Here is a 71,721-nt window from a genome sequence, read left to right on the forward strand (position 1 = left end):
CGGCCCGAGCTCGCCGTCGCCGCCGTTGCCGGCCTCCCCGCGCCCAGCTGACACCGCCACGAGCTCCGCCCGGACTCCCCGTCCTCCTCCGCCCACGCGTGCAAGCCGCGGAGCCCGAATCGGACGAATCGGGCTCCGCCTGCGCTGCCGGCCACCGCCGCTCGCCGGAGCTCCGAGCCTCCCTCGCCTCTCTCCGTCGCCACCAGCGGCACCAGGGTGAGCAGCGGTCCTCCCCGTGCCCTGGCCCTCTCCCTCTCGCTCTCTACCGCGCCGCCATGCGAGCTCGCAGCGCCGCCGCCGGCCATCGCCGCCGTGGTCGCTCCGGCGACCATTGGTGGGCGGCGCCGCCACCAAAAGGCTCGCTGCGTCGAGCTGCGTCCGTAGCCCCCGCGCACGCGCCCGAATTCGGCCTCAATCGGCCGATTGCTGCTCAACCTGAGAGCTCAAGGTCGTGCTGATGTCAGCATGACGTCAGCATGACGCAGTAAATCATTTTTCTTTTTCTGTTTTGTTATTCATTAATTTCAGAAACTTGTATAATTCATATCTTTTTCGTTTTAAATCAGAAAAAGGTGTGTAATATATTGAAATGTTCAGAAAAACATTCTCTACAAGTTTAGATGTAATTCATGCATCATTGCAACAATTAAAACTGCATAAGTAGTGAAACCCTAATTAACCCCTCTCATATGGCGGTGTCCGATGCCGGAACCCCCTTTAATCTGACGATGCACCTAGGGTCTATTCAATTCCATTAATATGACATATCATCATCCTTGTATGCGCATTGCATCGATGCCATGTGTTGATTGTTATTTTCCCTTTCCGGTATCTGCTTCTTCGCGATCGATAGAGCATATGCCCGAGACGATGAAGATCGACAACCCCGAAGATCAATAACTGTCCACCGACGAACAAGTCAAGCATGCATCAAAGATCCACCTCGGTTTGTCAGGGACAAAGGCAAGCCCTAGCCTGGTTCATACAAGTTTTACAAATGCTTTTACTCTGGTTCCTACATATTGCATACGATTCAACTGTCTTTTATCGATAGGTAGAGTTATCCTATCTATTGCATGTTCCACCCTTGTAGCCTCAAATACCTGATCCACTGCTCCTAGCATAACTAGGTCGGGCATGTGTGCGTCGCTAGAGCCTTATATCTTTATGCTTAGCCATGCTTAGTTTGTTACGCTACTACTCCGGTCTTCGGACTGGAGCCATGAATCTAGCATGACAGGTTGACGTGGTAAGTGTAGAGATGTTGTTAAACATGATTAAAGGCTCAGACGAGAGGCCACATTGGGATGTGGTGGGTTGTTTCGTTTCTGCCGACCCTAGGAACCGAGTTCTCGCCTCTTGAACCAAGACTGAGCGTACAACCACACGAGGCCCTATTATGGTACCCTCTCGACTCACTAACTTGCCTAGTAGATTCCATGAGTCACATAGTTTGCGTGTTATCTGGACATATGCATCGAAAACGTTTGTGAAAAGGTGCATGGCATACAGGTAGGTAAGCGTGGCCGAGGTGGCTTGGGTTAGAGTCCCTGGTGAAACCCACCTCGCCTCACATCGTTAAGGACCGACTTCGGGACTTGACCCGTTACGGCGGAACAATCCTTAGCGCGTGACTCATGGTCTCGGCGACAGCAAGGTAAAGGTCGTGGTCAACCACTCTCTGCCGGCTTTCCAAGGAAGAGAGCTAATGTACTGGCACTAAGAATCGGTTGGCACGTGTGGGTAAAGTTGTGCACCCCTGCAGGGTTAAATCTTTTCGAAAAGCCGTGTCCACGGTTACGGACGACTTGGGAATGGATTCTGTGATCATAGACAACTTGAACCTGATCGTAAAACTTGGCAAACAATGTGTGTTTACGGATACCTTCTCCGGGTGTTGAGGGGGTAATCCGAGGATAGTGGTTCGAGATGATGAAGATTGGTGGATACAATATGATGATCAGTAGAGCTAGAGTTATCGCTCTCTTATCCCCTTTTAAAGGTTCTAAGTAGTCGAACTTCTTCTCCCTCTTGTTTAACAAAGGAAAACTGGCTTTACGCAAAAGAAGCTCCACAGAAAGCCCGCATACCCGCTTTGCTAAAAGGTTGTACTAAGTCTTGCTGAGTCCCTGTACTCAGCTTTGCATGCTCTTGTTTCAGACGAAGTCGCTCCAACAGATGGTGGTTTCTATATCGACATCGACGAGTAGCTTGGGGTTCCCAGGTGGCAGCCTGGAATCTATGGGCTGGGACGTCACCGTTATGCTCCTGGCCTCTTAGGCCTTTTGCTATCTTGCTATGTCTAATAGCATAACTTTGCTTCCGTTGATTGATGTATGTCAGGTCAGTGACCTCTGATTGTAATACTTTGGTTCTTCGCTCAGTTATGAGCTTGTATTACTTTTTGAGTCGTAGAGTCACTGTTGTGTTACCGATTCTCTCACTGTAGTCTCCCGAGCTCTAGGTTAGGCGTATGTCAGACGAAGATCTGGTATTTGTCTAACTCTGATCCCGGGGGTGCCACAGGTTTTGGTATCAGAGCAGGACTGCCTGTAGGAAACCCTTTCTATTGGTCGATATTGAGTCTAGTGTTTGTGAAAACTATTTGAAAGCTAAAAGTAATTCCGAAAATCTGATTAGGCTTCTTTTTACTCCTTATCTGGTATCGCTCTAATTCTAAGGTGCCTTACCTTGTGTTGACTTAAAAGTTTTTTTTTCTATCTCTTCTAGTCTTTCAAACTTAGGTGCCTCGAAGGCATGTCGTTTCTAAACCAGTTGACCTAGTGCAGAGTTCTTTAGAGTCTTGTGTGTGTTCTTTGCTTCATCTTTGTTTTGTTTTGTTCAACAGAGAGATTCCTTTCTATCATGATCTCTCCATTTTGTGGGTTCCACAAAATTCTGTTCTAGGCTTCGAGGTTTCCTTTCGCCTTGAATGTCTCCTTTCTATTTTCTTGGGTACTTCGGAAGCTATGCATTGCTTCTAGAAGCTACACCGTGATCACTACCTCAGCAGTGTCCTCCGTGTCACTCATCTAGTGGTTAATCCTTTCTCGATTTTTAACCTTGGACTTGAACCGAAGATCCCCGATTGTGCTGGATTCTAATGAATCTTAGTACATGAAGCTGGCCTTTAACCCAAGATCCATTCCATTGAACACTGATGTTAATGTTCAAACATTACATCGGGATGGCTAAATTCAAATTAATCTAGCCTTCAAGCTTGTGGTTATTGTCGTGTTGAATTGCGGCAATAAATATCTTTCCCTTCCACTAGCTATTCGTAGAGGTTCTTACATGAAACCAAATGGATCACGACAAGAGTGCTCTTTGTGAGTCTCATATCTATGCCTGTAACTCCGCCACACCTCCCTTTTCAGCACGAGTTTCACAAAAGTGTTATCTTGTGCATCTACATCTCAGGAATTCCGATCCTGATTGTGTTCCTCCTCTTTAGTCACTTTCCGATCTTTGTCTGCTAGTTAGCAGTCAAGTTGTAAATGCGCATTGGTGTTCTTCAGTGTATATTACCCTTGTGGTTAGTCAATACATTCTACTTCGGTACGTCAGGAGAAACAAACTCCAGTACCTCGTCTGTTTCTAGGACTTGGTCAAAGTGTTGTAATCCGCAGATTAAGAGGTCTTGTTAGCTTCTATTCTGTTCTACCTTAGAGTATCACCCTCTTCTATATCATGTGGTCGTGCTTTGTATCATGGCTTTATTGATGAAGTGATGCTCTTACATATCTTTAATCGCCTTTCCTCCGAGCTTTCCATGCTTGGGAATGTTGGGGTGTTTGTATTGATGTGGCCATCCGAGATTCTTAGAAATTCTCATTGCTTTGAAATCTAAGGACGTTTGTGTCATTCTTAGCATAATTGGTTCGCCAATTCTTAAGCGAGTTTGATTGTGCTGCCAAGTCCATTCGTTCAGGCGCACATCTTCGGTCAAAGAGTTAGGTTTATGCTGAAGCTCTCAAGACCATATCGTTTGCTTTGTAAAGCAAGTTCCCCTCTTGAATTCAGTGATATACCGGTGGTTCGTGATATTCTGGATGTCTTTCTAGGAGTATCACCATGTTGTTACATGACCGTGTTGTCGATTTCATGAGTACGTTGGTTCGTTCAACTACTCCTTCTCCAAGAACCGTGCTGGATAACCCTGGACTAGTTGGTTGAGCTTAATCAACAACTTGGAGAGTTGAAAGACAAAAGGTCTATCCAACTTTGTTCCTTCATAAAGGGATGTCTAGTGTTGTTTGTGTTAAAGTCAGAAGGTATCTCCTTTATGGATGTGCTATATTCCCCATATTTGATTTGAGTTGGGCTATCATCAAATCAAACTCAGTTCCAAGGACTATCATCATGGTGTCATGGTGTCTTGTCTGAGTATACCTTCATGTCTTTGGTCTGACCAATATTTTTGCCGAGTCCATATAGAATATGAGCCCCTCATTGGAGTATTTTGATAATTTTGCTGTTGAGCCCATCGATGGCATTCTTATTTCCTCCATATTTTAAAGAGATCCATATCGGACGTTTGGCACTAATGTTGGAAACTTTTGAGAACCATATTCGTGTTATCATGAAGTATGTGTTCTGGATGTTGGAAGTGACCTTCTCTAGTTCACGTGCACTTGCTGAAAGATGTCGCCGTGGATATGAGTCGAGTTCCCTTTGTTATCCTCGGGAATCATCACAAGTCGGTCAGGCATGTGCAAAGTATTCTTGAGATGGAAGGTTGTTACCTCCATTCCTTGAAAAGTTTCTCTATGCACACCAAGCCACTGACTGGTTTGTTCAAAGAGAAGAAGCTTAATAACTTCATTATCTTCTTTGATGTCCCCACCAGGACTCACTTTTGTTACATTGCAAGTTCATATGGAAGCAATTGCCTTTGCAGTCGCAACCACATGTATTACGCAATCTAGCTCAATCCTCTGGAGCTTGACATTATAGTCTATATCTTGAGAATCTAGCAACTTTACATTGGTGGTAACTATTGCAAATCTTCTATTCGGACATTCTGAGTTCGAAAGTATCTTTACACCTAATCTAAGCTGAATCTCAAGCGGCAATGATGGTTAGTGTTTCTCAAGGATTTTTGACATAGGTCTCTTTTGTAAATCCGGCAAGATTGATGTCGTGGTTAACACAATTAGTCGGAAGGCCTAATATCATAATCTCTTGAATCATCAAGAATAACCACTCTCCATGAGGATCGCCCTCATAGTATCTTTTCAATTCCGAAGTCTTGACCTTCGCTTGATTACCTATTAAAGGCTCGTCAATAGCCTAAAATTGGTGTTTATAACATCAAGGAGAACATTATAAGCTGAGCTGCTAAATGTCTCTAGGTCAATCCCTTGAAATCATTTATCCGATGACAACAACTTCGCTCGGAGAAATTTCACTCCCCGGTGATCCTTGCTACGTCGATCGACAATGCTTTTTCCCTTCATTTGGCTTATACCTGAAGTTCCAATCAATTCACATGTTGTGTGAATTCGTCAGCCATCTATGATCCCCAGCCTTTTGAGTAGACTTCAATCGTTTCATGTATGCTTGCCCGAAGAGTGACTATGATTTTAAATTCCAAAGTTGCTCTGCTTGGTAATCTTTTGTGTTTCTATGAGTCACCCTCTGTAAGAGTGCAACTCCTCGCTACCTTGTCCTTCGTGTTCTTGTCAAGCGTGGAGCAATTGCCTACCAAAATTTGGAACTTGTTCGTCTCCTCCGTTACCTTGATGTGTTTCATGTTTGTTAACTCAAGAGATGTTTTTTTTAAACACTCCTTCCATGAGTTGACCATGAGATACTCGATCTACGTAAAGATCCACCGTCTAGAGTTATTCCCTCTTTCCTTTAGAGTGAAGAAAGAGATATGAAGAGCTCTTCATGGTGATGTGGGTCAACTTCTTCATGGTGTCATGGATGAACTTCCTCAACAAAGAAGATCGGCGTGGTATCAACAAGCTCGTTGGAGACCGTCGTAGTCCTTGGTACCTTCTCTTTTCCTACCTTAGGAATCTCGGGGACGAGATTCTTGTAAGGGGGGTAGAGTTGTAACATCCCATGTTTGTTAATCCAATTTTGTTGCTAAGTTGTTCATAAGCATGCATCCATTTGCATTTAATTTGAGACAATTTTACACCAAAATGGTTTGATACAAAGTTGCAAATGTTGTATTTTGCTCTAACAACATTTTGTGCAAAAGTCCCCTTGAAATTTGGGTCAAAATACCCTAAATCATCAAAATTTGGCCCTGTTTTTATTTTCCCAGAGAAACCCCAAAACCCAGGGGGTTATGGGCAAAATCGCCCTTTCTTCCTCGCCACGCACGCAGGCAGGCAGGTGCCTGGCGCTGCCGTGGCCGCCCGATGCCGCCGGCCGCCAGGATCCTCCTCGCCGCCCCTGGGCGCGGATAAAAGGCCGCCGCCGCCAGGGGAGAACCCCCATTTCGCCACCTCCCTCCCTCTCCTCTTCTCTGCGCCGAACGGGCCAAACCCTAGCCGGCCCGAGCTCGCCGTCGCCGCCGTTGCCGGCCTCCCCGCGCCCAGCTGACACCGCCACGAGCTCCGCCCGGACTCCCCGTCCTCCTCCGCCCACGCGTGCAAGCCGCGGAGCCCCGATCGGGCGAATCGGGCTCCGCCTGCGCTGCCGGCCACCGCCGCTCGCCGGAGCTCCGAGCCTCCCCTCGCCTCTCCGTCGCCACCAGCGGCACTAGGGTGAGCAGGCGGTCCTCCCCGTGCCCCTGGCCCTCTCCCTCTCGCTCTCTACCGCCGCCGCCATGCGAGCACCTGCAGCGCCGCCGCCGCCATCGCCGCCGTGGTCGCTCCCGGCGACCATTGGTGGGCGGCGCCGCCACCAAAGGCTCGCCGCGTCGAGCTGCGTCCGTAGCCCCCGCGCACGCGCCCGACCCGGCCTCAATCGGCCGATTGCTGCTCAACCCGAGAGCTCAAGGTCATGCCGACGTCGCATGACGTCGCATGACGCAAAGAAATCGTTTTTCTTTTTCTGTTTTGTTATTCATTAATTTCAGAAACTTGTATAATTCATATCTTTTTCGTTTTAAATCAGAAAAAGGTGTGTAATCTATTGAAATGTTCAGAAAAACATTCTCTACAAGTTTAGATGTAATTCATGCATCATTGCAACAATTAAAACTGCATAAGTAGTGAAACCCTAATTAACCCCTCTCATATGGCGGTGTCCGATGCCGGAACCCCCTTTAATCTGACGATGCACCTAGGGTCTATTCAATTCCATTAATATGACATATCATCATCCTTGTATGCGCATTGCATCGATGCCATGTGTTGATTGTTATTTTCCCTTTCCGGTATCTGCTTCTTCGCGATCGATAGAGCATATGCCCGAGACGATGAAGATCGACAACCCCGAAGATCAATAAATGTCCACCGACGAACAAGTCAAGCATGCATCAAAGATCCACCTCGGTTTGTCAGGGACAAAGGCAAGCCCTAGCCTGGTTCATACAAGTTTTACAAATGCTTTTACTCTGGTTCCTACATATTGCATACGATTCAACTGTCTTTTATCGATAGGTAGAGTTATCCTATCTATTGCATGTTCCACCCTTGTAGCCTCAAATACGATCCACTGCTCCTAGCATAACTAGGTCGGGCATGTGTGCGTCGCTAGAGCCTTATATCTTTATGCTTAGCCATGCTTAGTTTGTTACGCTACTACTCCGGTCTTCGGACTGGAGCCATGAATCTAGCATGACAGGTTGACGTGGTAAGTGTAGAGATGTTGTTAAACATGATTAAAGGCTCAGACGAGAGGCCACATTGGGATGTTGTGGGTTGTTTCGTTTCTGCCGACCCTAGGAACCGAGTTCTCGCCTCTTGAACCAAGACTGAGCGTACAACCACACGAGGCCCTATTATGGTACCCTCTCGACTCACTAACTTGCCTAGTAGATTCCATGAGTCACATAGTTTGCGTGTTATCTGGACATATGCATCGAAAACGTTTGTGAAAAGGTGCATGGCATACAGGTAGGTAAGCGTGGCCGAGGTGGCTTGGGTTAGAGTCCCTGGTGAAACCCACCTCGCCTCACATCGTTAAGGACCGACTTCGGGACTTGACCCGTTACGGCGGAACAATCCTTAGCGCGTGACTCATGGTCTCGGCGACAGCAAGGTAAAGGTCGTGGTCAACCACTCTCTGCCGGCTTTCCAAGGAAGAGAGCTAATGTACTGGCACTAAGAATCGGTTGGCACGTGTGGGTAAAGTTGTGCACCCCTGCAGGGTTAAATCTTTTCGAAAAGCCGTGTCCACGGTTACGGACGACTTGGGAATGGATTCTGTGATCATAGACAACTTGAACCTGATCGTAAAACTTGGCAAACAATGTGTGTTTACGGATACCTTCTCCGGGTGTTGAGGGGGTAATCCGAGGATAGTGGTTCGAGATGATGAAGATTGGTGGATACAATATGATGATCAGTAGAGCTAGAGTTATCGCTCTCTTATCCCCTTTTAAAGGTTCTAAGTAGTCAAACTTCTTCTCCCTCTTGTTTAACAAAGGAAAACTGGCTTTACGCAAAAGAAGCTCCACAGAAAGCCCGCATACCCGCTTTGCTAAAAGGTTGTACTAAGTCTTGCTGAGTCCCTGTACTCAGCTTTGCATGCTCTTGTTTCAGACGAAGTCGCTCCAACAGATGGTGGTTTCTATATCGACATCGACGAGTAGCTTGGGGTTCCCAGGTGGCAGCCTGGAATCTATGGGCTGGGACGTCACCGTTATGCTCCTGGCCTCTTAGGCCTTTTGCTATCTTGCTATGTCTAATAGCATAACTTTGCTTCCGTTGATTGATGTATGTCAGGTCAGTGACCTCTGATTGTAATACTTTGGTTCTTCGCTCAGTTATGAGCTTGTATTACTTTTTGAGTCGTAGAGTCACTGTTGTGTTACCGATTCTCTCACTGTAGTCTCCCGAGCTCTAGGTTAGGCGTATGTCAGACGAAGATCTGGTATTTGTCTAACTCTGATCCCGGGGGTGCCACATGTAATTTGTTCACCCAACATGCTATTTATCTTATGGGAGAGACACCACTAGTGAACTATGGACCCCGGTCCATTCTTTTACATCGAATACAATCAACTGCAATACTCGTTCTAATGTTTTCTGCAAACATCATCATCCACACTATACATCTAATCCTTTGTTACAGCAAGTCGGTGAGATTGACAACCTCACTGTCACGTTGGGGCAAAGTAATTTGGTTGTGTTGTGCAGGTTCCACGTTGGTGCCGGAATCCCTGGTGTTGCGCCGCACTACACTCCGCCGCCATCAACCTTCAACGTGCTTCTTGGCTCCTACTGGTTCGATAAACCTTGGTTTCTTACTGAGGGAAAACTTGCTGCTATACGCATCACACCTTCCTCTTGGGGTTCCCAACGGACGCGTGCTGTACGCGTATCACTAAGCTCTAGTTTATTTTGCATAAAGCCAATTTTAGTTCACAAGTATTTGATAAAATACACGTTCCTATGCTAACTAACTCAAGTGGGAACATTAGTGTCATTCCCACAACTCAGTTGTGGTTCAAAAACAAGTCACCATTCACCATTCACTTCACCAACATTTTCAAGAATCTAACACCGGAAACTGTATGGCCTTTCCAACCGTCTGTAACCATGGACACGGCTATTCGAATAGATTTACACTCTGCAGAGGTTGCACACTTGTGCCACAACATTTGAATTCATCCGTCGAGGATAACCCCGAATCATCGTAACACAGTATGCGGATCATCAACCATAACCTTTCACTTACATAACCTTGTTATAGGTACCTCTCCCCATGAGCTTGGCCTCCCAGTGAAGACCAACTGTCAACCTGGGAACTGCACAGGGCTTGGGCCGTACAATTCACCTCATTTCACATCATTTCTCATACTACGGAGGCGGCCTCGGCATAACCCCTATGATGCTTGTTCAGAGGGAACCCATACTAAGATGCATAAACTTCCAGTTAAGCCCTACCCATAATCAGGTATTGTGGGGGTACTCAAAAATTGGAAAGGTATCGCATCCAAACCAATATCAGTTTTAGTCAAAATTCACCAACTCATTCAAGTCATATTCACCTTCAAAATCATTCAATGGAATGACTCATCATTCCAAAGTTTTCAAATTCAATTCAAATCACATGTTCCCATCTAGAGTAGTAATTTTTAGTTTTTAGCACTAGCACTAATCATGAGGGGTGCTATCTTGCTTGGCCATCTATAAGGCTAACTTTACTACTCTGGTAACCTTCTTAACTTAGACCAAAGTTAACTATAAAAGTAACTTCTTCAAAAATCAAGTAAAAAATTGTAATGTAAAAACTTGGGATGGGATCTTTGTAAGTAAGGTAAGACTAATGGTGCCTTGCCCAAAAGGGCTTTGCACTTTGCAAGAATATTAGCTTGCCTTGGTGAGGGTAGTGATCAAAGTTCTCCTCTTCCTACTCTTGGTAGAATCCTTCCTCTTCCTGGTATTCTCCGGTACTAGCGTCTAAAAACGAATACGAGATACAATCACCCAACAAAGTTCAAGAACTATACTAAGCACTCCATGGCTTCACACAACTATTCTAAACCACACACATAACACAATTAGGTGCATTGGTTTTCTTTCTCGAGGAAAAATAATTTCCTCTCAGTACATATGTAAATGATAGTTTCCATTTAGTTCTTGAGGAAATAATTTCCTCTCATTGAATCTTCTTAGGATTTAACTTCCTCAAACAATCATGCATGAAATCATGTTGAACTAAGTCAACCATTCATCATCATCATTTGGAAAATGATTTAAATGAGGTAGGATACCTCATACAATTTAACAATGCTAATTAAGATTTAATATCACCAAGTATTTCATGTGCGAGTATTTGGACCAGGGTCATACTTCATGTGAAAGTACTTGAGACAAGATTTAAATGAAGTAAAACACTTCATAAGATTTACATAATAGTTTTGGACAATATCAATTGACTAAACTAGCCATATAGTCCTTTATTTAAACTAGGCCATGATCACTCAAAGTGACCACACCATATTTTTGCAGAAACAATTAGTGTAAGTGAAATGTGAGCTATGAGAGTTGAAATCAACTTAATATCATTTTTGGTTGATTTTTAAGAATTGTTCGAATGTGCAAAATTCCCTGACTTGTTCTTTTTGTCACATTATTTCTACAAAGAATCTCACAGTGAGACCAGTGTAGTTTTGTAGATCTTTTCAGTAGCTTTCCAACAATATAAAGTTTGCTAAATTTGGCCAAGCCAAATTGAATCTATTGAATGTCAAACACAGGGCCAGTATTGAATTTAACTTAATCTGGAAAAATCAAATTTGAATAACTGGGCTGCGCGGGAAAAACTACTGGGCCGAAACGAATTAAACAGCCCCAGTCCAGCCCACCACGGTCCACAGACGCGTGGGCTGTCTGACGGTGGGCTCCACCCGTCAGTCACTCATAAATCCCGAATCGGTACGGGGAACGTGGAGCGTAGGATTAGGGGCAGATCTAACGGTGCTGGTTCATCGTCGTCGCCGGCGAGAAGCTCGCACTGGCGTGGCGGCAGTAGGGGGACGGAGGGCTCACCGGGGCTCCAGCGGCGGTGGGCAGTGTGCTTGGTGAAGCGGTGGTCGACGGCGATCCTCCTGGCAGCCGCGTCACATCCTGGGGACGCTCCAATAAGCAGCGAGGTTCCGCGACGGCGTGCGACAGTGAGGTGGCGATTGAGCGGCGGCAGTGGCTAATGTCGACGGTGGAGTGGCTCAGGCAGTCGAGGGAGAAGAGGGGAAGGTGCTGGTGTGCTCAGATCGACGAATGGGCATCTCCTTTTATAGGCGAGCAAGCGACCGTGGTGCTGCGGCGAACTCGACCGTGGCGCGGCTTCTCCGGCGAGCTACTGGGCTAGGCGAAGGCGGCGCACTGTTCTACACATCATGGCTGTCCGATAGGTGGTGCCCAACCTGGTCGGGTTGCTTCCGTGTCTGGCGGCGTCTGCGGCAGGGTTTCTTCTCCGTCTCCGGCGGCGGCGGTCATGGGTCGCGGTCGTGTCCATGTCTGGCGGCTTCGTGGTCGTGCGGTTAAGCTCAACTCGTCGAGAGAGGGACCAGGGGTGCTCGATGTGGTGGCGCGGCGCGTGTCCAGCGGCGTCTGCGAGCGTGCATGCGCGACGTCATCGGCATGGCGTCGCCGTTCCTGGACGCGCACGTTCCGGCGAGTGTCAGCCTCCTCCTCGATAGTAGCGTGCATGGGCAGGTGTAGGCGTGCAAGGTGGCGCGATGGGGCACGGTGGCCGTGGCTGGGGAAGAAGGAAGAGGGGTGGAGCTCGCCATGTGGCACATGGCCGGCATGGCCATGTCCATGTCTTGCTAGCCCCTCTTCTTAGGGTTGCTATGCTGGTAAGGGAGAGAGAGGGGACAAGGGGACCAAGTAGGGTCAAGTGGGGTATTAGGGTTATGCCAAAACACTATTTGAAATAGTGTTGAAGATTTGATCTATTTGCTAAATTCAATTTCTTGTCAAATTTGGTTTAGGTCATGTGGTTCCAAAATTTGAAAATGGTGGGTTTGGGCGAGTTGTAAATGACCAGAGACAACATAGGTGGTGGTGGAATTTTAAAAATCAAAGAAATGCAAAAATGCAAAGTGTGAGATTGTTGCACTTGTTAAAAAGTCTCAACTTTGCATGAGCATAGAATTTGATCCAAGATGATTTTGATATGGTGATCTTACAAAAGTTGTTCAACTTGATGTGCTCTTGGATGAGGTGCAAAGAATTGGAAATTTTTTGTTTGAAAATCTTGAAAACCAGGGGCTCAAAGTAGTGACCAGAATATAAATGGCAGATTTGACCATTATTCTATGTGAGCACAATTTGAGTTTGGATTTGATTTGATTTGTGTTTCTTTGATTCCAAAAGTTGTAATAAGTGTTTAGTAACATATTACAACTAATGGTGAAGGTAAAAATGGTCTAAGGTAAAGATTTTCAAAAATGGCATAAACCATATGTGAGGGTTTTTGGGGCTTTTCTTATTTGATTTCTTTCTCTTTTTATTTGATTTGATTTGTGAACCTCTCTTGATCCACTTTAGGGTTTTAGGATTTATCACAAAAACACAAAAACAATCATCATGGCATATCACACAAAATGCACACGTCCTATGCATAGCTCTATATGCAAATAAAAGTTTTTGTTGGTTCTAAATTTTGGACTTTGGGAAATTCTTCTTCTTCCTTTTTATTGAAAATTGGGATGTTACAGGAGTAACGGCCAAGTGAATCATGTTGATGGCGATGGCGTTGAGTTGGTTGTCCACCACTTCCCTTCTTGTCAAGTTCATTGAGTCTTGTGGTGAATATCCCTCTTCAATGATACGCCAAAGCTCGGTAGAAGCACTGCGCACATGAGAACGCATTAAGAATTTCCAATTTCCAAAGCTATTAGATTCAAGTAGTGGTGGTGAACCATGAGGGAAAATGCAAGGCATGGGTATTGGGACATTTACGGCATAATCACTTGGTGGAGACACCGCGTGATTATCTCTTAATTGTCCCGCAACCAGAGATTCATCCTTCCCTTTTGATGAGGTGTCAACATCCTCAAGATCCTTTTCCCGAGGTGGCTTTGTCGATTGCTCAACAAATCCAACAAGAGGAAAAGTGTTAACTTGTGGTGGGGGAACATCGACACCTCTCTTAGTATCTATGATGGGGTTTGGTTTTGGAGTAATCAACTCCATCATCATAGCCTTCATTTGAGATACAATGGATGACTCCAATTTCTTGAGGTCATCCAAAGTAGCCGGAGTATTATCGGCAATTGATGATGGAGATGATTGCTAACGGGGAAGGACTCCATTCACAACCACCTCTTGTTCGACCACTTCCTAGGCGGTAAAGCCCGAGCAAGAAAACCTTGCTCTGATACCACTTGAATGGATCGTAGCGAACAAGAGGGGGGGTGAAGGGCGCTACGATAAGTTTTAGTGCAACGGAAGGTAAAGGTGATAGCTTTAGCGATAGAGATGTTCCTACAATGATTCTAGGACAAGTGCAACAAGCAAAGGAATCAACAAGATAGTAAGAGTAAGGAGCAAGACAACCGGAGGGCGCGGAGACGAGGCGAGATTTGTTTCCCGCAGTTCCTTCCACAATAGGAAGTACGTCTGCGTTGAGGAGGTGCTAGTCTCACACAAGAGACTAGACGGCCACACCACAAAGGAAGGCCTCACCTTCTTCCTCGAGAGAGCTCCACGAAGGTGCTCCCCCTTCTCCACTAAGGCACCGATCGAGGCGGTGATTCCTTCACAAGATTGGGGCGAGCTCCACACACAAGGAGGCTCCCAACACCCTATGGAGCTAGTACATCACCAAGCTAGCCTCCATAGCTGCACTTTCTCCAATGTCCCACCATAGGAACCCTACCACCAAGATCCACTAAGGAGTACCACGAATTGGTGAACTTTCTCTCGGTAGAACGATAGATCGGGGTCTCCTCCACCACTCCTATAAATATGAGCAAGATTGGTTGGATGGATGGGGAGATCCCCTCAGTTTGAGCTCAGCAACAATGGAGGAGAGAGAGAGGAGAGCTAAAAATGAGCTGGGGAAGAAGGGGCCTTTATATAGGTCCCTCCAAATCCAACCGTTATGTGTTGTTTTTGCCTAAGCGGTACTACCGCTTTTGGGAAGCGGTACTACCGCTCTGAGTTCGAATCCCCACAGAACTTGTCCACGTGGACACAGAGCGGTACTACCGCTCGCGGTACCGCTTGAGGTACCGCAATAGGGTCCAGACCTTACTGGACTCAAAGCGGTACCAGAGCGGTACTACCGTAATGAGTTACGGTACTTGAGCGGTACCGTGGGCGGTACTACCACTAGCAAGCGGTACTACCGCTCATGGTACCGCAAAGGTACTGATACGTCTCCAACGTATCTATAATTTCTGATGTTCCATGCTAGTTTTATGACAATACCTACATGTTTTGCTCACAATTTATAATGATTTTATGCATTTTCCGGAACTAACCTATTAACAAGATGCCGAAGTGCCAGTTCCTGTTTTCTGCTGTTTTTGGTTCCAGAAAGGCTATTTGGGCAATATTCTCGGAATTCGACAAAACAAAGGCCAAACATCATATTTCACCGAGACGGACCAGAACACCGAAAGAGAGCCGGAGGGGAGGCCCAGGGCTCCCAGACCATAGGCTGGCGCGGCCTGGAGGGGGGCGCGCCGCCCTATGGGGTGGTCCCCCCAGGCACCCCCTCGCGCCGCCTCTTTGCCTATATTATCCCTCGCGACGTGAAAACCCTACACCAATTGATCAAACTCTAGAAAGACTCCAGGGACGCCGCCTCCATCGCGAAACTCCGTTTCGGGGGACAGAAGTCTCTGTTCCGGCACCCTGCCGCGACGGGGAATTGCCCCCGGAGTCATCTCCATCGACACCACCGCCATCTTCATCGTCGTTGCTGTCTCCTATGATGAGGAGGGAGTAGTTCTCCCCCGAGGCTGAGTGACATAGGCATCCCAAATGGGCCTGCCGAAGATAGTACCCGGGGTTTATTGAAGGCCCACTACCCGAAGAATAAGAAGATTCGGGAGCCCAAGATGTATTTAAGGAAAGATAGAGTTGTAATAGGAAGTGTCATTTGTAATCTTGCGGGATGAGTTAGAAACCTTCCCGGACTATGTAACTTGTACTATACGAATCCCTCGGCTCCGCCTCCTATAAAAGGGGGAGTCGAGGGACACAGAGATCATCGAATCATTGTTTACAAACCCTAGTTTTCATAATCGTCGAGTACTTTTCGGCTGAAACCTTCGAGATCTACTTGCCCTCTACTTCCAACTAAACCCTAGCCTACAATCCATAGGCATTGACAAGTTGATACCTTGTCACTGAGGGCTCTACCGGTAGCTATGTGGTTCATCTCTCTCTCCCATGGTGTGATCTTTATGTGATCATGAGCTTTGTATCACTATTAATCTATGTGCTACTCTAGTGATGTTATTAAAGTAGTCTATTCCTCCTCCATGATGTAATGTTGACACTGTCTGCATCATGTAGTACTTGGCGTAGGTTATGATTGTAATCTCTTGTAGATTATGAAGTTAACTATTACTATGATAGTATTGATGCGATCTATTCCCCCTTTCATAGCTATTATTGACAGTGTGTATGCTATGTTAGTACTCGGTCTAAATTGCAACGGTCTATTATGCACTCTAGAGGTTACTTAAATATGAACTCCGGATGTTGTGGAGCTTGTTTACTCCGGCTTGAGGTGTGCTTTTATAGCCCTACACAATGATTGGTGTTTCTTATCCAACAAGAGAGTGTAGAAAGTAGCATTTATTTATTCAGTTATGTGATCAATGTTGAGAGTGTCCACTAGTGAAAGTATGATCCCTAGGCCTTGTTTCTAAGCATTGAAACACCGTTTCCAACAAGTTCTGTTACATGTTTGATTGCTGCCATCTTTATTTCAGATTGCAATTGCTACTTACAATCATCCATATTACTTATATTTCACTATCTCTTTGCCGAACTAGTGCACCTATACATCTGACAAGTGTATTAGGTGTGTTGGGGACACAAGAGACTTCTTGTATCATAATTGCAGGGTTGCTTGAGAGGGATATCTTTGACATCTACCTCCCTGAGTTCGATAAACCTTGGGTGATTCACTTAAGGGAAACTTGCTGCTGTTCTACAAACCTCTGCTCTTGGAGGCCCAACACTGTCTACAGGAATAGAAGCGTGCGTAGACATCAGGTACCGCCACTTGTACTGTGAGACAATTTCGTGTGCAACTCTCAGAGCGGTACCTCAGAGCGGTACCAGTAGGGGTAGCGGTACTACCGCTCCTGGTACCTGGTAGTACCGCTATGGCTAAAACAGCTTTTTCCTCTTTTCCTCTCTTACCACGTTACCTCGCGACACACACACAAAACCAGAAAGCCTAAGAACTACGCTTCAGTCTTCTGATCATAATGTGTCCAGCGAGGGCACCGTACACCTTGCAAACCTATCAAGGACAATCTTTGTGCACGGTTAGAATTATTCGAGTGTTGTTATCAAACACACAAAACAAGGGATATAGATCTTGCTCTTACAGTACTGCTTCCTTGACCAGCATCACCACCAATTTAAGTCCCGGGTGTCACTCCTTGATCTTTTCCTGGTTGTTTTTTTATCTTTCCTTTTGGCTGCAACACTAATCTTCATTGCGGCTAATTCTTTACCCAACTCACGCATGTACTTTTCAACTAAAGCTGTAGCTTTCTCTGATTCAGCTGCAATTTTTGCATAATCAGTCCAGTTGTTGCATAATGTGCCATATCGTAGTAGTTTCCTTTATTTGTTGGACAACTTCCTGTCAGTTGGCATAGGAGGCAATTCCACTTTTTCTGGGATAATATCATCGGGGGGCACTGTCCACCTAGGAAAAATGTATTGCGCTGGAATTTCATTCACAACACCTAACTGCGCCATTACCCTCAATGCATGGCAGCACAATAAGCCATCCCTGTTTATTTTAGAACACTCACAAATGTATATGCCTTCCTCTGAATTAGCTTCCCTCTGTAGCTCCTTTTGCCATACCCAAAAATAGATCCAGCAACTGGAACTACATCAAAAAACTGCCCACCCACATGGTTTGCATTATAGGAGGTAACTTTCCGAAGCTCAGCCCAGAAACGCAAGTATATAGGTATTGTGTACACTTGAAAAGCATGCTCTTCCAGAGGCCACTCTCCCCAAAATCTGAAGATTTTGTCTTCCTCATTGAATTCATTTGAATCTTCTGCCACATCAATTTTCTCCTGCAGCTTCATGTATTGTTCAAAGAAATGGGAGAGGCTGTTGTATGGAGTGACGTATCTTTTTAGCACCACATTAAAACCCTCGTTGCGTGTTGTAGTTTGTAGGAATGGGAAAAACCTGTCCTTGAAGTATGCAAGGACAAAAGAAGCTCTCATGTCATAAAGATCCTGCAAGTGTGTGTTGTCTGCAACATTGTGCTTCAAAACCATCTCTGCCCACCTAGTTTCAAACTCGTCAACTGTCATGCTGTAGTAAATGGTAGCATTAAACTCCAGCCTTAGGGGTTCATTTTTAGCCATGTCATTACCCAACACGCCTTGGGCATTCTGCATAATGTGTCATCTACAATTCTGGTGACAAGATTCAGGAAATACACTCAAGATGGCACTTCTCATCGATGCATCCTGATCAGTGATAATATTCAATGGTTGGACTCCATCCATAGCTTCAAGAAAAGCCTCAAATAGCCAAACATAATCAGCTACCTGCTCGTTGCGTAGGAAACCACATCCTAGCTGAATAGATTGACCATATCTGTTTATGCCAATGAATGGTGCAAATGGCATGCTATAGCAATTTGTCATGTATGTTGCGTCAAACGATAGACAATCATTGTATTTCTTGTATGCTGCTCGAGCTGGCCCATCAACCCAGAATATCCTTCTAACCCTGTCATCATGGTCAAGATTGATTTTCTTGAAGAATTCTGGGTCATGTTCCTTTACTTTCTCAAAGTGTGCCAGCACCAACGACATGTCATTGTTCTTTCGTGTTGCATTATCAATGGAGTCCATGTAGTAGCCTTTGCAATTTTGTCAACGGTAGTAATAATTCATATGTGTTATGCATAAAACATCCTATAAACTGCAAGCCTCATGCATCGAACACCAATAGTGCTCGCACCTTGTCCTAATTAGCTCGGATTTCCATGGATTATCATTGCATTACATATGTTTCAACCAAGTGTCACAAAGGGGTACCTCTATGCCGCCTGTACAAAGGTCCAAGGAGATAGATCGCATTTGATTTCTCGTTTTTGATAAATCTCAACTTGAGGACATCCATACCGGGACAACATAGAAAACAGATAGTGGACTCCTCTTTAATGCTTAAGCATTCAACAACAGATAATATTCTCATAAGAGATTGAGGATTAATGTCCAAACTGAAACTTCCACCATGATACATGGCTTTGGTTAGCGGCCCAATGTTCTTCTCTAACAATATGCATACTCAAACCATTTAATCATGAAAAATCACCCTTACTTCAGACAAGACGAACATGCATAGCAACTCACATGATATTCAACAAAAGTGTAACAGTTGATGGCGTCCCCAGAAACATGGTTACCGCTCAACAAGCAACTTATAAGAAATAAGATACATAAGCTACATATTCTTTACCACAATAGTTTTTAAGCTACTTTCCCATGAGCTATATATTGTAAAGACAAGGAATGAAATTTTTAAAGGTAGCACGCAAGCAATTTACTTTGGAATGGCAGAGAAATACCACATAGTAGGTAGTTATGGTGGACACAAATGGCATAGGTTTTGGCTCAAGGTTTTGGATGCACGAGAAGCATTCCCTCTCAGTACAAGGCTTTGGCTAGCAAGGTTGTTTGAAGCAAACACAAGTATGAACCGGTACAACAAAACTTATATAAGAACATATTGCAAGCATTATAAGACTCTACACTGTCTTCCTTGTTGTTCAAACAATTTTACCAGAAAATATCTAGACTTTAGAGAGACCAATCATGCAAACCAAATTTCAACAAGCTCTACAGTAATTCTCCACTAATAGGTTCAAACTACATGATGCAAGAGCTTAAACATGATCTATTTGAGAGCTCAAAACAATTGCCAAGTATCAAATTATTCAAGATAATATACCAATTACCACATGAAGCATTTTCTGTTTCCAACCAAATAGCAATGAACAAAGCGGTTTTCAACCTCCGCCATGAACATTAAAAGTAAAGCTAAGAACACCAGTGTTCATATGCACAAGCGGAGCGTGTCTTTCTCCCACACAAGGAATGCTAGGATCCGATTTTATTCAAACACAAACAAAAATAAAAACATACAGACGCTCCAAGTAAAGCACATAAGATGTGACGGAATAAAAATATAGTTTCACTAGAGGTGACCTGATAAGTTGTCGATGAAGAAGGGGATGCCTTGGGCATCCCCAAGATTAGATGCTTGAGTCTTCTTAAAATATGCAGGGATGAACCACGGGGGCATCCCCAAGCTTAGAATTTTCACTCTTCTTGATCATATTATATCATCCTCCTCTCTTGACCCTTGAAAACTTCCTCCACACCAAACTCAAAACAATCTCATTAGAGGGTTAGTGCATAATCAAAAATTCACATGTTCAGAGAGGTCACAATCATTCCTAACACTTCTGGACATTATCCAAAGCTACTGAAAATTAATGGAGCAAAGAAATCCATTCAAACACAGTAAAAGAGGCAATGTGAAATAAAAGGCAGAATCTGTCAAAACAGAACAGTTCGTAAAGACGAATTTTTTCGAGGCACTTAACATACTCAGATGAAGAAGCTCAAATTGAATGAAAGTTGCGTACATATCTGAGGATTACTCATGATTTTTCGCAGATTTTTCTGAGTTTTCTACAGAGAGATCTACTCAAATTCGTGACAGCTAGAAATCTGTTTCTGCGCAGAAATCCAAATCTAGTATCAACCTTACTATCAAAGACTTTACTTGGCACAACAATGCAATAAAATAAAGATAAGGAGAGGTTGCTATAGTAGTAACAACTTCCAAGACACAAAAACAAAAAAAAAGCAGAAGTAAAATAATGGGTTGTCTCCCATAAGCGCTTTTCTTTAACGCCTTTCAGCTAGGCGCATAAAGTGTAAATCAAGTATTATCAAGAGATGAAACATCAACATCATAATTTTTATTAAAAACACAACTTGTCACAATAGGTATCTTAGATGCTCCATTATCTAAATTTCCCATAGTGGTACTAAGGGCTTTATCAATTTTAGGCTTATAATAGTTCTTTGGCTTAGGCACCTTAGAGACATACATGAACTTTTGCTCCTTACCCACATAAGCTTTCTCCTTAAACTTAAGAGAAGAAAAAGTTGAACCCAAGGTTCCCATAGCTTCTTCAAGTTCACCAATCCTATGGGTTTGATTATCATGGATAGCACAAGTTTCTAAGACAGCAATTCTTTCATTAATTCCTCCTAGAGATTTATCAAGTTTATCAGTGTTATCAAGTAATATTCCCAATTTAGTCTCAACACTTGGAAGATTTTTCTCTATGGCCTCCAACTTTTTCATGACATCTTCAAGAGAGATTTCAATTTTAGCTTCATTAACAGGTGGTATTCCAACTAGACTCTCAATAACGCAACTAGCTTCTAAAGCAGGAGTGCCTAGGAAATTACCTCCCGCAAGAGTATCAAGAACATACCTATTCGAGCTAGAGATACCAACATAAAAGTTCCTAAGGAGGATAATAGTGGAGTGTTTCTTAGTGCACCTATGATGAACATCACTAATTCTATACCAAGCATCTTTAAAACTTTCCCCCCCTTGTTGCTTAAATGAACGAACTTCAACTTCAGGATTACTCATTTTTAGCAATAAAAATAAACTAAACTAAACCAAATTAAGTAAAGTAAAACTACTAAATATTTTTTTTGTGTTTTTGATATAAAGAAAGCAAACAAGGCAGAAAATAAAATAAAGTAAAGCAAGACAATAAACAAAGTAAAGAGATTGGATGTGGGAGACTCTCCTTGCAGCATGTCTTGATCTCCCCGGCAACGACGCCAGAAAAAGAGCTGCTGACGTGGGAGTTGAAAATCTTTGTGGTGTAACTTTTCTTCGATCCCGGCAACGGCGCCAGAAAAAGAGCTTGATAACGCGTGAAGCACACGTCCGTTGGGAACCCCAAGAGGAAGGTGTGATGCGTACAGCAGCAAGTTTTCCCTCAGTAAGAAACCAAGGTTATCGAACAAGTAGGAGATGAAGGTCACGTGAAGGTTGTTGGTGAAGGAGTGTAGTGCGGCGCAACACCAGGCACTCCGGCGCCAACATGGAACCTGCACAACACAATCAGAATACTTTTCCCCAACTTAACAGTGAGGTTGTCAATCTCACCGGTTGCTGTAAACAAAGGATTAAATGTATGGTGTGGAGAATGATGTTTGTTTGCAAAGAACATCAGAGAACAATGATTGCAGTAGATTGTATTTCAGATGTAAAAGAATGGACCGGGGTCCACAGTTCACTAGTGGTGTCTCCAATAAGATAAATAGCATGTTGGGTGAACAAATTACAGTTGGGCAATTGACAAATAGAGAGAGCATAGCAATGCACATACATATCATGATGACTAATATGAGATTTACTTAGGGCATTACGACAAAGAACATAGACCGCTATTCAGCATGCATCTATGCCTAAAAAGTCCAACTTCGGGTTAGCATCCACACCCCTTCCAGTATTAAGTTGCAAACAACAGACAATTGGATTAAGTACTGTGCGTAATGTAAACAATACAAATATTCTTAGACAAAGCATTGTTGTTTTATCCCTAGTGGCAACAACACATCCATAACCTTAGAACTTTCTGTCACTGTCCCAGATTCAATGGAGGCATGAACCCACTATCGAGCATAAATACTCTCTCTTGGAGTCAAAAGTATCAACTTGGCCAGAGCCTCTACTAGCAACGGAGAGCATGCAAGATCATAAACAACACATATATGATAGATCAATAATCAACTTGATATAGTATTCCATATTCATCGGATCCCAACAAACACAACATGTAGCATTACAAATAGATGATCTTGATCATGATAGGCAGCTCACAAGATCTAAACATGATATCACAAGAGGAGAAGACAACCATCTAGCTACTGCTATGGACCCATAGTCCAAGGATGAACTACTCACGCATCAGTCCGGAGGCGGGCATGGTGATGTAGAGTCCTCCGGGTGATGATTCCCCTCTCCGGCAGGGTGCCAGAGGCGATATCCTGAATCCCCCGAGATGGGATTGGCGGCGGCGGCATCTCTGGAACTTTTCTCGTATCGTGGCTCTCGGTAATAGGGTTTTCGCGACGGAGAGAATATATAGGCGAAGGGGTAGAGTTGGGGGACGCTCGAGGGGCCCACCCCATAGGGCGGCGCGGCCAGGGGTGGGGCCGCGCCCCCTAGGGTGTGGCCGCCTCGACGACCCTCTTCGTCTCCTCTTCGGACTTCTGGAAGGCTCCGTGGAAAATAAGACCGCGAGCTTTTGTTTCGTCCAATTCCGAGAATATTTCCTGTGTAGGATTTCTGAAACCAAAAACAACAGAAAATAGGAACTGGCGCTTCGGCATCTTGTTAATAGGTTAGTGCTGGAAAATGCATAAAAATGATATATAGTGTATATAAAACATGTGAGTATTGTCATAAAACTAGCATGGAACATAAGAAATTATAGATACGTTTGAGACGTATCAGGTAGGAAATCGTCAGGCAACACCATGATCTGGTGTTGTAAAACTGGCGTTTTCTATATGGACAAACTAGATCTGGGGTTGCAAGAGAAAAAATGGTTGACTGTAACTTTTGGTACCTTCTTCTTAGTTGATTTTTCACAGTACTGTCGAGGTAGATCTTGCTTTCCCCTTACTTTCTGCTTCTTCCCTGTTGAATTTCCTGCCTAAAACTTATGGTGAACGAGCTGGACAATCCATGGAGTTCTGGTTCCAATGGAGGAAGGGGGAAGAAAAGGGATCGGAGGAAGAAGAGGTAGCAGGTAGGGTTTGGTTTCTGGGATCTAGTTTTGGTCCCAGCTGTAATTCTGGTGGTCAAAACATGCCCCGACGTGGTCCCAAGCCACCCCAGATCCAGACAAATCGTGGCTCGGCGTGGTCCCTGCAGTGGTTTCCTTTTTTGGTTGCCTGTCGCTTTCAACTGGTGGGCCCATTCCATTTTAAGGAAGAAACAAATCAGACAGGGAGGCACCGGGTAAGACTAAATGGTAACCGGGAACTCTGTTGCCACGTCCTAATTATTAAGGTAAATTCTTGCGTTCGGTCGACCGATCGGCGTCCGCGGATCGGTCCCTCCCGCTCGCGCTGGCATCACGTGCTTTTGCCTGCCTCACGCGGTGTAGTCGCTAACTTTTTCTTCCGCGCATAGCTGCTTGCATGCAACTCACGCTCTAGCTTCCTGCTCTCGCATGCAGAGCACACATGTTCACACGTATTGGACCACATCTGCTGCAGCTCTTTTTGTCCACTTCTGCAGGGTGCTACTATGCGTGTGTAGTACTAGAACTACTAGCATATGGGCTAAAAAATGATGTCACCTCATATGCTACCATTAATTTGATAAAGAATGAATTTTATGACACTTAGCCAGCTACTAACCGTGTTATTTTCTAGTGCGACGCTAAAAATATGTCAATTGTTTATTACTGTTATATTTTTTCTTGACACGTCATGTCTGGTCCGTGTTCAGCTTCGAACACACGAATGAGATGCTCCTTTAGCTCTAGGTGTATGATGAAAACATGTTGCGATCTAATTCTGATAAGGCTAAGACGAGTCGAATTCATCACGAGTGAGCTCGATCTGGTGACATCAGTTTGCATCTAAACAAACCTTCTTCAGCGCCGATGGGGAACCCTCAAGCCGAATTCATCGCCGACGATAATAAACCAGTGTGCTATGGACTATAGTACAATCAAGTCTTTCTGTTAATTATTTGTTGCTTATGGTCATTATTTTTGTAACAAACACCTATGCTTTTTGTTGTGAAAGCATGGTCTAGATTTGGTAAGGCTTTTTGCATAGGTTTGTTTTTTCTCTCAAAATTACTGATGTTGCTTACGCTCATTAATTTTTTGTAACAAACTCATGTGAGTTTTGTTGTGAAGACAGACGCAAGATGTCGTAAGGGTTTTATGTGTGTTTGCTACAAATTTGTTTTTCTCTCGAAATTACCAATGTTGCTTACGCTCATTATTTTTTTGTAAGAAACCCATGTAATTATTGTTGTGATCAAGACATGCGCGAGATGTTGTAAGGGTTTTCTGTGCGTTTGCTACATGTTTGTTTTTCACTCGAAATTAAAGATGTTGCTTACGCTTATTATTTTTGTAAGAAACCCATGTGCTTTTTATTGTGAAGACACACACGAGATGTTGTAAGGGTTTTTGTGCGTTAGCTACAAGTTTCTTTCTCTCTCGAAATTACTGCTTGCTTACGCTCAATAATTTTGTAACAATTCCATTTAATTTTTGTTATGAAGACACACGCGAGATGTTGTAAAGTTTTGAAGGTGGTTAGCTACAAGTTCGATTTTTTTGTTGTAACTATTTACGATTTATGTAAAATAGATGGTAATTTTTGTTATAAATAAACCTACACCAAAATAATTGTTGCTAGAAAAGTGTGCCCAAAATGTTGCAGACATTTTCCACAATTTTATTGATCCACAAAAAAAGCTTATGATACTCTACCACTGTTGCAACATTTTCTATACTTAATTAGGTGTGGAACTAGCTGGATTAGAGATTTAGCAAGTAAAATAGGTGGAACCCACCATGTGAGCAGCGTCATGCACCAGCAAAGCTTGGGCACTCGTGCAAGGTAGGATAGAGGCCTAGAGTTAGCATCCAACCTTTTTTTACTAGGTTTCACGTGCCTGCATGCAAAACATCGAACCTCTCCGCACGCACGATCGGACAACATGCAACTCTGTACCAGGCTGACGCAACTACAGCTGAAATGAAAGCGACATGAGGTAATTGCTGTGGCCCCACTGATCAGTCCACTGGACGAAAAGATCCGACCCGTTACCACCGGCCACAGGCGGCAGGCTCAAACAAAACCCAACCTGCCCGTGCTCTCGCACTCCCCTCTTCAACCTCAGATCTGCGCCACCACCGCTCCTCTCCCCCAGCTCCGGCGATCGCCGGAGCCCAATCGCGGCGCCGGCGCGATGGACCTCCTCATCGCGCAGATCACCACCGATCTCCGCTCCTCGGACGCTCTCCGCCAGTCGTCCGCGCTCCTGCAGGCCCTGCAGCAGTGCGCCGCCGGCCGCGACGTCTCCGCGCTCGCCCGCACCGCCGCCACCGAGATCCTCTCCGCGCCCTCTTCCGCCGTCTGCAAGCGCCTCGCGCTCGACCTCCTCCGCGCGCTGCCCCTGCCCCCCGATCTCCTCGACCCGCTCCTGCTCTCCTCCCTCCGCTCCGACCTCTCCTTCCCCGACCCGGACGTCGCCGCCTCCTCCATCGCCTCCTTCCCCTCGCTCCCCTCGCACCTACTCCCCACCCTCCTCTCCTCCGCGCACGCCGACATCACTGCCGCTCTCTCCTCGCCCGCCGAGTCGCTCCGCCTCGCCGCCGTCACTTCCCTCTCCTCCCTCCTCCCGCGAGATGACCTCGCGCTCATGTGCTCCACCAACCCCTCGCTCATGGGGCACGCCACCACGTGGTGGGGCCGCCTCACCGAGCTCTCCCTGGACTCCGCAGATGCCGTGGCAGCCTCAGCATTCGAGGCATTTGCTCGGCTGTTCCAGGAGCTCGACGCAAGGCGTATGAGCCGGCTTGCTGGGGACAAGCTCGTGGATGGGGAGGGCGCGCTCGCCGTGCGTGCCCAGTGGGCAGCCGCCGCCATCGACTTCATCTGGTCCCGCCGAAACATGCTCATTGCCCGATCCATGGTCATGCCCGTCGAGACCTTCCGGGTAACCGTGTACCCTCTTGTTCATGCAGCGAAAATGGTTGCTTCCGGCGCGGTCAACACGCTTCGGCAGATTGCCAAACCAGGAGACACTACAGTAGCTGAGACCGTGGAGGCCAGTGCCGAGAAGTTGGTGGGGGTGTCAGACATAGTCTCTCACTTGCTGCCTTTCCTTAGCTCGCTCTACCCACCGCTGGTGTTTGAGGTGGGGATCAATATGCTGTCGCTCGCAGATGCGCCCGGAGGCAAGCCAGAGTGGGCTTCAGCTGCTATTGTTGCAATCCTAACACTCTGGGACCGACTAGAGTTCTCATCGATGAGGGAGACAATTGTCAGGGCGGTTGTGGCCAATCTCCATTTGCTGGATCTTGGGATGCAGGTGCGAAATCAATCCACTTATAACTGATAATTCTGTTTGCTTGTTTCCCGTGGTAGATCTACTGATTTGCATTTTTAGCCCAATTTCAACTTGGCAACTTTAGGATTACAGATCCTGGAAGTAGGTATTTGTTGATAATGGTAGCCAAGTTTGTATGAAGTAATTTAGGAGGCTTCTATTTTCTCGCATTTACTGTCATCAGTTGTAGATGTTACTAATTGTAGCGGAAATTTAGCTAGCCTTTCGGTCACATAAGGTCTTGTTTGAACTGCATCTGTAAAGTATTTGCAAGAATGCACACCAGTACCAGTTAGTCCTGTTTCCTCTTTCTAGTTGCACAAGCCTGAAAACACATGGGCTGTAAAATTCAAGCTAAAACTATAATCTCAGTTCTCACACCATCAAGGGCTATTACATTCCTAAATTATGATCCCAATGCTGACATTCTTGTTTGAACCAAACAAAAAAATTCAGGCTTATCCCATGCCATCTCGTATTTCAGTCTTACGCCAAACTACTTAAAATCTATTTTGTTGTTACACCAGTGATTGAAATGCCACTCTGGTCGGTTTGTAGCTCCATCTGCTGATTATGACAACTGTTTGATTTCCTGAAATGCTAGTATATGTATATTTTTTTTTTCAATTTTCATCATATGTTGTCATCTCTGAAAGATGGAGAGCAAAAACCTGCTAGTGTAGCACAAATAGTTTGTCAGGGCATTCCTTAGCATTATATGTACTACACCCTCTGTTTCTAAATATAAGACGTTTTAGGAGTTCAATTAGGAACAGAGGTTGTACATCACAAAACTGAAGTTGAAAATGTTGATTTTAACGTGTTGCATCATAGCACAACATCCACAGCTGAATAAGCTCCTTTATACTTCTATCTTATAATGATAGATTAGTCACTAACTTAAGCCCATAATCTTTATTTTGTTCTCTTACTATTAATTCAAATTCAACACATAAGTATTGGGCGTTTAGATCTTCATGTAGAATCACCAATCAGTTATAAACATCTGGAGGCAAAATGTGAACTGGTTAGCCATTATACAGTATATAATATTGGCATCTTCTGTACCCTGTTTTAGACAAGGCTAGCGACATTAGCATATACTCCCTCCGTTCAGAAATAGTCTACATTCTAGCACTAAAATTTGTTCTGAAATACTCTACATTCTAGATTTTAGTCAACAATAACACTAAAAACGAAGTGGTTTTGCTCTCTTTATTGGATGTTATTTTCAATGTAGCTTGGATTGGTTGTTCACATTTCTAAGTAGTACTAATAAATGCAGTACTAGTTTGTCTTATTTATTCTAGACTAGAATGTAGACGAAATCAGAATGGAGGGAGTATGTAATCTTTTCCTAAATACAAGATTCACTAACATTCTTTTCCTGTTCCGCCACGCTCCCCTCAAAAAATTAGTAGCAACCGTTGGCCTATCCAGCTTATCTGTCTGTCCCTGAACTGATCAAAGAACAATATCAAGTAAGACAAATCTGGGCCAGAGGAAAAATTAGATTCACAGCAGAGCTTGTTTAATCATGCACAGATTATAATCGGGATCTTTTTTGCTAGAATCACAACAACATACAGGCCTTGAACCTCTTCTCCCATGCAGAGTCGCAGGCAGCACTGTGTGACTGTTTTAATATTTTTTGATAAACTAGTCTTGAATATTGGCTCTGCAGAAGTTGAAATTTGATTATTCTCTAGCCGATGTGACAATATCCAGTCTATGCTTGAAGATTTGCGCTATCAAAATGTAAATATAGTAAGATGCTAGCAGATGTTTACCAGTTTCTTCCTTTCTGTGCATAACTTGTGAAGAGGATGTTGACAGAGAGACAATATTGGTTTAGCTGTGCAAATCTATGTTGAGATGTATTTACAAAAGCATTTGTGTCATGCAGGTGTCTCTGTTTAAAAGGCTGCTTCAGATGCTGAAAAATTTGAGAGCAGAATCAGATCGCATGCATGCATTGGCATGCATTTGTCGGACTGCACTTTGTGTTGATCTTTTCGCAAAGGAGAGCGTTCGAAGAGGTCAGAAGCCTGTTCCAGGTACAGATGTGATATCTCTCTTTGAGGATGCAAGAGTCAAGGATGATCTAAACAGCATAACAAGCAAAAGCTTGTTCAGAGAAGAGCTAGTTGCCTCACTGGTCGAAAGTTGTTTCCAGCTATCTCTTCCACTACCCGAGCAGAAGAATTCTGGGACAGAGAGTAGGGTTATAGGAGCATTAGCCTATGGAACTGGTTACGGTGCATTGAATTGGACGGAACCTGCTTTGGATGTGGTGGAAGTTTGTAGACCTTGTGTTCTCTGGGACTGTGATGGGCGTACCTATGCAATTGATTGCTATCTGAAGTTGCTTGTACGGCTTTGTCATATATATGATCTTAGAGGTGGTGTAAAGACAATTAAGGCTGGTGCATCTCAAGATCAGATTCTAAATGAGACAAGACTTCGAAATTTGCAGCTACAGCTTATCAGGGATCTTCGTGAGGTTATGATCCATCTCATTATTTTGATTAAAATTCAAACACCTTTGTTATGCATTCAAGTACCAGTTGAATGTAAGACACTAAGATGCGAGTTTATTCATTATAAACTTGTTGGCCTATTTTTCTTACTTGATCCCAGTTGGTTCTGTGTCGATAAATATCTTATTCATCATTGACTCAGTGTAAAGCCTGGGCTTTATTCATTGCTAATTCAATTGCACATGTTTATCAAGGCTTTACCTGTGTTTAGATCTGACTAAGCCTGTCTTTGCTTGCTTTCCTTTGACATTTTCATTCATTAATTCCTCACAAAAATAATTTCATTCATCTTTCTTTGCAAATGCTTGTAACTTTAAACTGTGCCATTTTGTAAAGATTATAAATTTTCTGGTTAGATATGGTTGATAGATCAATGGAGTTATAATACCTTAGTTCCATGTACCTTTTCTTAAATCCAGATTGGCCTATAACTTTATTAACTGAATAAATATTTGTTTGCAGGTTCATACATCAAGAATATCATCACGGTTGATATGGGCAATTTCTGAACACTTTGATCTTGAAGGTCTGGATCCTCTTTTAGCTGATGACCCAGAGGATCCTCTGAATATTATCATATCTAACATGCATAAGACTTTATTCAACACCGATTCCTCTGCCACGACATCAAACAGGATACAAGATGTGCAGGCTGTCCTCATATGTGCTCAACGTTTGGGAGCCAGAAATGCAAGAGCAGGCCAGCTCATTAGTAAAGAATTGGAAGAATTTAGGGCAAGTACTTCAGCTGATTCTGTCACCAAGCATCAGTCACGTTATGTCTTGCAGATAATAAAGTATGTTACGAACCATCCGGATAACAGGTGAGGGTTTGCATCTTTGAACTATTTATCTTACATCGGGTTATAATATTCACATAAATTCTGTACCTGAAAAAAAGGAATTACTCTAGTGGAACATGCATTTGGGAAAAAAATAGTATATTTGACTTTCCAGTATTTCATCCAGGTGGGTCGGTGTAGGTGATGCTACTGGGGATTACCCATTTAGCCACCACAAGCTTACAGTTCAGTATTCAGAGGCTGCTGCTGCACAAGATAGAAAATTGGAGGGATTAGTTCATAAGGCCATTCAGGAGCTTTGGAGGCCCGATCCTAGTCAGTTAACTCTTCTACAGACAAAGGGCATCGGTGCTTTGCACAAAGATCTTCCAAAAGCATCTACTCTGACAGGCAGCAGTGATCCATGCTACATCGAAGCATATCATTTGGCGGATCCAACTGATGGCAGAATCACCTTACATCTAAAGGTATGAATCGATGATCTTTTCCTTGTATACTTAATAGTATTTCTTGGTTTGGTTAGGGATGCCATATCTTTATTGCTCCAGCATAGTTTACGTGCACTTTGCCACTCGGTAGAATGGGGAGAAGTTAAAACAACCATTTGTGGCTCACTGGATCTTGACATATTGCTTGCTGTATGCTATAGTATGACTGTGTTTTAACTAATGTACACTTCTGCAGATTTTAAATTTGACTGAGCTGGAACTCAACAGGGTGGATATCCGTGTCGGGCTCTCTGGAGCACTGTATTATATGGATGGATTTTCTCGCACTGTTCGCCACCTGCGTAATCTTGTTTCCCAGGTATTTCCACGACTTTGACGTGCTTATTTTGCATTTACTGTGCAGTTTAATTTCAAATTATGTATCAGTGATTTAAAACATTTAGAACATCACACACATGTTTGTATTTTGTCACCTGGCCAGAATCTGCAGAAAAATCTTGGGTTGCATTTTTTTCGCAAATGTATTATTTAAATATAATTTACAGTAAAGCATTTTATTCTTCTTCAGCTAGTAAAAGTTTCAAATCATTTTTCCTGCCAAAACTTAATACCAAGACCTCTAGATTTAGTATACCTGACTAGTCAAGTAGAAGAGCACTAGTCACTACTACCTCTGTGCATAAAAGGATGTCTTAGATTTGTCAAAATTTGGATGCATGTAGAGACATACATCCAACTTTTGACAAATCTACATACGTCCAAATTTTGACAAATCTAAGACATCCTTTTATGGACGGAGGGAGTATTATATTGTACCCTAGTTAGAATGTGGTAGTTCACTATTATATTGTACAGTAGGTGGAACGAAGTTGTTGATACTAAAATCCACTATCATGATCATGATGATGTTAAATTGAAATGATTTATGTCTTCCATTTGTGTATGTATCTATGTTGGCACCTGGTGCCTGAAATAACCAGCAGATACAGAACTAAGGCTCCTAGGATTGCGATGGCTTTCAAAGTACTAAGAACTAACTACTACTGGCAGGATGTTGTTTCCACTTTCCAGACGAGTAATGCTAAAAGAAGTGGGCTATTGACAACATAAGATAGTGACTAGAAATTTCATATCACTGGATAGACATTGCTATCACAGATCAGCCAAATTTTATGTTTGCGTCTAATTTATAACAATTTTACAGGATCCAGTCCAAAGTAGTGTCACTGTTGGAGTTTCACATTTTGAGAGGTGCTCTCTCTGGGTTCAAGTCTTGTATTACCCATTCTACGGAAGTGGAGGATCTGCAGACTATGAAGGAGATTATGCAGAAGAGGACTCACAAATGACAAGGCAGAAGCGCTCACTCCGGCCAGAGCTTGGGGAGCCAGTTGTTCTGCGGTGTCAGCCTTACAAGATCCCCCTTGCTGAACTTCTCTTGCCATATGAATGCTCCCCAGTTGAGTATTTTCGTTTATGGCCAAGCTTGCCGGCCATGGTTGAGTGCACTGGCACGTATACATATGAAGGTAGTGGTTTCAAGGCCACTGCTGCCCAGCAGTATGATAGCTCTCCTTTCCTCAGTGGGTTGAAGTCAATTTATTCTAAGCCCTTCCATCAAGTCTGTTCTCATTTCATCCGAACGGTTGCTGGCTTCCAGGTAAGCATCTGATTCTCCCCATCACTTAAGTGGTGTTACACCAGTCTTGATTCTATCCTGTGCAGAATTGCCATTTACTTTAGGTTATATAACTCATGGATCTTCTACAGCTGTGTTATGCCGCAAAGACTTGGTTTGGAGGGTTTGTGGGCATGATGATCTTCGGCGCAAGTGAGGTCAGCCGAAACGTTGACCTGGGTGATGAGACGACCACTATGATATGCAAGTTTGTGGTGCGCGCATCCGATGAATCGATCACAAGAGAGATTGAATCGGACCTCCAGGGCTGGCTGGACGACATCACAGACGGTGCTGTTGAGTACATGCCTGAAGACGAGGTGAAGAGCTCAGCCGCCGAGCGCCTGAAGATATCGATGGAGAGGATAGCCCTGCTCAAGGCGGCCAAACCTAAGGTGCCGCCCGCGAAAACCGAGCAAGAAGAGGAAGAGGAGAAGAAGGAGCGCGAGGAGTTGGACGGGTTTGGTAACCCGAAGGGCCCCTCGACGCTCTCCAAGGTCACGGCGGAGGAAGCCGAGCACCGCGCTCTCCAGGCAGCCGTGCTCCAGGAATGGCACCAGCTCTGCAAGGAGAAAGCCCTGAAAGCGCAGTGAGGCCTGGATTGCGCTTCGCCTGTATAATTTTGTATCTGTTTTCTTCCAACCACATTTTTTTTGTTGTTGAACTGATATTTTGATCTTTGTGTAGTGTGTATGATCCTGCTGATTTCCCCCATTTGTTCATTGTATTCACAGATGTTGTAGTACGAGTACGAACGATCTCTTATTCTTTTTGTAACATAGCTCAAAGCTTTTACCTTGTGAATGACCATTTATAATGACCTTTCCCGTACCCATTTTCCCGTGAATCTTATATACAGTATATACGATATTTTCGAAAGTTTCTTTTTAATCATTTTGGTGTTGAATTAAATTAATTTGAAGACTAGCCTATTGTTCACTGACATGTGGGTCAGGCAAACCCTACCTGTCGGTGCCACATGGACTTGCTAATGACCACGTGGCCTCTAGTTTGCCCCACTCGCGGCGCGGTCTGCTAATTTCTGAATTTCCATCCCTCCTCCCGAGCCCAGAGTCGGCGATTTACACAGAAATAACCCAAAAGTGAAAGAAAAGCACAGAATAACCCTCCGGCGAAACTATTTCACCAATCTAACCCTTTTGTGTGGCGCCCCTCCCACGGGCGCCACACATGCCCATGTGGCTCCTCCGCCCGGCGCCATCGACCCACCGACGTGGCCCCCTCGGGCCGAGCCGGTGCGCCCATCCGACGCAGTAAGCATGTGTGGCGCCCCTCCCAACGGCGCCACACATGCACTTGTAATCCCCCAAAACATACTGTGAGACAATTCCTCTGGGACTTAGCCGTTTTGCGAGGCTCGATGTGTGGCGCCGATGCCACGGGCGCCACACTAGCCTGTGTGGCGCCGATGCCACGGGCGCCACACATAGAGGCTCGCGAAAACGGCTAAGGACTTATCGTCCGGAGCCCCTGGATGTTTTCGACCCAGTAGTTCATATAAGTTGGCATGTGTGGCGCCGATGCCAAGGGCGCCACACTAGCATGTGTGGCGCCAGTGGGAAGGGCGCCACACATTGACTTGTGTTAAAAACATGAAAAATCCTACCAAACTCCAACAGTTACGAGTACAACATTGGACACAACAAGTAGCAAATTCATGACATACACATATAACACTTCATAGGTCACATTGTAGCACGTAGATTCAAACAACAAGTAGCATTACACACCATGGTTCGAAATGACATAGGGTTCACAAATCGATACTTATGAATATAGAGTTCACAACAACACGTAGCACATCCTAGTAGCGTCCTCGACGTGCCGTCCTCGCGGGCTGCTTCCGGATGGCCATCCTCTTCGTCCGCTGCCGTGGCTGCTCCTGCTGCTGCTCCTTCTGCTGCTCCTGCTCCTCCTCCTCCTCCTCCTCCTCCTCTGAAGAGAACGGCTCGTCGTTCCTCATCCTCGACAAAGCTGATCTCCGCCGCGGCCCCTCATCCTCCTCAGTGACAACCTTCTTTCCTCGGTTGACATAATCTTCCGGAGTGTACCGGTTTGGACCCTTGCCCCTTGGCTTCAACTGGTAAGCTGACCGTGGGGCTTGCTTCGAGGTACGCTTTGGAAGTATGACTTGACTCAGAATTAGCTCGTCCTCAGGAATCTTCACAAACACGAACACATGAGATTACAAAGTTGAAATTAGTAAGAACATGTTTGACAACAACAAAATAGTCCATACCTCCCGCTCTTCTGAAGAGGAAGATGTAGCGATTTCGGCTTCCCGGCAACCTAGCAAGCTGGCTAACCGCCGCATCTTTCGTGCAGTGTTCTGCGTCATCCCGTTCATGGTTACAAATCCACCACATCATAGTAGCGTACATTCAAAGTTGGTGATCATACCTTAATGAAATACCGCAACGGTCCGACAGGCTTGTCATCTGTCCCGCTCTGCTCCCAGATAACCTCGCACTCCTCAGCTGTTTTTTCGATCTCCTTCCGCTATGACAAACATAGCATACACAATTGAAGCGACCACATGGCAATGTAGATGATGTACTAGTTAGTGAGAGAATAGAATACCACGAAGTTCAGCTCGGAAGCAATAGAAGTCGATCTCCCTCTGCGAGCAAAGGTGTCGTGCTGGCTTTGCCCAACCTCATCGAACTGGATGGGGTCGTCCAAGATCTCCTCAGGATACGCGTGCTTAACTAACTCGATACGCGTGTCCTCATGGAACCACTCAAGGTAGTTGTTGAAAGCGGCCAAGTTGTGAGGCACAATCTGCTCAGGGCCAGCATTCCGTGCCGCTTCCAAACACTGTTGGAACGCTGCGATGTGGCCGCTATGATGGACTGGCCAATTTGTGATCTTCCTCTGCCGCTGCCTATCAAGCACGCAAGAATCAACAAGTTAGTTTGTACCTCTTCTATCAAGAATCTTCCATCGCATGATTCCAGAAGTTTACCTATGAAGCGCCTTGTCCGTGTCTTGCCACACCGGTGGGCACTCGTCTGACCCAAAGCTGTCTCATCACTCTTTGCGGCTGGTGGTGTTCAACAAGCCACATGCATATGAGTGGGCAGCGCATACGCCAGAACCGCGCCTCCTCCGTGCACTTGTGGTTGAGGTCAGTCATCGACGCGCCAATACGGTAGTAGCTACCATATGGCTCCCATTCCACCTGCAGCATACAAATATCTCAGAATTTAGAACATGCCAGTAGAATCAATGAAAACTAGGATTGCAAAAGAGTGATCGGTTACCTGCTCAGCGGTAAGAGTGTCCAACTCCGCAGTGTACTGCATGTACATGATCTTTGGATCGCCCGACATCTCCGAGACATTGTCCCAAAGGTATGCCCAAGTGGGCTCCCGATCAGGAAAGTGAGGGTAATGAGGCCATGGCCTCTCGTTGAGTACCCTAGGCCGCCCAACTGATAGGCGGTCCCAGCTCCATACGGAAAGTAGGAGCATGCATCCACCAATACCGCCGCTCCCAGACCTGCGACAAGCTTCGTCCAACTACGCACATAAGACATTTGGTTAGTACTTTGTCTAGCACACTACTATAGGAAAATAGTACATAGAGCAAATCATCACCTGCCAGTAGAGGTAGGCAAGTGCCGTTGTTCCCCAACTCCAACGGTTATCCAACACCGTAAGCGCCTTCAGCCAACACCAATGGGCCAGCTTCCCCCCACTGTCAGCAAAGAGAGTCCTCGAAATCATGTACCATAAGTACACGCGGGCGTACGTCCTCCGAGTGTCCTAGTCGGCCTCTTCCGGGCATTCTCCAAAGTTAGTCCTGATCCATTCGAAAGACGCGCCGGCGGGAGCTCTCTTCTTTGGTTCTGTTGGCAGCGGAGGAGCCATGCCAATAAGCACCTGCATCTGCTCGCGCCACCCATCAGAAGCTGTGTTCATACACAGTGGCTCGCCCTGAATAGGTAGTCCAAGGATCATGGAAACATCCTGGAGAGTAGGGGCCATCTCGCCGGCCCTCAAGTGGAAGGTGTGAGTCTCCGGCCTCCACCGGTCGACAAGGGCGGTGAGTGCCGAGGGGTTCATGAGTGGCCCCCCACGGCTTACAAGGGATATGAACGGGAGAAGACCGGTAGGCCGGATGAACTCTGTGTACCTCTCGTCATACGGTATATCCGCTGTGCCATGGTAACGAATCTTCAAAGGTTGAAGATCCGTTCCCTTCTCCGTCATATGAACAGCCCGGTGCACCCTGTCGTACTCTTCATCCAGAAGCCACACCATCCTACATGTATGAGCAACACATACAACATATTATGAGCCATTCATACCAAATATGAGCAACACATACATGAGAATATATCCAAATAAGCCATCACACATACATTCCTAACAAATATGAGTTATTCCATCAAGAATACTAGGCATATGTAACACATTTGAATGCATTTGCTAGGCAAATATTAGACATTTCAACACATACATACATAGAATTTGAACAAATCTAGGGTTCATATCCAAATCCACTAACCATATCTAGGGTTCCTACACATACACATTCAACACATACATACCCATTTCAACACATACATAGCCATTTCAAACATCTTTGGTTCAAACACAACCGACATTTCAACACATACATACATAGGATTTCAACACATACATGTAAAATTTCATATCTAGGGTTCCAACAAATCTTTGGTTCAAACACATATACTACAATGTAGATTCCACCAACATAAATTTCTACATATCCAAATCCAAGAAATCTACCAAATCTAGGGTTCATACCCAAATCTACCAAATCCACCAACACTATTGGATGAATCGGAGGGAATCGAAGGGGAATACCTTGAGGAATGGAGGAGGAAGGAGTTGGCCGGATAGATACGATGATTCCTTGGTTGATTTGGTGGGGGCGAAAGGAGGCGTGCGGCGGCGGCGGTTGGGGAGGAGAAGGAGAGAGGAAGAGAAAGAAGAAAGAAGGGTCGGGCTAGGCGCGGGCGCCACACTTAAGTGGATGTGTGGCGCCCGTGGCATCGGCGCCACACAGGCTAGTGTGGCGCCCGTGGCATCGGCGCCACACATCGAGCCTCGCAAAATGGCTAAGTCCCAGAGGAATTGTCTCACAGTATGTTTTGGGGGATTACAAGTGCATGTGTGGCGCCGTTGGGAGGGGGCGCCACACATGCTGCCACGTCGGATGGGCGCACCAGCTCAGCGGCGAGGGGGCCACGTCACTGGGTCGATGGCGCGGCGGCAGGAGGGGAGCCACATGGGCATGTGTGGCGCCCGTGTGGGGGGCGCCACACAAAAGGGTTAGATTGGTGAAATAGTTTCGCCGGAGGGTCATTCTGTGCTTTTCTTTCACTTTTGGGTTATTTTTGTGTAAATCGCCCCCAGAGTCCTCGTCCACCTGAGTTAATTTTGAAAGTATCCTATTATTCACTGACAGGTGGGTCAGGGGAACCCTTCCTGTCGGTGCCACCTGCTTGACTTGCTGACCACGTGGCCTCTAGTTTGCCCCCACTCGCGTTGCCGTCTGCAAATTTCTCCACGACCACCCCAGTGCGCCGCCGCCGCCGCCACAAACCTCTCGCCGCTTCGTGCAGCCGAGCTCTCTCCCCAAAAGTGGGTCTGGGCAGCGAGCGAGCTGTATGGGAGTCGAAGCGAGCCCGGAACCGGAAGATACTCTCGCGGCGAGGAGGAGGAGGAGGCGGAGGGGGAGCAATGGTCCGGGCGCGGACGCAGCTGTCGACGAGGCTGATGAACGTCTCCCTCGCGGCGCTCTGCCGCGGCGGGAGCCTCGCCCGCGCGGAGTCCGTCCTCGTCGACGCCATCCGCCTCGGCATGCCCCCCGACGTCGTCAGCTACAACACCCTCCTCGCCGCGCACTGCCGCGCCTCGGGCCTGGACGCCGGGATCGCCGTGCTGCGCCGGATGCGGGAGGCAGGGGTGGGCGCCGACGCCGTCACCTACAACTCCCTCATCGCCGGCGCCGCCAGGGCCGGGCTCACGGTGCGCGCCCTCGACCTGTTCGACGAAATGCTCCAGGCGGGCATCCCGCCCGACGCCTGGGGCTACAACGCGCTCATGCACTGCCTCTTCCGGTCCGGCCACCCCGAGGACGCCTACCGGGTGTTCGCCGACATGGCCGAGAGGGGCGTCGCGCCCTGCGCCACCACCTACAACACGCTCCTCGACGGGCTGCTCAGGTCCGGCCACGTCAGCAACGCCTACAGGATGTTCAGGTACCTGCAGAGGGCGGGGCTCCCGGTTGGCATCGTCACGTACAACACCATGATCAACGGGCTGTGCAGGTCAGGCAGGGTCGGCTACGCCCGCATGGTCCTCAGGGAGCTCGGGAGGACCGCGTACGCCCCCAACGCCGTCACCTACACCACGGTCATGAAATGCTGCTTTAGGTACGGCAGGTTTGACCAGGGGCTGGAGACCTTCCTGTCGTTGCTGGAGGGAGGCTACGTTCCAGATCTCTTCCCTTACTGCACGGTGATCAGCGCGTTGGTCAAGAAGGGACGGATGGAAGAGGCCAATACCTACAGCGAGCTAATGATACGGAGCGGGTTCAGGCTCGACAGCGCATGCTATAATACGCTGATTTACCTGCGGTGCCAGGAAGGGAAGCTGGATGACGCGTTTGAGCTGCTCAGTATGATGGAAGAAGGCGGCCTGGAGAGTGACGAGTACACGTTCTCAATTTTGGTCAATGGTTTGTGCAAGATGGGACATATCGAGGCTGCACAGAAGCAGTTGTGTTACATGGAGATGAGGGACATGGAATCGAATGTTGTAGCATACAATTGCTTGGTGGATGCGCTCTGCAAATCGGACCAGGTGGATGCAGCCATCAAATTACTGCATGACATGAAACTAAGAGATGACTTCACTTACACATCATTAGTCCATGGTCTATGTAAGGTGGGTAGGTACCACATGGCATCCAAATTCTTGCGCATCTGCTTGCATGAAGGGAACAGTGTTCTTGCATCTGCAAAACGTGCTGTCATTGCTGGCCTTCGTAGCGCAGGGTTTAAAAATGATGTCAGGAAAGTTCGCTCAGCATTACGTATGGCTAGGCTGTTAAAACCATAATCCAAGGAAACAGCCTGCAACTTGGCTGGGTGATCCGGCAGAATCGAGAAGATCAGTTGAGCTGTGGAATTAGAATGTGGATGATCCTGCACTAAGATGAAATTGGTGTGACATACACTGGATGAAGGAAAGTAAGGACCATCTTGTTGTAGATGGTGCTACTACTTTTATACATCACTTCTTCTTGGAGACACCACATTGACTGCTAATGTCGCAGTATGCATTCAGCATTGCCAGTTTGTTACCCTTAGAGCTAAGTGTCAACTAAAATTAAACAGCCAGGGAAGATGCAACACATGACCACTATAGCAAGGAAGCTATTTCTGCCTGCTTCATACCTCATGTTGGACCATAATGTTTCCAGGCGAATATTATTTGGGCGTCTCTGAAATAAAATCCAAGAATTATTAGCATTCCAAACTTCCAGTCGAGGTAATGATGGACTTTATACTTTTAGATCAATAGCTTTTACACTTACGTTCTCATAGATGTCAATGTTGCGTGAAGCATAATTCTAATTTCCCCCTCTTTTAGGTAATTGGTGCGGTTGATTTAAGCAGGAGACAAGATGCGCACACTGCAGCACAAGAGCACAAAATGCAAACATTGTTACTTAGTACATAAGAATCCACCTGTTCACCATTTTTTGCTTCATTGTTTAGTTCTTGTGAACCAGGAGAAAATGATTTTTTTGTGTGTATTACATCATGCAACAGCATTGACTTGTTTGAAGAAAATTCTTTATACCAATGAATGAGACATTAACAACATAAGCGTGTTTGTGTTATGCTGTCTATTCTGTAGATTTTTCATCAGAGAACAATGCTTCTATCTATTCTATAAAATGTTATTAATTGTAAAACCATCACCAAATGTTTTTTTTTTTGCAAATTGTATCATTTTTTCCATTAACTGCATGTGTTCTTCAAATGGTGAAATCATATAGGTGTCTGTGGAAGTAGAAACTAGTTATGTATGGTCATAGCAATGGCATATTCTTATTAATTTGGATGTATTTGCACGCTAATCACACTTTTACATACCTGAGATCAGTGATATGAGTTCAGTGTGTTCCTTTTCATTCATCTGCCCCATATGGTTTCAGTTACTGCTCTGTTATTGTCAGTGAGTTTTGGATGGTGTATCTTGTGTTGCTTCCATGCTCTGGAGTCAGTTGCTGCTCACCTTTCTATCTGTGCTCCTCATGTGTCATCCTTCCCTGATCAAGTTGACGATGGCTGTAATTCGCTATTTGTGCGGCGTAGCTGAACCATACTACTTGGGTGATGTTCTTGGTTCTTCTGTGCTAGGGAATAAAATTGCAGCCATTGCTGTCACTTTTATGTGGGGGGTTTGGGGAAGCCATAAAAAGTATACATGGTGATGACCAGTGTCAGCTAGCATGGTTTGTGTGGCTGGTGGAGTTGGTTGGCACTTGGAGATCCCGGAGCATGCAGAAACAGGTTGCGCAGCCAGAGGACCGTGATGGCTCAGACCCAAGTTGTTGGTGGTTGTTTGTTCGTGGTGAGCAAGAGGCTTTTTAACATTGTCCCACCAACAGTACAAGTTGATTGAAGGTCTGTTCATTGCCAAGCTTCTGGCATATAAGGATGCTAACAAGGTGTCATCGTAGAAGTGCTAGGATGAAGTCAAGAACGTGCAATCCCCACAGTGCTCCATGTTGACCAAGAGATGGAGTAATTAGTTCAGCTTTCCAGTTTTTCAAAGTTCCTTTTGTCAGGATAAAGGTAAGTGTGTACTGGGTTTTTGACTCACATTTTGCAATCAGAATGTTGTCCGGCTGAGGCGTAATAAAGCATTAGGGAGTACACTGTTCTGTTCAAGGTATGGCTTTTCTTGTTATTTTGCATAATGTAGTACCATCCAGAGTTAGTTTATCTGGTTTGGTATGGTAAAGGGTTAATTCTTAAGTCGTTATAGGTGGTCTGATTGGCAGCTTTACGACAAGACTTCGAACTGATTGTTTTTGCCTCAGCCTAAACCTTCATTGATGCAGTTTTTTTGTACTGTTTATTATGCTAAGTGGATCTTTAGTTTTGGAAGATAGTATTGATATCTGGGTGTATCATCCATGTCAGAAATTAGTCTTTGTCCAATATATGGATGTTTAGCTCCACCAAGTAATTTTTCTCATGTTTTTTTTTTATTTTTGCAATTTTCTCAAACTTCATCATTTTTCAACCAGAATCGTCTATACATAAGGGCAGTGATTGCCTCTCCTGCAACATACTAAATTTTAGGGACTCCAGTAACATCTTCTTGGCGCCATCCATGTGCAACCATGGTAGCTACAACATCTTCAGCCTCCAACACACTATTTCAAGACATTGAATTCTCTAACCCTATTGCAGCAGACACATGGAGAGAGAAAGTGGTTACATCTAAAAATGCACACTGGATTTATTAAAGTTGCCATTCCCCACTTTCCAGCAACAGCAGGAGGAAAAAAATATTGGTCACAATTATTCATTTTTACCAAAGTAAAGGAACAAGTTCAAGAAAAAAAAAGGAACAAGAGAGCAATACTGGAACCAACACATTATGGTGCCCGTTTTATGCTGACGTTAAAGGTGTTCTCATCAACGAGATGGAAGAAGCAGACGTCTCCGACCTTGATCCTATGGTGGCTGGAGAAGTGGCTCCAACCTGCTTTCATGCGCACCTGGTCGCTCATCAGCGTGAGCTTCACAGGCCATGACCTCAATCCAGAGTCCTTGAGTATCATCAGACGATTTGATGTGATACCGTTCGCATTGCAGAACTTCTTCCCAATGTTCTACAAGTAGCACCAAAATGAAAGGAATATAAGTTTTGATGCATATCGAGAAACCACCTGAAGTTGAGAACAGATATGCAATGTGACATTGCAAACTTCATGTGGTACATTACTGTCACAACATTATGCCATGGCAGATGAGGCAGAAGAAAAGAGAAACATGTGGCTAACTTGAAACAGATTATTTAAAGGCATCATACTCTATCTGACTCTATACTAATCAGGCAAGAATTTAGAAGTAACAAAATAATCAGATTTTTCAGTGACTATGAATGGACGGTGTAAAAAGAACTTGCCATATAACTGTAGCGAATGTTGCAAGGCGTTGCCACCTTCGAATAGACAGGAAGAATGCTGGTGTAGTCAGACTCCTTCGCCTCTGTTGCAATGCCTGAATCTGAATGGGTATCTGCTTTAGTATTCTTCTCAGCAGTGACATCTTGCTCGTCATCATTGTCTTCCATCAGAATTCTTTGAGATCTGCACTGTTTCTTCGCTGGGATATCACCATCACCAGTAACCTTCCTCTCGCTGATCTTTCTGGTTTTATTAGCATTCATACCACCTGCAAAACAAGCAAAATTAACCCCATGGTGGATGTTTGAAACTTTGAAACATGAGCTTTCACTCGCTCAATCACCTGGAACAGAGTTTAGTGTATCTGCTTTTTTTTAACAGAATGGTCAGGGAAAAAAATGACGGGTGGTGTTTTGACAGTTTGAAGATACTTAAAATTTTCAAGACATGCCGCGGTAAAATGTTTTGGCATCACTTTTTTCTTAAAAGTTGAGCAAAATGTAGTTTTGCGAATCACAATAGAAACCCCTCCTTCAGCACATGTGCACTACTGAGTGTCTGAGTCTTATGATAATTCATTGGATGTTGACTATATGTCTCCCGAGAAATATTCGCCATAAGTTGGGGCGTGTAAAAGTATACTTATATCCACAAATAAAAAAATCAATCAGTATATATTTATTAGTTTTCAAGCTCCACAAATAGTTGCAAGCTGGCATGCATCCAAAATATTGAATCTTCAGCATCAACACTTTCTCGATAATGGATAATACACCCTCCCTCCCAAATTTGTTGCATATAATTTTTAGTCCAAGTCAAACTTTGTAGAGTTTGATCGTGTATAAAGGTAAACATATTCATTCTTGCAATATATGATGCACACATCATGAAAACTTGACTTTGACTAGAAATTATACGCAACATAATTTGTGAAGGAGGGAGTATATTAGTATCAAGATGGTAAAGGGTAAAAATATACTGATATACTAAACACTTGAATGATATATTAAACACTTGTAAGATGGAGAATATCTAAAATTAAAAGGAAAACTTCTATATGGTCTAGGTTTCATTTTAATAGTCATGAGGTACGGATTTCTACTCTAGTTCTTTATCTTTTCATTATGTGTTCATTTTAAGGATGGAGTTAGTTTACAACAACTCTCCAAAAATAAAAACCAACGCATTTAAGAATAAATTCAGTGTGAAGAAGAAGAAGCGCCATACTATGGGTCTTGGAGGTAGTCTGCGATCCAGAGCCAGTGCCTGACCGCTTCCTCGGCAGCGTGCGCTCCAACGTGGCAGCAGCGACGGTGCTGGCACCGGCACCGGCGACGTCGTCACCGTAGTCCTTGATGCACCCGGATGTGTCGAACGCCTTGACGGTGAACACCATGTTCCCTTCGTACCTGAACACCAGGAAGCTCTCCTCCTCCAGCCCGTTGGCCCTCACGAACTCCGCCCAGCCGCCGGCGAAGTAGACGTCATCTTCGCCACCGTGGCCGTCTCGGACCACGTCGACGTGCCAGAACTTCTTGAGCGGGCTCACCAGGGTGGCTCGCCGGAGCCCGGGCTCTGCGGCCAGGTGCCCCCGCGTGAACTTGGCAGGGATAGGCATCTTCTCCATGAACTCCTTGAAGAGTACCTTGAGGAACTGAGGCTTGCCACCGGGAGCCTTCCCTCGGTTGCTGCTGTCGGTAGCCATCTTTGGCCGTGCGCGCGGACTGAGGGGTGAGTGACTTTTTCCAGAGCCCGCCGGGGGGAGGAAGAAGAAGAAGAAGAATATCAAGGGGACAATTACTCTAGGCGTTAATGTGGGTTTTGTGCCAATATGTTCAGCATTGAACAGGAATTAATCTGGCTTTTCATGGAATGGCTTCATTTCTCTTTGGCGAATCGGAATCTTTAGCTGGAGTTTTCAGAGCCGCCCGTGGAATTAAAGAGCACCCGTTACATCTTTTTGTTGTTGTTGCAGAAATGTGAAGATTAGGGGACACTTCGATTCACAGAATTTGGTAAATGCTGACATGTTCTCGCATGGTTAAAACCTTTGGTATTGTTTTCCTATTGGTACCCATCATTAATTTCATTTGGCATTAACTCCTCTTTGTTGCAGGTCATCTACAGATGTACAGGGATTCTTCATTCATGTTTACCTCTTCAGCGTATGACCGAGACATATTTACGGAGGTCTGTACACGATTGGAGGCTACGGCGAGGGATACTTTTTCCCTACATGGGTGGCAGCATAGTCTACGGATTGAAGCCCCACCCACACCTTAGGCGTTTTGCGATTCATCGTTCCGATATGTATTTCGCCTAGTTTTTTAGTTTGGCATCTTTTTTGGACTTGACTTTCATAAACGGCTGTGTGCATCCTGGTTATGCAGAGGCTGGATGTAATTGCTTTCCCAAAAGTAATAAAGCATCCTTTATCGAAAAAAATTAATAAAATGAAATGAAATTGACGATATCATTTCATTGGCAAATTTAAAGAAATGATAGGATACCAAGAGGATTTAAAGTTAGCCATGGGTTTTCGTCAACACCGGGATGCTTTGATGAAAACCCATGCATTTCAATACTTCCAGAGAGTGTCAAAGCTCTTCTTGTGTACCATTGCTTGAACCTGAATATCTGGGAAGCAACTGTACCAAAATGTCTAGCAAATGGGTACTGAACCAGAATATGTTCCACCCCTGTCCTCCTCTTGCAGACAGACAAAACATGCAGAGATTTGTTCCTTTATGCCCATGTCTGAAACGGCGACCAGAGGGCCAGATATTTTTTTTTAGAGAAAAGGCAATCACTTGGCCTGCTTTATAAAGAAACCACAATATACTCGGATCACCAGTTATTACAGACACACACACACACCACCAAACAACCAGCCACAAAAAAAACAACAGGCTAACACATAGCTGCAAGTTTAGATCCCGCACATCAGCCGAAACCAACTAGCCTAAACACCACCAGTAGAAGAATAGAGTTAACCGATCCCACCACGCGGTCTAACAAGGAAATAGGAGGTCTTCGCAGCCAGCTTCACACGGTCCATCATCTTCATCCACTCTGTCCTACGCCTTGCTGGTATCAGCACCGTCCACTGTGAAAGGAAGGAGATCATCTTGAAAATATTAGCAAAAGGAGACCCGCAGGTTTTGTTGTTGAAAACCAAATCATTTCGAGCCAACCAAATAGACCAGGAAATAGCTCCAAAAATAGCCCGACCCACAAAATTTGAATGAGCACCAGGTTTATTAAGACCTAAGGTGATGAAATCCTCAAAGCAAACAGGCGGCCTCTCCCAGCCCATAGCCTCTTTGATCCACCACGAATTGAAATGAGAGAAAGGACAATTAAAAATAAGATGACCTGCAGTTTCTAACTCTCCACACAGCTTACAACAAGGATCACCCGGCCAATTCTTTGCCTTCAAATCCGCCGCCACCTGAATCCTACCTCTAAAACACATCCACACAAAGATTTTGATCTTCATAGGCATGTTACTCTTCCACATATCCATCATATGCACATCTTTCACACCAGAATTCGTTAACTCGTCATACAAGGATTTAGAGGAAAAGGTACCCGATTTGGTAAGTGCCCAAAGACCCACGTCCGGGGCATTCGGAAGACTGATCCCCTGCAACAACAGTCGTAATTCATCCCATTCCCTAAGCTCCCTTGGTCCAAAAGACCGGCGGAAGGTAAGTGCAAGGCCTCCATGCCTCACCACCTCAGCCACCAGCGCCTCCGGATCATCACAATGTTGAAAGAGAATGGGAACACACACACTCAACGGCACCTGTCCTAACCACACATCTTTCCAAAAACAAATCTTCTTACCATCGCCAAGCTGATATGTGATGCCCCTACGCACCCAATGTTTGATGGAATGCAAACCTTTTCCAGAACTGAGACGCCCCCGCTGCCTCCGATTGGAAAAAGCTTCCATTACCAAGATACTTCTTCCTCAAAATTTGACAGCACAAACTTTCATCTCCTTTCTCTAACTTCATAATCCACTTTGCCAAGAGAGATATATTACACACTCTGCTATCAACAAAACCCATACCCCCAAATTGTTTCGGACGGCAGAGATTGGCCCACTTGACCATATGGTACTTATGTGCACTACCATTGCCCTCCCAATAAAAAGTAGCTCTGATCATATCAGCTTTGTGATGAACACCATCAACCAGTAGGTGAACCCCCAAAATATGATTTGGAACATTATCTAAACACGCATCGATCAAGATCTTCCGCCCACCGGTAGAGACCGGCTACCAGGTCCCTAACCGCTTTTGAATCTTATTAGGCCAGAACTCGAAGTCAGACGCTAAAAGCTTCTTATCAGACACAGGAACACCAAGATATTTCATCGGGAAAGAACCCATTTAACAATTGAAGAGATCCGCTACTCTTTCCTGCTCTTCCTTGTCCACACCAAGGACCAAAAATCTCACTTTTCTGATAGTTAATCCTCAAGCCAGACATCGCTTCATAACAATACAACAAAAAATTCATTGTGATCATAGATTGTTCATTAAGCTCCAGGAACAACACAGTATCATCTGCATACTGCAAATGGGTAATGCCACCATCAACCAAATGCGGAACCAGGTCTTGTAGATGCCCTTTGTCTCGAGCAGAAGTGATCATAGCTCGTAGAGCATCAGCAACTGTATCAAACAGCAGTGGTGATAAGGGGTCACCGTGTCGCAACCCCTTATATGTGCGAAAATACTCACCATATTCCTCATGGATATTAATGCAAACCTTGCCAGTCTCAACCACCAAAATAATCCAGTCAATCCAACGTTCACAGAAACCTTTTTTCCTAAGCACATTCCTAAGAAAAGACCAATGAATCTTATCATAGGCCTTTTCGAAATCTAATTTTAAAACTATGCCTTTTGCATGAGTTTTCTTTAATTCATGTAACACTTCATGGATAATAACCACCCCTTCATGGATATGTCTCCCAGGCACAAACGCTGTCTGAGTTGGATGAATAATTTTGTCCGCGACTTTTATTAGCCTTACAGTCAAAACTTTTGTGATAATCTTAAAGATCACATTCAACAGGCATATGGGACGGTATTGTTTAATGACATTCGCATCTTTAATCGCGTGAATATTCGCGTAAACACCCCATAATTCAACCGACCCAAGTCCAGTCTGCCAGCAAACATATCTTCCAACATTTCAAAGACCTGAAGCTTCACTTCCTCCCAGAATTCTTTATAGAACTGTACCGGGAACCCATCCGGGCCCGGCGCCGTATTTGTCTTCATATTATTAATTGCCATTCCACTTCTTTCATTTCAAAAGGTCTAACCAGCTCCACACAGTCCTCCGGCGAAACACCACCCGAAAACCTCCATGTTTCCGAGTTGATTTTAACTGTGGGGACTGGTTCTTTTCCAAAGAGGTTTTTGTAGTAATCTGTAATATACATTTTCAGCTTCTCTGTTTCCTATTTATGTATTGATTTGTGGACAACGGTCACACTTTCGGCTTCTACTAGTATTTTGTTGGCACCACCGAGCAGATGATGTGCTAAAATGAGTGGAGTTCCTTCGTTGACATCCATGCTGTGGAATTGCGGACTTTGCCCCCACAAACATCTTAGTCATCATCAACTTAACGCAAGGAGGCTGCAACACCCGGTCGCACAACGTCACGTGCTCATTTTGCGGTGGGTGACGGGGTACTTTCATGCTATGTTAGTGGCCTCTAGCTAGTATTCGATTGTTTAGCTACATAGATAACCTTGATATTTCTCAAAACGATGGTTCTGCGTGTATGGATACATGGAAGAGAATGAACAAGATGGAGTTGTGCGTAGCGAGTACCAATACTAGAGTAGATTAGTTAAGTACTAGCCAGATACATAAGAGCATCTCCAGCCGCGTCCCCCCAAAGCGGCCTCAAAACATGCTAGATGGAGCGTTTGGTGGACACGTTGGAGTGGTGCCACGCTTGGGGCGCGTCTCTCCCCTGTCGCGTCCACCATTTAGAGGCCCCAAAATAATAGAGATGCACGAAAATAAAAGTTTTCATTCAAATTTGATTATATTTTACAAGTTTGAATGAAAACGGTTAGGATCAAACCCTAGCCTATTGGCTGCTCGGCGGTGCGTTCGATTGCCCCATACGACATTGCCCCCTTCCCCCGATGCTCGTTTGCGTAGGTGGGTGGAGACGGTGTTGCCGCCGCCGGTGCGGCTCAACATTGCATAGTTGGTATGTAGGCTACGAGGCATGTTTGGCGGTGGAGAAAGGGAAGCCGGCGGCTGTGGTGATGTTCATTAAGCGGAGGCGACCTTTTATAGGAGGCGGCGACGCGAGAAGAGGCGGGAAAAAAGAGCGGGAATAGGTGAGAAGCCGCGGAAAGAAAGCGCGGGAACTAGCGGTGGCGTGCGAATGGTGGCGACGTGTGGAGGAGGCGCAACGACGCGTGGAGGAGGCGCGGCACCGACGGGACGTGTCGCCTCCCCCCGTCGACATTAAGGCAACGCTACAACGCTTCGTTTCGTGTCTCAGTGACGCGTCAGGCCCGCCACTCGCGACTCGTTTCCGCGCTCTGTCCGGCGCGCCCGCAACGTCCCATATGGAGGAGGATGGAATCGGAGCGCCGGACACCGTATTGGACCGTGCCGGGCGAAAAAGGCCCTTTGGGACGCACGACTGGAACCAGTTATATGTCCGGCATGCCCAAAAAGCTTTGGGGGCTGCTTTGAGGACGACGACTGGAGATTCTCTAAGATACTCCTTCTAGTAGTAGTACAGACGTGGACGTATTAGTAACATGAGAAAACATGCATATGTATCTCTGCCAAAAAGTCATATGCACATATCGATGTGACAATTGTTGAAATATTGGGCCTACACTTAGTGGCCCATACTAGATTTCAGATTTTCCTATAAATCTCAAAGCCCACATAGTGGCCGCCTTGTGAGTTTGAGCCCAAGTTGGTGGCAGCTCACTAGGGAGTAGCAAGAGGTGGGAAGTTTAGTCCCACATGGAAAGTTGGGAGGAAGTTAGACCACCTTATAAGGTGGGTTGTTCCACCACTAGTAAGTGAGTAAGAATAGGAGTGGTTCACACGCGCTCCTCCTCCTCATCGCTCGTCTCGTCTCTCGTCTCGACACGACACGCCGCGCTCGTGGTGAGTGGATTGAGCCTCGAGCCGAGACTTTTCTTACTTTTTGCAGCTCAGGAAAACGAATAGAGTCCTAGACGGACGCGTCGCAGTTAGTCGGTTCGGGTCGCTCCCGGACCGTGGGCTATCTGTAACCGACTCGAAAACGTGCGCGCGACGTGGGCGTGCCCCACGTTGCCTAGGGTTTCCCGAGCCTATATAATCTCTTGCCCGGCTACCGCAGAAACACATCTAATACACGAGTTAGGGTTTTGCCACCTCTCTCTGCTCGCGCAGCCATCGTAGCCTACTCCATCCCGCGCGCCGACGCGCATCGGCGAACGGGAGAGCAGGTCTCCGGAACCGCTCGTCCTTGTGATCCTGTACGGGAGAGGGCAAATTAGGTTTTTGGGAAGCGCTCTGCGCGACTGCTCAAGTTCTTCATCACGGGTCGCCTTCCGTCCAAGTCGGACGGTGCTGCCTACCGTCGTCTTCAATGCCGTCTACTTCGACCCATCATCCTCGTCATCAACAACGTTGTCATCAACAAGGTTACTGCTGCGACATCGTCTGCTATACCTTCACCGCCACCTCCACCAGATCGGTACGTGCGACATATCTTGATCTGTTTAACGATGGATGTTGTACTGTTTGCTCTGCTACTGTTCATGTTGATCACTGCATCTAGTATGTTCAAGTTTCACATGTTAGTAGTTACTGTCGTCATGCTTAATATTCTGGAATTAATCATGGAAATTGTGCCTAATTTTCCAACAACAATCATGCATGCGGAGGAGCAAAAACTGCCCACATGTAGCCTGACAAAGAAAGTGCATACCAGGGCCGGCTCTGGCCCAGGGCAAGAAGTGCGACGGCCCGGGGCCCAACCAAAATGGGGGCCCATTATTTCTGTAGTGCATATAGGAAAAGGTAGAAGAAAAAAATTTAAGCCCATCTAGCATACACACAGCTTAAATTGGGCCCATTTATAAAATTTGCCCTAGGGCCCTCCAAATTCTAGAGCCGGTCCTGGTGCATACTCATTGTTCGTACATGCCCACGAACAGTGTGATTTCATGCACATGCAAAATGGGCTAACACCAGAGTCAAAATGTGATAAAACGGTCCGAAACTAACCTAGTTTGCATACTAGTACATATAATAATAATGCAAACTGGAGGTGGCCCATTAACACCTAGCAGTCAGTTAATAGGCAAACAACAAGACTGCAAAATAAAAATCTAGTCCAGCTGGGCATGCATCAAAGCAACAGATAGGCCCATAAGTGAAGCGGTGGTGTCTAGCCCAATATATCCGGTCATCTATACATATGTGCCTCTTGCAATGTTTAGTCTCACCTTGCTAGTTTAGAGAGTTTGAGACCTACATATAAGGGGACCATTTTATCACATTTTGCATTATTATTATATGTACTAGTATCTGCATTTTTATCACATTTATTATAATGTTCACTCGTCCAATCACCTGGAACACAAAGTTTAGTGTATCTGCATTTTTTTTAACAGAATGGTTCGGGAAAAAAATGACGGGTGGTGTTTTGACAGTTTGAAGATACTTAAAATTTTCAAGACAGCCGCGGTAAAATGTTTTGGCATCACTTTCTCTTAAAAGTTGAGCAAAATGTAGTTTTGCGAATTCACAATAGAAACTCCTCCTTCAGCACATATGCACTATTGAGTCTTATGATAATTCAATGGATGTTGACTATATATATGTCTCCCGAGAAATATTAAAAAATCAGTCAGTATATATTTATTAGTTTTCAAGCTCCACAAATAGTTGCAAAATGGCATGTATCCAAAATATTGAATCTTCAACATCAACACTTTCTCGGTCTTGGTTTCTTGCTGTTCTAGCTATTGTGCTGGAGCTGCTGGTTGCTTTTAGCAGATAGATGCAAAGGGTGGTGCTGATGTGTGAGAGATACTACTAGTACAACTGCTGCTGTTTGGCTCTTATACGATGTTGGATCGCAAATCCACATAAAAATCCTGCATTTGAGCGGGGCCCCATTTTTCCAGATTCCAGCTGTCATTGCAAACCTAACAAAGCCTTTGAAAGCAACTTATACGTGGCCAACTGGATTCTCTAATCAGCGCTCCACCTCTGTCATTGCCACCCACAGTCGCACACACCGTGTCAATCTGGTCTACACCGTCGCCTCAGCTACTGTTCTGTTGTTGCGTGTTCTTGTGTTCACAACCAAAAATACCAACTGCGGAAATTCCAACAAATTATTGCCCCGATACGACTATGTCCCATCGGGAAAATGTTGCACCGTCGTTTCTTCGTTACAAGTGGAGAAATGGGAAGTTTCAGTGTATGCAATTTTCTTTTGAAACCTGGTAGATAGGGTAATTTTGTACTCCATGTATGTTTTATAATTCCTTTGTATTTTTAATAAAAAATGTCGTTGGATTGAGGAACACATAACATAGAGTAGAATCGATGGCGGTGCTTGTAACCAGTCTGCACTAACCAATTCAGATTCAGAAAATGTAATGAATGTGAACACTTTAAAAATAATACAGTATAGTCTCAAACGGCCGGTATGCAGCATGTGCATCTTGTATCGGAATAAAATACTCCAACCGTAGAAAATAGAAAATACGACATGGGTGCCGTGACATTTCAACATCCTGTGATGCTAGCTACTCTCTGGAGGGGTCGAGGACGTGGCCGGCAAAGACGACGGCGCCCGTCTCCTCCTCCAGAATGAAGTAGGCGAACGGATGGTCAGCGACGAAATCAACCGGAGGGGGCGGCGTCCGTGACATCTCTGCGCACTCAACGTTATAGAAAACTTGGGTGACGGCTGCTGCGTCGGTGCCTTCCTCGTTAACCTCGATGACTGCCTTGTGGAGGACGTCGCTGAGGACTGTGGGGAGGCCGGAGCCGTCGTCCTCCGTCATGCCAGAGAGGTCGGCCGTTTCGTGGAACGGCAGGCGGAGGCCCAGCTTGCCGAGGACGGCAGCGACGCTGGTGTGGAAGGATAGCTTGAACCTAGGCACCTGGAAGTTGCCGACTACGACCTCGTCGCGAGGCAGGTGGTCGTGCAGGAAACCTGGGCGAGATGCTATTGCGTCGAGAAGGCTTGGTAGGCCGTCGTCGGCGTCCGGGAGGAAGATGCACATGGAGAACCGTGTGCGGAAGCTGCTAGTGTTGCCGTTGGAGGGCTGCGTCGATGGAGGACCGGCGAGGCTGTGCAAGCCGTCATAGTTGGGAGGATTGTAGTTGTATGAGTAGGTGGATGCTCGTCTGAAAGGTGCGGCGGCGCGGTGGAGTAAAGGGCTCGGCTGGATGGTCTGAAATGAGCGGGATTGCAATTTTATTTGTAGTAGCAATCTTTCCTTTAGCATTTGGGAAATTTTCGTTTTTTCACTCGAACTCAAGGGCACGTCGTCCGCCATCTTGTACCGGAGCTTGAGCACCTTGAATCGGTCGTGTATGGCGATGTACTGAGACTCCCGGCTGCGCATGAAGGGCACGTCGACGGCGCCGGCGCCGCCCTGACGGCGGAACAGAGCGTTCTGTGTCTTCTTCTTGTCGAAGGGCTCGACCCACTTGCCCTTGAAGTACACGGCGTTGCCGAGTATGAGGCGGGTGAGCGGCGTCACCGAACCCGGGCCTAGCACGGAGTCGATCAGGCCGTTCGTGATGCGCTCCGCCCACGCGTTGATCAGCCGGACTGCTCCGTTGGCGTCGCCGCGGAAGTCGACGGTGGACGCCTCCGCCTTGTACGCGCCGTCGACCACGGCCTCGCGGAAGCCGCGCTTGAGCGGGCACGACAGGTCGCTCCACACGCCGCACGCGAACGCGACGAGCGGACCGCCGGAGCCGGACCTGTCTCGCAGCGCTTCGCCCGCCGCGCGGGCGACGAATTTGTCGAGCTCTTGCCGGGTCTGCGCGCCAAGGACGCGGAGGATCTCGTCCAGGGTGTCGCCGCGGGCGCCGGCCGCCACGAGAGCGAGAGCGGTGTAGATGGACAGTGGCGAGAAGACCAGGTTGCTATTTGCGTGCTCGTCCGCGAGGCGTCGCGCGAGGCCGGCGGAGAGCGCTGCCAGTCCCTGGCTGGAAGAGGATCCGCCGGCAGACTGCATGGCAGGCTCCGGCACGAACTTCGGCGACCTTGCTCGGGATGCCATGGCAGGTTCGTCTTCGGCGAACAAAGCGCGTTGATTAAGTACTGTAGAATATATTCTGCTTTGAGGGCAGGTTATACATGAAAATATATACAGGCTGAAGCAACCCACGATCTCTATCGGTTTACGTCCCCAACTCTGGTTCACTAGGATTTTCCTTTTCTTTGTCCGGCAATATTGGAGTATCTGTATCCGGTCCGTGTACAATTTTTTTTGCATGGAGGTCCGTGTACAATACATGGCCACGATTGGGCTCGCACGATTCGTGTACTAGAGGTTTTTTTCTCGCTCGGGATTTTATACACGAGGGGGGCGGAATTTTTGTTACCGCGAAATACCAAAAACCTAGGTGGTTTACAGTCCAAGTTAATTCAAACGAATTTTGAATTCAAATTTTCTTTTGTTATATGTAATAAATTTTATGCTGCAAATATTAACCGAGCTTGTAACTATTCGCATTTACTCCCGCCAGCATGTGGGGTCGTCGAACCCTCAACTAATCGACCTTCCTTTTTTTTCCAGCAAAATAATAAAAAACTGTGCTGAAAATGTAAGCGACAAGTCTAAAATTCAAACCCGCAACCACTGAAGTGAGTCCGCACTGACTTGCCACTGCAACAACAACTACACTATGTTAATATTAGCATAAATAGTCTATTTGACCCAGTTCTGAAGTTCAATTTAAATGTTTCTGAATGTTTTTTACACAAAGCTAACAACTATTGATGAGCTCAACAAAGTATACGGGACCATCTCTTTTAAATTCAAATGCCCATAGGCAACTGACATTACTATGATGGAATATAGAGCCGGTGATGGTTCACATGAACAATGGTGGCAATAAGAAAAGTAGACAACACACGTGATGGGGCAGAGCTTGCGATGCATGATGCCTCGCGCCCACCCATGTTCCAAGCATCTACCAAATTAGGGCACTAGCAATGGAAGGTAATTTTGTGTCGCCCCGGTACAACCACCTAGGTATGGATAGATGGAGCTATAGCTAATTATTTTTACACTCAAAGCTGACAATTATTGATGAGCTCAACAAAGTACACATGACCATCGCTCTTGCCTCTTTTTCCCACACTCTTTACACTCTCTTTCTTGCCTTTTTCTTGTGAAGAAATGGCCTCCTCTGCAAACTACAACTTCACTTTTGAGGCTACTACTTTTTTCAGCTTTGGAACATTCAAACCTATGTGGATCTGCGAGGCCATATGTTGAGGGATATCATTGGCCATGCCCTTACAACATGCTTATGTCTTGGACGGATCGGGCTAAATAAGAAAAGGAAAAAAATCTTGTGCATTTTTTTAAATTCCAATCGTACCAATTAAAAGGTACACATATAAAACTTTTCTAAAGATGAAAATCCTACAAAATTTCTGTAGCATCCATTTGAATCAGACAAGTCCGAAAAAGGTTTGCAGACGGCTGTCATTTGTCAAACTCAGCACGCGAAGAGTTAATAACGTTATTACAACCATGTTTTCCTTGCAAGCAGACAAAACATGTTTGCTGCTATCGGAAGTTTCTGTATATGATATTTTATTTTGCGAATTTGCTAAGTTTCAGTCAGCTGAAACCTATGTTATGTCTCAGTTAATTTTTTGTCCGTTGGATCTGTATGTGCATCAAGATTTGTGTCAGCCCGCTTTTTTGCAGTCAGCCCGTTATGTTGTCTAGTTGGGCCCAGATTGTTATTTGGGTTGTGGTCTGGTAGTTGTTGGGCTTTTTTTGTTGCTTACCGTTGCCTGTGTAGGTCCCGCTTGTCTGTCTCGCACCGCTTACATTTCCTCTCCCACCGCTTTTTCGTCTCCTATCCATTCCACTGTTCAAACCACGGAGCGGCTCGACCAACGGAGAGGGAGAAGCAGGGGACGGGGGCGAGGCGTTGCTGCCGTCGGTGGGGAGGCGTCGCCAGCGTCGCAGGAGGGAGGCGTCACCGGCATCGCCTGATGGAGGACTCGGCGGCGTCGCAGGAGGGATGTGTCGCCGGCGAAGAAGGAGAGATGGGTTCGCCGCCTCGGAGGAGTGAGGCGTCTCCTGCGTTGGAGGCTGTCAGGATATCGACGGGGGAAGGTGAGAAGGTTCTCTATCTGCTGGTTTTTTGCTCTGTATTTGCTAGTTGCGGACCAAATCTGGGTGTCAATTCGTCGAATCCGTATGTAACCAGCCTTGAATATCTTGTCTATATGATGGTGCTAGTCGATTATGCTTGTTTTTTTAGCATTAAGGTTGGTTCATGGAGAGATCTGGTAGGTTTTGTGGTATGTTCGTGTGCGTTTTTCAGGATGGAGAGATCTGGTAGATTTGCCTCGTTGTTTGTTCATGTCCTTTTCACTTGCTATTTTGAAACCTGGAAGGATTAGGGAGAAAGTAGTGTTTCATAATTTTTCAGAAGTGAAATTGGTTGGCTGTACTGCATGCCTTCAAAGTACAATAGCTGGTCCTATTTTTTTAAGTTGCTTAATGATTGAGTTAACATAGTTTCAAACTGCCTATAGTCATGTTTAATTGTGTAGTTGTCTTGAGTAATTGAAAGTAAAATCAGTGGTGAGAACAAATAGTTTTAAAGTGCTTGGATGCTTGTATCCTAAATTTAATTTGCAAGGTACTACCCCTTTGGTCATGTTTTTCATCTTTTTATCTGATTCTTTGATAGCTATCATGGATACTGAAGTCCAAATGGATTATTCATTTGATGGGTATTATATCAATGATGGCCATCAGAATGTTGCAGAAAATGAAGTCAATCATTATGAATATGTGAGTGATGATGATTTGTCGCAGGAGATTATAAGGCTGGTATGATCCTTTGATCTTTTTTTGCTTTTTGTTGCTGTTGAAACTGAATTTGTTACTTTTGCTCTCATATTTGGAGCTTCAAACTGAGCATTCTCTTTTACTTTTTTATAGATTATCAATAGTGTTCAAAAGAAAGAGAGATGTAATAGTGCTAAGAAGCAGAAGAGAAAGGTTAGTCCCAACTTGGATTGGTATGTATGTAATTATCTCAAATTGCAACTCGTGTCGCAACTGTCCATATTTATATATTACTTGCAAACTTAGTCGCAACTCAGATTGGCATATATAAACTTAGTGCTTTTATCAAGGGGTTTTTGTCAATTAATATGCCAGTTGCAACAACAGTTGCAATTGACCTTTAACCTGAAGCAGGGGCGGAGCTGGAGTAAATATTTCCCCGATTGATGTCTACTTCACCCTCCTTTTCCTGTAGACAGTGTTGGGCCTCCAAGAGCAGAGGTTTGTAGAACAGCAGCAAGTTTTCCCTTAAGTGGATCACCCAAGGTTTATCGAACTCAGGGAGGAAGAGGTCAAAGATATCCCTCTCATGCAACCCTGCAACCACAAAGCAAGAAGTCTCTTGTGTCCCCAACACACCTAATAGGTGCACTAGTTCGGCGAAGAGATAGTGAAATACAGGTGGTATAAATATATATGAGCAGTAGCAACGGTGCCAGAAAATAGCTTGCTGGCGTGTAGTTGATGGTGGTAGTATTGCAGCAGTAGTAACACAGTGAAACAGTAAACAAGCAGTAGTAACGCAGCAGTAGTAACACAGTAAGACAGTAAACAAGTAGCGATAGCAGTATTTAGGAACAAGGCCTAGGGATTACACTTTCACTAGTGGACACTCTCAACATTGATCACATAACAGAATAGATAAATGCATACTCTACACTCTTGTTGGATGATGAACACATTGCGTAGGATTACACGAACCCTCAATGCCGGAGTTAACAAGCTCCACAATTAATATTCATATTTTAGTAACCTTATAGTGTAAGATAGATCAAAAGACTAAACCAAGTACTAACATAGCATGCACACTGTCACCTTCATGCATATGTAGGAGGAATAGATCACATCAATACTATCATAGCAATAGTTAACTTCATAATCTACAAGAGATCATGATCATAGCATAAACCAAGTACTAACACGGATGCACACACTGTCACCATTACATCGTGCAGGAGGAATAGACTACTTTAATAACATTGCTAGAGTAGCACATAGATAAATTGTGATACAAACACATTGCAATCATAAAGAGATATAAATAAGCACCTCACTATGCCATTCAACAGTGAATAAGTATTCTGTGAAATATAGTCTAAGAGACCCACACGGTGCACACACTGTCACCTTTACACACGTGGGACAAGGAGTCTCCGGAGATCACATAAGTAAAACTCACTTGACTAGCATAATGACATCTAGATTACAAGCATCATCATATGAATCTCAATCATGTAAAGCAGCTCATGAGATTATTGTATTGAAGCACATAGGAGAGAGATGAACCACATAGCTACCGGTACAGCCCCGAGCCTCGATGGAGAACTACTCCCTCCTCATGGAAGCAGCAGCGGTGATGAAGATGGCGGTGGAGATGGCAGCGGTGTCGATGGAGAAGCCTTCCGGGGGCACTTCCCCGCTCCGGCAGCGTGCCGGAACAGAGACTCCTGTCCCCCAGATCTTGGCCTCGCGATGGCGGCGGCTCTGGAAGGTTTCTGTGGTTTTCGTCAATCGTGTCGAAGTTTTAGGTCACGACGGCTTAAATAGGCGAAGAGTCGGAGTCGGAGGGGCCACGGGCTGCCCAAACCATAGGGGGGCACGGCCCCCCCCTGGCCGCGCCGGGGTGTGGTTTGGTGGCCCTGTCCCCCTTCTCTGGCGGTTCTCGTGTGTTCTGGATGCTTCCGGTGAAAATAGGAACTTGGGCGTTGATTTCGTCCGATTCCGAGAATATTTCGTTACTAGGATTTCTGAAACCAAAAACAGCAAGAAACAGAACTGGCACTTCGGCATCTTGTTAATAGGTTAGTTCCAGAAAATGCACGAATATGACATAAAGTGTGCATAAAACATGTAGATAACATCAATAATGTGGCATGGAACATAAGAAATTATCGATACGTCGGAGACGTATCACCGATGCATGGCTAAACTTGGAGCGTTTGCTAGTTGAATTTTTGCCTCCCTGATGCACCTTTTTCTGCCTAGCCTGACGCAAATTTTTCTACCTTCATTGAGCTCACAAGTAGTAGTAATTTTTTTTTCAACCCTGATGCATGTGCATCAGGGTTGGCCTAAGCAGATCCGCCCATGACCTGATGCATTTTTGTTCTTTGACCATGCAGCCCTAGTGCATTTTTAGCCCTAGTTGCAACTTTAGTTGGAACTGCGCCTTTTTACATAGTCAATTATGCTAATTGCAACCTTAGTTGCAACTATATCACTAGTTAGATTAATCGAAGCCGCCTAGTTGCAACCCTACTCGCAACTGCCTTTTATTGAAATTCTTTTGTCAGTTTCAAGCGTAGTTGCAAATCCTTTTTTGATTTTCTACCAGCATTGCATACCAAGTTTCAATACTGGTTGAACTCAAGTTCCAATACTATTTCCAGTAGGAACTTAAAATGCTCTCGAGTTGCAACTCAAGTTGCAACTGATAGTGTGAGTTGCAAGTTGCAACCACACTTGCAACTGAGTCAGGACTATAGATTTTTGTAGTTGCACTTTTGCAATTTAGTATGTACTTCTGTTGTTTAATTTTCTACACTATCAGTTCTCACTTCTTCCTTTTTATGTTTCTTTATTTTGGTAGAGGTATAATTTTGCAAGAACTGAAGTTAATGGCAGTGAAGCAGATAATGAGTTGAAAGCTTATAGCAGATGCAGTATCTCGTTCTTAAACAAAGTGTTAACAACAGTTCGATCTAATAGCAACTATGTGCGTCTTGTCAATTGGATGGGTTTTGGCGAGGTTCTGAATATGGATGATTGTTGCGTGCCAAGGGCATTTGTTCAATGGGTTGCAGACAATGTTTCTTGTTCTGATGAGGCTATTCAACTTGGCTCCAAATCAATCAAGTTGTCACCTGAAGCAGTTGTTGATACTTTTGGAACTCCTTCTGGTGAAATCCTTGTTGATGGTGACGAAGAATTAGGAAGAGCTGCTTTTCTTGCTCTTTTTGGCCTTATTGATGTTCCTTCAATCAAATTCTTTGGGAAAAAATTCTGTCTAAGGAGGTTCTCCCTGATGATGTTTTTTGCCGTTGTTTCATGGCGGTTTGTTTAGGAACTCTCTTCTGTCCAAACTCAAACACAAAAATTAGTACCAAGTACATGGGAGCTCTAGTAGTTGTTGATAGAATAAAAGATCGCATCTGGTCCAAGTTTATTCATGAGTGGATGATGATTTACATCAGGAAGTACCAGAATGAGCCACTTAATGCAAAACGACTGAATCGAACTCTTGGTGGATGTATTTATCTTTTAGCAGTATGATTATTCTTCTCTAATTTAGTTTGTTAGTTTGCTATGAGCCACTTAGTTTGTTAGTTTTTTTTCATAACTAATTTTGGTTTGGTTTTTCCAGATTCGTTGTCTTGATTTCGTGGACTTCAGTCCAATTCATATACCGTCAACATTGCCAAGAATTAGAATCTGGAAAGGGAATTTAATTAAAGTCTTCAGTGACATGTTCATTGGCACTAATGGAAAATACGGCGCATATCCAGTAAGTTATCTCTTTTCTTTTTTTTCTTATTATTCTTTTTTATCAGTAATGCTTATGTTTTATCAGGTATAATAACCTTTTATATCATTTCTTAGATCAAGGATATATCTGAAACATGTTACTCAACAAATACCAACAGTACAAGTGAGTTTGTATGGTCCAATGAAATTATGAAGCAGTCATTACATGCAGTTCTTGGCGGTCTTGTTAACAACAAGGTACCCATAGCACAGTAGTTTATATTACTATATAAATGTCCTTTTTCTTTTTTTATAACTTTTCTGAATTGTTGGTACATTTTCTTTTCTTCAGTTGAAGGAAGATATTTCTTATTCATTCATAAGTATCATGAAAGATGAAGGAAAAAGTTTTTGTATGAAAGCTCAAGAGCTAGTTGTTAAAGTGGTTCAAGCTTTTCAATCAAATAACTTTGGATCCCAGGATACTTTGAAGTTGAATTGTTCCGATGATGGTTCTGAGAAAACTGCAATAGATTCTCGCACTACTGAAAAGTTCCCATCTAGTGACCAAGAAATAGCTAGCGATGGTAAATTTTTTGTCATTTCTAATTAGCATTTTTTTATCATGTATTCTTTCTTTTTTTGGATCATTGATTCCTATAAATAATAACTTCATTTTTATCTGTTAACATTAACATCATTTTTTATCTGTTTCGGTTCTGTATAGAGGGTGCTTTATATCATAGGAAAAGGAGACGAATAGTATTGAATAATACTCCACAACATTCAAGTAATTCCCAAACAGCCAACATGAGTTTTGAGGAACACAATGTACCATTCAAGGTAGAATGGCAAATGAAAACTAGTTCAAAGCATTTTTTTTGGAGTCTCTCTTATATACTCTCCTTTTTGATTGTTTTCTCTTATATCTATGAAGGATATACCTGGAAATGCAAATATTGTGTCCCAACCTGTCCACTCAGCAAGTCTTGGATATATGCTGCCCGCAAATATTAATTCACAGAGAGCATCAATTGATGATGATTTATCTTCTCGACAAGTTAACAGACCCACTCAAAAAGTTGGTGTAAAAGAAGGTAGATTGCAAATCTTCAATAGTTATTTTCAATTTATTTTTTAATCAGTTACTGATAATATCATTTTGTTTTTTTCATGAAGTTTCTCTTAATCCACTGTTTTCTTTGTTTTTGTTCAGTAACATCAGTAAAGATGTATTTGAATAAAAAATGTATTGAATAAGAACAAGAAGAATTCAATGGATTCAACACAACTAATATTGACCAGGTAAAATTATACAGTCCCACAACTTATTTTATACTAAAATTTAGTAGTTTCTACACCCGTTTCAGTATCAACTTGTCTGTTAAATATTCACACTAGGAATTGTCAAGTCAAGCTCCCGTGGAAAGACTCTTTCCCCGTGCTGGCTCTTTTTCACTTTGTTTTTTGTCCCATGTTGTTGTTGCTTTCCCATAGCAGAACATTACTATGCCATTCGTACCATCTGAACACTCAATTTTAATTTTTTTATTATTAAATAAGTGTTCTAGAATTGGATTTGTACTTTTTTTTGTCTATGAAATTTGTGTGGTGTCATTAACAGCAAACTTCTTTAATTATAATTACAGCATACTTCACACCAACTAAAACACTGTGGCATCCTTCAAGAAAACAAGGATCAAAAAGAGGCAGGCAGATCAATGGATGTTGATGCTCTCAATATTCAGAACTTTGGTACTGTTTTTTATTTTATTCTTGTTTTTTATTAGCTAAAAACCATTTTGTTTAATTGATGTACTTCATATATCATTAGGTTTTTATCATTGCTGTGAATGCTTATACCGAAACACATATTTTGCAGAGAATAGAGGAGAATATCTAGAGATTGCACGACACAAGTACTATTGGAATGACACTGGAATATCATTTAGGTTGTTAGAAGATGAGGATGACATGGGCAAATCAATTCAAGAGCCTGAATTGTTTTGTCCAATTGGTATGAATGATTACGCATATAATAAGCAGATTGAGGTAAATTTGTATAGCCATTTTTATTATTTTTAAGTCTGTTTTTCTTACATTTTTATCTGTTTTGTAATATATTTTTTCTCATCATTCTGCAAATCCATAGTTAGCTATATTGAACTGCAAGAAGGATTTGAGCAGCACATGTTCAATCAAACAAACTGTCACTCATTCTGTTACCAAGATAGATAGTACAGCACAGGTGCCAATCTACTTCCAGATTTTTTTCAGTTAACTTGTATTAATTGTTGTCTCCTATTTATGTTGTTTTAAATTATATTATTTTTGTCATCAGAGAATTGACACGTCCGAATGTGACACTACCATTCAATGTGCACAAAATCAGCCTAGTGTTACTGGTCTTACCAACTCCCCAAGATGCCCATCGAAATTGGGTCATGATTTTATAGATCTTGTAAGTTGTTTTTTTTTTTACTTTTGTTCTTTTAAATATTAGTTTTGGGTGGAGCAAATTTTGTTTTTCTAAGTATTTACTTTTGCTCTTTTTCTCTTGTTTCTAGGTTTGGCCAGAAACACATGACATATATATAGATTCCGTGGATCAACATGACACTTCATATAAATCAACACCTGTGAGATTCTTGTATTTTCTTTTATTCTAACTATTCTAATTTTATTTCTTTTTTAAAAGATAATAGTGATTTTTGATATATTCTTCCTTTTTCCTTTCTTTTCCTGCTATAATAATGCAGAGCTACAACAGAGCTTCAATTGTTGGCCGTAGGCTTTTTGAAGGGAATCAGAATTATGATTCCAGCTCAATGAGCAAGAGTCCTGTCAAGCAAATGTTGAACAACTTTGGCAAGGTATGCACATGATCAAATACATGTCTTCTATTTTTATTATCATTGCCATTTTTTAGTAACACCATTATTTTCCAACTTGAGTTGAAAGTGCAAGACTAATCTGCGTAGTTGCAACCTGAGTCGCAACTGCAAAAATAACCCAGTTGCAACCCATGTCGCAACTGACTGATTTTATATATTGCAGATAGCCTTGTTAGGTTTATATATCACAGTTGCAATTGTACACATTTAATTTGCAACCTTAGTCACCACTTGGATTGATATCTATCTCAGGTTGCATAGTTTCAACCTGAGTTGCAAATGCCAAAATAAGCCAGTTTGCAACCCATGTTGCAACTGATAGTTTTTGCAACCCTAGTCGCAATTCAGATTGGCATCTGTAAAACTTATCTCAATTGCAACTCCTATCGCAACTGTCTGTCTTTAACCCTAGTCGCAACTCGGATTGGCATCTGTAAAACTTATCTCAATTGCAACTCCTGTTGCAACTGTCCGTCTTTAACCCTAGTCGCAACTCGGATTGGCATCTGTAAAACTTATCTCAATTGCAACTCCTGTCGCAACTGTCCGTCTTTATATATTACTTGCAACCTTAGTCGCAACTTGGATTGGCATCTGTAAAACTTATCTCAATTTCAACTCCTGTCGCAACTGTCCGTCTTTATATATTACTTGCAACCATAGTCGCAACTCGGATTGGCAACCTTAGTCAAATAATATGCCAGTTTCAAGCATAGTTGCAAGTCCTTTTTATCATTTTTGCATACCAAGTTGGAATACTAGTTGAACTCAAGTTCCAATACTTTTTCCAGTAGGAATTCAAAAATGAGTGTTATGTCAGTTTCAAAATGACTCGCAACCTATGAATTCTCGAGTTGCAACAACACTTGCAACTGAGTCACGACTATAGCTTTTCGTAGTTGCACTTTTTGCAATTTAGTATGTACTTATGTTGTTCAATTTTGTAATTCAGGAGTCATCATCACCAGAGCTTCAGATTTTGGGTGAAAAATCATTCAAAGAGAACTGCAATACTATGAATGATGAAGCAGAAAAGTTGTATAATACTAGCTTGTCACTTGGGAGTTCCTCATGGCATGGGAAAGAAAATGTGCTTCCGCAACGAACACCACAACGCAACAAGTACATATGTTCACCTTTTGATGTCAACCCAAGCCCCGTAGTGGCAGTACAACCTTTTCAGCAAAAAATTTGGGAAGCTGTCACTTCTCTGTGTGATGTAGAACCTGATAGATTGTAAGTTTATTTCTGTAGTATTTTTTTATTTTTTTTATTGAGTTTGCATTCTCTAAACAAGTTACTTTGATTTTTAATGTCTTGCAGGATATGGGCAATTAACATTGATAATATTAGAGTATCCATGTTGCAGTTAGGAAACTCAATGAAAGTGAACAGTTGGGTTGAGGCTTGGCTAATGAAAGCATTCTGTCGCAAATTATTCAAAGACAAGCATCCTAGAAAATCTAACAAGCATTTCTTCTTCAATACTACTTCGGTAAGTCTTTTTGCTGAAACTAGTATCTGTTGTTCAGTTTACTTTTACAAGGGTAAGTCATTTATGTTTCAGTTTTCTATCTTTTAAACAGGATTATCTTCTTGAAAAATGGAAAAATGAAGAAACTAGGATAATTTGGAAACAGAAAGCAGTAGAATCATTCACCTTATCAAATAAAGCCAGATCATTGCACTTGTCAGATGGGGTATTTTTTTGTTCTTCTATGATCCCAAAATTCATTATCTGTTGTTTTCTATTATTCTAGTTTATCTAATTTTGTATTTTATATGCTGCAGCTGTATTTCCCTAGTGTGTTTGATGATCATTGGTTCGTGTTCATGGTTGACATCAAATATCGCAACTTCATATTCCTAGATTCATATTATTCTCAAGAAACTAGTTATCAGAAGAAAGTTGCAAACTTGTTGGCAATAACAAATTTCTTCTGTAGTTTCTTTTTTGTAATCCTTTCTTGAATTTTGCCTCTTGCTAGTAATACTAGCTATCATTGTTTTTGTGCATGAAACAGATTAAAAACTTCAAGGCAACTGATGTCTACGGGAGCTTCTATTCTTGTAGACAGTGTTGGGCCTCCAAGAGCATAGGTTTGTAGAACAGCAGCAAGTTTCCCTTAAGTGGATCACCCAAGGTTTATCGATCTCAGGGAGGAAGAGGTCAAAGATATCCCTCTCAAGCAACCCTGCAACCACAAAGCAAGAAGTCTCTTGTGTCCCCAACACACCTAATAGGTGCACTAGTTCGGCGAAGAGATAGTGAAATACAGGTGGTATAAATATATATGAGCAGTAGCAACGGCACCACAAAAGTGCTTTGCCCAGGACTGGTGTGTGGTTGATGGTGGTAATATTGCAGGCAGTACAGATACAGTAAAACAGTAAACAAGCAGTGATAGCAGTATTTAGGAACAAGGCCTAGGGATTATACTTTCACTAGTGGACACTCTCAACTTTGATCACATAACAGAATAAATAGATAGATGCTAGACTCTACACCCTCTTGTTGGATGATGAACACCACTAACTGTGTAGGATTACACGAACCCTCAATGCCGGAGTTAACAAGCTCCACAATATTCGATGTTCATATTTAAATAACCTTAGAGTGCATGACAGATCAACATAACCAAACCAAGTACTAACATAGCATGCACACTGTCACCTTCACACTACGAAAGGAGGCATAGATCACATCAATACTATCATAGCAATAGTTAACTTCATAATCTACAAGAGATCACAATCATAGCCTACGCCAAGTACTAACACGATGCACACACTGTCACCATTACACTGTGCAGGAGGAATAAACTACTTTAATAACATCACTAGAGTAGCACATAGATAAATTGTGATACAAAACAGATTGCAATCATAAAGAGATATAAATAAGCACTTCACTATGCCATTCATAACAGTGAATAAGTATTCTGTGAAATATAGCCTAAGAGACCCACACGGTGCACACACTGTCACCTTTACACACGTGGGACAAGGAGTCTCCGGAGATCACATAAGTAAAATCCACTTGACTAGCATGACGACATCTAGATTACAAGCATCATCATATGAATCTCAATCATGTAAGGCAGCTCATGAGATTATTGTATTGAAGTACATAGGAGAGAGATTAACCACATAGCTACCGGTACAGCCCCGAGCCTCGATGGAGAACTACTCCCTCCTCATGGGAGACAGCAGCGTTGATGAAGATGGCGGTGATGTCGATGGAGAAGCCTTCCGGGGGCACTTCCCCGTCCCGGCGGCGTGCCGGAACAGAGACTCCTGTCCCCCAGATCTTGGCTTCGCGATGGCGGCGGCTCTGGAAGGTTTCTCGTACCGTGGCTTTTCCGTATCGAGGTTTTAGGTCGAGGACCTTTATATAGGCGAAGAGGCGGAGTCGGAGGGTCGAAGAGGCGGTGAGAGGGTAAGGCGGCGCGGCCAGGGCCTGGGCCGCGCCGGCCTACCTCCTGGGCCCACCAGGGCTCCCCTCTGGCGACTCTCGGGTGTTCTGGAAGCTTGGTGGAAAAATAGGATGCTGGGCGTTGATTTCGTCCGATTCCGAGAATATTTCCTTACTAGGATTTCTGAAACCAAAAAACAGCAGAAAACAGCAACTGACCCTTCGGCATCTCGTCAATAGGTTAGTTCCAGAAAACGCATAAATATGACATAAAGTGTGCATAAAACATGTAGATATCATCAATAATGTGGCATGGAACATAAGAAATTGTCGATACGTCGGAGACGTATCAGCATCCCCAAGCTTAGTTTCTGCTCGTCCCGAGCAGGTAAACGATAAACAAAGATAATTTCTGGAGTGACATGCCATCAAACCTTGATCATACTATTGTAAACACATGTAATGAATGCAGCAATCCAAGACAATGATAATGACATGAGTAAACAAATGAATCATATAGCAAAGACTTTTCATGAGTAGTACTTCAAGACAAGCATCAATAAGTCTTGCATACGAGTTAACTCATAAAGCAATAATTCATAGTAGAGTTATTGAAGCAACACAAAGGAAGATGAAGTTTCAGCGGTTGCTTTCAACTTATAACATGTATATCTCATGGATAGTTGTCAATATAGAGTAATATAACAAATGCAATATGCAAGTATGTAGGAATCAATGCACAGTTCACACAAGTGTTTGCTTCTTAAGATGGAGAGAAATAGGTGAACTGACTCAACAATAAAAGTAAAAGAATGGCCCTTCAAAGAGGAAAGCATCAATTGCTATATTTGTGCTAGAGCTTTGGTTTTGAAAACATATAGAGAGCATAAAAATAAAGTTTTGAGAGGTGTATGTTGTTGTCAACGAATGGTAATGGGCACTCTAACCCCCTTGCCAGACAAACCTTCAAAGAGCGGCTCCCATTTTATTTTATTTTTGTGTGGCACTCCTTCCAACCTTTCTTTCACAAACCATGGCTAACCGAATCCTCGGGTGCCTGCCAACAATCTCATACCATGAAGGAGTGCCTTTTTATTTTAGTTTTATTATGATGACACTCCTCCCCACCTTTGCTTTCTCAAGCCATGGCTAACCGAATCCTTCGGGTGCCGTCCAACAATCACATACCATGGAGGAGTGTCTATTTTTGTTAATTAATTTGGGACTGGGAATCCCATTGCCAGCTCTTTTTGCAATTATTGGATAAGCGGATGAAGCCACTAGTCCATTGGTGAAATTTGCCCAACAAGATTGAAAGGTAAACACCACATACTTCCTCATGAGCTATAAAACATTGACACAAATCAGAGGTGATAAATTTTGAATTGTTTAAAGGTAGCACTCAAGCAATTTACTTTGGAATGGCGGAAAAATACCATGTAGTAGGTAGGTATGGTGGACACAAATGGCATAGTGGTTGGCTCAAGGATTTTGGATGCATGAGAAGTATTCCCTCTCGATACAAGGCTTAGGCTAGCAAGGTTATTTGAAACAAACACAAGGATGAACCGGCACAGCAAAACTCACATAAAAGACATATTGTAAACATTATAAGACTCTACACCGTCTTCCCTGTTGTTCAAACTCTTTACTAGATATTATCTAGACCTTAGAGAGACCAATTATGCAAACCAAATTTTAGCAAGCTCTATGTATTTCTTCATTAATAGGTGCAAAGTATATGATGCAAGAGCTTAAACATGAGCACAACAATTGCCAAGTATCAAGTTATTCAAGACATTCTACCAATTACTACATGTAGCATTTTCCGTTTCCAACCATATAACAATTAACGAAGCAGTTTCAACCTTCGCCATGAACATTAAAAGCTAAGAACACATGTGTTCATACGAACCAGTGGAGCGTGTCTCTCTCCCACACAAGCATTTATTCAAACAAAAACAAAAACAAAAACAAACAGACGCTCCAAGTAAAGTACATAAGATGTGACCGAATAAAAATATAGTTTCAAGAGAAGGAACCTGATAATTTGTTGATGAAGAAGGGGATGCCTTGGGCATCCCCAAGCTTATATGCTTGAGTCTTCTTGAAATATGCAGGGATGAACCACCGGGGCATCCCCAAGCTTAGACTTTTCACTCTTCTTGATCATAGTATATCATCCTCCTCTCTTGACCCTTGAAAACTTCCTCCACGCCAAACTCAAAACAAACTCATTAGAGGGTTAGTGCATAATCAAAAAATCACATGTTCAGAGGTGACACATTCATTCTTAACACTTCTGGACATTGCTCAAAGCTACTGGAAGTTAATGGAACAAAGAAATCCATCCCACATAGCAAAAGAGGCAATGCGAAATAAAAGGCAGAATCTGTCAAAACAGAACAGTCCGTAAAGACGAATTTTAAAGGGGCACCAGACTTGCTCAAATGAAAATTCACAAATTGAATGAAAGTTGCGTACATATCTGAGGATCACTCACGTAAATTGGCAGAATTTTCTGAGTTACCTACAGAGAATTTTGCCCAGATTCGTGACAGCAAAGAAATCTGTTTCTGCGCAGTAATCCAAATCTAGTATGAACCTTACTATCAAAGACTTTACTTGGCACAACAATGCAACAAACTAAGATAAGGAGAGGTTGCTACAGTAGTAACAACTTCCAAGACTCAAATATAAAATAAAATTACTGTAGCAAAATAAACACATGGGTTATCTCCCAAGAAGTTCTTCCTTTATAGCCATTAAGATGGGCTCAGCAGTTTTAATGATGCACTCGCAAGAAATAGTATTTGAAGCAAAAGAGAGCATCAAGAGACAAGTATGAAACAAATTTAAGCCTAACATGCTTCCTATGAAAAGGAATCTTGTAAATAAACAAGTTCATGAAGAGCAAAGTGACAAGCATAGGAAGATAAAACAAGTATAGCTTCAAAAATTTCAGCACATAGAGAGGTGTTTTAGTAACATGAAAATTTCTACACCCATATTTTCCTCTCTCATAATAACTTTCAGTAGCATCATGAGCAAACTCAACAATATAACTATCACATAAAGCATTCTTATCATGAGTCTCATGCATAAAATTATTACCACTCCCAGCATAAGCATAATCAATTTTATTAGTTGTAGTGGGAGCAAATTCAACAAAGTAGCTATCATTATTATTCTCATCATCAAATATAGGAGGCATATTGTAATCATAATCAAATTTATCCTCCATAACAGGTGGCACCAAAAGACTACTATCATTATAATCATCATAAATAGGAGGCAAAGTATCATCAAAGTAAATTTCCTCCTCAATGCTTGGGGGACTAAAAAGATCATGCTCATCAAAACCAGCTTCCCCAAGCTTAGAATTTTCCATAGCATTAGCAACAATAGTGTTCAAAGCATTCATACTAATAACATTCCCATTAGCATGCATATAAAGTTCCATGGGTTTTTTAGTTCTCTCTTCAAACACATCATGTCCTAATTCAAGATAAAGTTCATAAAGATCTCTCATATTTTTGTTGTTTTCCATTATGCCTAACTAGTGTAAACAAGAAACAAAAAGATGCAAATGCAGGATCTAAAGGAAATAGCTTCGAGCACAAACACAATGGCGCCAGAAAAGTACTGTTACCTGGAACCGGAGTATGAGTGCCTTTTACCTTTCCTCCCCGGCAACGGCACCAGAAAAGTGGCTAGTTGCCGGGGTCCGTTGTGTGTGTGCCGTTTACCTTTCCTCCCCGGCAACGGCGCCAGAAAAGTGCTTGATATCTACGGGAGCTTCTATCCTTGTAGACAGTGTTGGGCCTCCAAGAGCAGAGGTTTGTAGAACAGCATCAAGTTTCCCTTAAGTGGATCACCCAAGGTTTATCGATCTCAGGGAGGAAGAGGTCAAAGATATCCCTCTCAAGCAACCCTGCAACCACAAAGCAAGAAGTCTCTTGTGTCCCCAACACACCTAATAGGTGCACTAGTTCGGCGAAGAGATAGTGAAATACAGGTGGTATAAATATATATGAGCAGTAGCAACGACACCAGAAAAGTGCTTTGCCCAGGACTGGCGTGTGGTTGATGGTGGTAATATTGCAGGCAGTACAGATACAGTAAAACAGTAAACAAGCAGTGATAGCAGTATTTAGGAACAAGGCCTAGGGATTATACTTTCACTAGTGGACACTCTCAACTTTGATCACATAACAGAATAAATAGATAGATGCTAGACTCTACACCCTCTTGTTGGATGATGAACACCACTAACTGTGTAGGATTACACGAACCCTCAATGCCGGAGTTAACAAGCTCCACAATATTCGATGTTCATATTTAAATAACCTTAGAGTGCATGACAGATCAACATAACCAAACCAAGTACTAACATAGCATGCACACTGTCACCTTCACACTACGAAAGGAGGCATAGATCACATCAATACTATCATAGCAATAGTTAACTTCATAATCTACAAGAGATCACAATCATAGCCTACGCCAAGTACTAACACGATGCACACACTGTCACCATTACACCGTGCAGGAGGAATAAACTACTTTAATAACATCACTAGAGTAGCACATAGATAAATTGTGATACAAAACACATTGCAATCATAAAGAGATATAAATAAGCACTTCACTATGCCATTCATAACAGTGAATAAGTATTCTGTGAAATATAGCCTAAGAGACCCACACGGTGCACACAATGTCACCTTTACACACGTGGGACAAGGAGTCTCCGGAGATCACATAAGTAAAATCCACTTGACTAGCATAACGACATCTAGATTACAAGCATCATCATATGAATCTCAATCATGTAAGGCAGCTCATGAGATTATTGTATTGAAGTACATAGGAGAGAGATTAACCACATAGCT

The 71,721-nt window shown here is 44.0% G+C and overlaps 4 protein-coding genes and 1 long non-coding RNA gene across 5 annotated transcripts; 2 read left to right on the forward strand and 3 right to left on the reverse strand.

Annotated features, from left to right (window-relative positions):
* Positions 1 to 25,739: 25,739 nt before the first annotated feature.
* Positions 25,740 to 33,309, forward strand: LOC127294190 (protein TPLATE). The gene is made up of 7 exons (XM_051323945.2): positions 25,740 to 26,990; positions 28,915 to 29,511; positions 30,011 to 30,372; positions 30,518 to 30,818; positions 31,036 to 31,158; positions 32,005 to 32,460; positions 32,571 to 33,309. The coding sequence occupies exons 1-7, from the start codon at positions 25,866 to 25,868 to the stop codon at positions 33,069 to 33,071; spliced, it is 3,465 nt and encodes a 1,154-aa protein (XP_051179905.1). The 5' UTR covers positions 25,740 to 25,865; the 3' UTR covers positions 33,072 to 33,309.
* A 1,429-nt stretch (positions 33,310 to 34,738) lies between these two features.
* On the reverse strand, positions 34,739 to 35,216 carry LOC127348687 (uncharacterized). The gene is made up of 3 exons (XR_011744470.1): positions 35,080 to 35,216; positions 34,900 to 34,998; positions 34,739 to 34,828 (listed from the first exon to the last, which is right to left on the reverse strand). It is a non-coding gene; the product is annotated as an uncharacterized lncRNA (long non-coding RNA).
* Positions 35,217 to 38,014: 2,798 nt separating this feature from the next.
* Positions 38,015 to 40,369, forward strand: LOC127294191 (uncharacterized). The gene is made up of 2 exons (XM_051323946.1): positions 38,015 to 40,028; positions 40,131 to 40,369. The coding sequence occupies exon 1, from the start codon at positions 38,214 to 38,216 to the stop codon at positions 39,594 to 39,596; it is 1,383 nt and encodes a 460-aa protein (XP_051179906.1). The 5' UTR covers positions 38,015 to 38,213; the 3' UTR covers positions 39,597 to 40,028; positions 40,131 to 40,369.
* Positions 40,370 to 41,994: 1,625 nt separating this feature from the next.
* Positions 41,995 to 44,731, reverse strand: LOC127294192 (B3 domain-containing protein Os01g0723500). The gene is made up of 3 exons (XM_051323947.1): positions 43,918 to 44,731; positions 42,690 to 42,958; positions 41,995 to 42,393 (listed from the first exon to the last, which is right to left on the reverse strand). Exons 1-3 carry the CDS (start codon positions 44,393 to 44,395, stop codon positions 42,157 to 42,159), a joined length of 984 nt encoding a protein of 327 aa, XP_051179907.1. The 5' UTR covers positions 44,396 to 44,731; the 3' UTR covers positions 41,995 to 42,156.
* Positions 44,732 to 52,427: 7,696 nt separating this feature from the next.
* LOC127294193 (putative serpin-Z8) lies at positions 52,428 to 54,099 on the reverse strand. Its single transcript, XM_051323948.2, has one exon. The coding sequence runs from the start codon at positions 54,005 to 54,007 to the stop codon at positions 52,514 to 52,516; it is 1,494 nt and encodes a 497-aa protein (XP_051179908.1). The 5' UTR covers positions 54,008 to 54,099; the 3' UTR covers positions 52,428 to 52,513.
* Between the last annotated feature and the right edge of the window lie 17,622 nt (positions 54,100 to 71,721).

The sequence above is a fragment of the Lolium perenne genome, chromosome 4 (genome assembly GCF_019359855.2).
Source record: "Lolium perenne isolate Kyuss_39 chromosome 4, Kyuss_2.0, whole genome shotgun sequence".
Taxonomy (NCBI): Eukaryota; Viridiplantae; Streptophyta; class Magnoliopsida; order Poales; family Poaceae; genus Lolium; species Lolium perenne.

What these genes read in the sequence shown, in the direction of transcription:
- LOC127294191 (XM_051323946.1), top strand. Translation starts at nt 38,214, where the DNA reads ATGGTCCGGGCGCGGACGCAGCTGTCGACGAGGCTGATGAACGTCTCC.
- LOC127294190 (XM_051323945.2), top strand. Translation starts at nt 25,866, where the DNA reads ATGGACCTCCTCATCGCGCAGATCACCACCGATCTCCGCTCCTCGGAC. An exon ending in TTATCAGGGATCTTCGTGAG is followed by an intron (nt 29,512 to 30,010) that starts GTTATGATCCAT and finishes ATTTGTTTGCAG; the next exon opens with GTTCATACATCAAGAATATC. An exon ending in TGCGTAATCTTGTTTCCCAG is followed by an intron (nt 31,159 to 32,004) that starts GTATTTCCACGA and finishes ACAATTTTACAG; the next exon opens with GATCCAGTCCAAAGTAGTGT.
- LOC127294192 (XM_051323947.1), bottom strand. Translation starts at nt 44,395, where the DNA reads ATGGCTACCGACAGCAGCAACCGAGGGAAGGCTCCCGGTGGCAAGCCT. An exon ending in GACTACCTCCAAGACCCATA is followed by an intron (nt 42,959 to 43,917) that starts GTATGGCGCTTC and finishes CTTGTTTTGCAG; the next exon opens with GTGGTATGAATGCTAATAAA. An exon ending in ACATTCGCTACAGTTATATG is followed by an intron (nt 42,394 to 42,689) that starts GCAAGTTCTTTT and finishes TGCTACTTGTAG; the next exon opens with AACATTGGGAAGAAGTTCTG.
- LOC127294193 (XM_051323948.2), bottom strand. Translation starts at nt 54,007, where the DNA reads ATGGCATCCCGAGCAAGGTCGCCGAAGTTCGTGCCGGAGCCTGCCATG.